Raw genomic sequence first — 72,089 nt, forward strand, 5'->3', positions numbered from 1 at the left:
TCCTGTACACACGGTCAGCTCCTGCAGTGTCCTCTCCTGTACACACCGTCATCTTCTGCGTTACTCTCTCCTGTACACACACTCAGCTCCTGTGGAGCCCTCTCCTGTACACACCATCAGCTTCTGCGGTGCCCTCTCCTTTCCACACCGTCAGCTTCTGCTTTGCCCTCTCCTTTCCACACCGTCAGCTTCTGCTGTGCCCTCTCCTGTGCACACCATCGGCTTCTGCGGTGCCCTCTCCTGTCCACACCATCGGCTTCTGCGGTACCCTCTCCTGTCCACACTGTCGGCTTCTGCGGTGCCCTCTCCTCTACACACCGTCAGCTTCTGCAGTGCCCTCTCTTGAACACACCATCAGCTTTTGCGGTGCCCATTCCTGTACACACCATCAGCTACTGCGGTGCCCTCTCCTAAACACACCGTCGGCTTTTGCGGTGCCCTCTCCTGTACACACGATCAGCTTCTGCGGTGCCCTCTCCTGCACACAGCTTTGGCTTCCGCAGTGCACTCTCCTGTACACACCATCGGCTTCTGCAGTACCCTCTCCTGTACACACCATCAGCTCCTGTGGTACCCTCTCCTGTACACACCTTCTGCGGTACCCTCTCCTGTACACACAGTCAGCACCTGCGGCGTCCTCTCCTGTACACACCGTCAGCTCCTGTGGTGCCCTCTCCTGCACACACTGTCAGCTTCTGCGGTGCCCTCTCCTGTACACACCATCAGCTTCTGTGGTGCCCTCTCCTGTCCACACTATCAGCTTCTGAGGTACCTTCTCCTGTACACACCATCAGCTCCTGTGGTGCCCTCTCCTGCACACACCATCAGCTTCTGCGGTGCCCCCTCCTGTACACACCGTCAGCCTCTGCAGTGCCACTGCCTGTACACACCATCGGTTCTGTGGTACCCTCTCCTGTATACACCATCAGCTTCTCTGCTGCCCTCTCCTGTACATACCATCAGTCACACCATCAGCTTCTGTAGTGCCCTCTCCTGTGCACATCATCAGCTTCTGTGGTACCCTCTCCTGTGCACACCATCAGCTCCTGCGGTACCATCTCCTGTACACACAGTCAGCTACTGTGGTGCCCTCTCCTGTACACACGGTCAGCTTCTGCAGTGTCCTCTCCTGTACACACCGTCATCTTCTGCGTTACTCTCTCCTGTACACACACTCAGCTCCTGTGGAGCCCTCTCCTGTACACACCATCAGCTTCTGCGGTGCCCTCTCCTTTCCACACTGTCAGCTTCTGCTTTGCCCTCTCCTTTCCACACCGTCAGCTTCTGCTGTGCCCTCTCCTGTGCACACCATCGGCTTCTGCGGTGCCCTCTCCTGTCCACACCATCGGCTTCTGCAGTACCCTCTCCTGTCCACACTGTCGGCTTCTGCGGTGCCCTCTCCTCTACACACCGTCAGCTTCTGCAGTGCCCTCTCTTGTACACACCATCAGCTTTTGCGGTGCCCATTCCTGTACACACCATCAGCTACTGCGGTGCCCTCTCCTAAACACACCGTCGGCTTTTGCGGTGCCCTCTCCTGTACACACGATCAGCTTCTGCGGTGCCCTCTCCTGCACACAGCATCAGCCTCTGCGGTTCCCTCTCCTGTACACACATCGGCTTCTGTGGTGCCCTCTCCCGTACACACCGTCAGCTCCTGTCGTGCCTTCTCCTGTACACACCACTGACTTCTGTGGTACCCTCTCCTGTATACACCATTGGCTTCTGTGGTACGCTCTGCTGTACACACCATCAGCATCTGTGGTACCCTCTCCTGTACACACCATCAGCTTCTGCTGTGCCCTTTCCTGTACACACCATCAGCTTCTGTGGTACCCTCTCCTGTATACACCATCAGCCTCTGAGGTAGCCTCTACTGTACACACCATCAGCTTCTCTGCTGCCCTCTCCTGTACATACCATCAGTCACACCATTAGCTTCTGTAGTACCTTCTCCTGTGCACACCATCAGCTTCTGTGGTGCCCTGTCCTGTGCACACCATCAGCTCCTGCCGTACTCTCTCCTGTACACACCGTCAGCTTCTGCTGTGCCCTTTCCTGTACACACCATCAGCTTCTGTGGTGCCCTCTCCTGTCCAAACCGTCAGCTTCTGTGGTGCCCTCTCCTGTACACACTGTCAGCTTCTGCGGTGCCCTCTCCTGTACAAACCATCAGCTTCTGTGGTGCCCTCTCCTGTCCACACTATCAGCTTCTGAGGTACCTTCTCCTGTACACACCATCAGCTCCTGTGGTGCCCTCTCCTGCACACACCATCAGCTTCTGCGGTGCCCCCTCCTGTACACACCATCAGCCTCTGCAGTGCCATTGCCTGTACACACCATCGGCTTCTGTGGTACCCTCTCCTGTATACACCATCAGCCTCTGCGGTACTCTCTCCTGTACACACCGTCAGCTTCTGTGGTGCCCTCTCCTTTACACATGGTCAGCTCATGTGATGCCCTCTCCTGTACACACCATCATCTTCTGCGGTGCCCTCTCCTGTACACAGAGTCAGCTCTTGTGGTGCCGTCTCTTGTACACACCGTCAGCTCCTGTGGTGCCCTCTCCTGTACACACCATCAGCTTCTGCAGTGCCCTCTCCTGTACACACCTTCGGCTTCTGCAGTGCACTCTCCTGTACACACCATCGGCTTCTGCGGTACCCTCTCCTGTACACACCATCAGCTCCTGTGGTACCCTCTCCTGTACACACCTTCTGCGGTACCCTCTCCTGTACACACGTCAGCTTCTGCGGGGCCCTCTCCTGTACACCGTCAGCTCCTGTGGTGCCTTCTCCTGTACACACCATTGGCTTCTGTGATACCCTCTACTGTATAAACCATTGGCTTATGTGGTACCCTCTGCTGTACACACCATCGGCCTCTGTGATAGCCTCTACTGTACACACCATCAGCTTCTCTGCTGCCCTCTCCTGTACACACCATCAGTCACACCATCAGCTCCTGCGGTACTCTCTTCTGGACACACCGTCAGCTTCTGTGGTGCCCTCTCCTTTACACACGGTCAGCTCCTGTGATGCCCTCTCCTGTACACACCATCATCTTCTGCGGTGCCCTCTCCTATACACAGAGTCATCTCTTGTGGTGCCGTCTCTTGTACACACCGTCAGCTCCTGTGGTGCCCTCTCCTGTACACACCATCAGCTTCTGCAGTGCCCTCTCCTGTACACAGCTTTGGCCTCTGCGGTGCACTCTCCTGTACACACCATCGGCTTCTGCAGTACCCTCTCCTGCACACACCATCAGCTCCTGTGGTAACCTCTCCTGTACACACCTTCTGCGGTACCCTCTCCTGTACACATGTCAGCTTCTGCGGGGCCCTCTCCTGTACACACCGTCAGCTCCTGTGGTGCCTTCTCCTGTACACACCATTGGCTTCTGTGGTACCCTCTACTGTATAATCCATTGGCTTATGTGGTACCCTCTGCTGTACACACCATCAGCTTCTGTGGTATCCTCTCCTGTACACACCATCAGCTTCTCTACTGCCCTCTCCTGCACACACCATCAGTCACACCATCAGCTTCTGTAGTGCCCTCTCCTGTGCACACCATCAGCTTCTGTGGTGCCCTCTCCTGTACACACCGTCAGCTTCTTTGGTGCCCTCTCGTTTACACACCGTAAGCTCCTTTGGTGCCCTCTCCTGGTCGCACCATCATCTTCTGCGGTACCCTCTCCTGTACACACAGTCAGCACCTGCGGCGTCCTCTCCTGTACACACCGTAAGCTCCTTTGGTGCCCTCTCCTGGTCGCACCGTCATCTTCTGCGGTACCCTCTCCTGTACACACAGTCAGCACCTGCGGCGTCCTCTCCTGTACACACCGTAAGCTCCTGTGGTGCCCTCTCCTGCACACACCATCAGCTTCTGCGGTGCCCTCTCCTGTCCACACCGTAAGCTTCTGTGGTGCCCTCTCCTGTACACACAGTCAGCACCTGCGGCGTCCTCTCCTGTACACACCGTCAGCTCCTGTGGTGCCCTCTCCTGCACATACTATCAGCTTCTGCGGTGCCCTCTCCTGTACACACCATCAGCTTCTGTGGTGCCCTCTCCTGTCCACACTATCAGCTTCTGAGGTACCTTCTCCTGTACACACCATCAGCTCCTGTGGTGCCGTCTCCTGCACACACCATCAGCTTCTGCGGTGCCCCCTCCTGTACACACCGTCAGCCTCTGCAGTGCCACTGCCTGTACACACCATTGGCTTCTGTGGTACCCTCTCCTGTACACACCATCAGCTTCTGCAGTGCCCTCTCCTGTACACAGCTTTGGCCTCTGCGGTGCACTCTCCTGTACACACCATCGGCTTCTGCAGTACCCTCTCCTGCACACAACATCAGCTCCTGTGGTAACCTCTCCTGTACACACCTTCTGCGGTACCCTCTCCTGTACACATGTCAGCTTCTGCGGGGCCCTCTCCTGTACACACCGTCAGCTCCTGTGGTGCCTTCTCCTGTACTCACCATTGGCTTCTGTGGTACCCTCTACTGTATAATCCATTGGCTTATGTGGTACCCTCTGCTGTACACACCATCAGCTTCTGTGGTATCCTCTCCTGTACACACCATCAGCTTCTCTACTGCCCTCTCCTGCACACACCATCAGTCACACCATCAGCTTCTGTAGTGCCCTCTCCTGTGCACACCATCAGCTTCTGTGGTGCCCTCTCCTGTACACACCGTCAGCTTCTTTGGTGCCCTCTCGTTTACACACCGTAAGCTCCTTTGGTGCCCTCTCCTGGTCGCACCATCATCTTCTGCGGTACCCTCTCCTGTACACACAGTCAGCACCTGCGGCGTCCTCTCCTGTACACACCGTAAGCTCCTTTGGTGCCCTCTCCTGGTCGCACCGTCATCTTCTGCGGTACCCTCTCCTGTACACACAGTCAGCACCTGCGGCGTCCTCTCCTGTACACACCGTAAGCTCCTGTGGTGCCCTCTCCTGCACACACCATCAGCTTCTGCGGTGCCCTCTCCTGTCCACACCGTAAGCTTCTGTGGTGCCCTCTCCTGTACACACAGTCAGCACCTGCGGCGTCCTCTCCTGTACACACCGTCAGCTCCTGTGGTGCCCTCTCCTGCACATACTATCAGCTTCTGCGGTGCCCTCTCCTGTACACACCATCAGCTTCTGTGGTGCCCTCTCCTGTCCACACTATCAGCTTCTGAGGTACCTTCTCCTGTACACACCATCAGCTCCTGTGGTGCCGTCTCCTGCACACACCATCAGCTTCTGCGGTGCCCCCTCCTGTACACACCGTCAGCCTCTGCAGTGCCACTGCCTGTACACACCATCGGCTTCTGTGGTACCCTCTCCTGTATACACCATCACCTTCTCTGCTGCCCTCTCCTGTACATACCATCAGTCACACCATCAGCTTCTGTAGTGCCCTCTCCTGTGCACATCATCAGCTTCTGTGGTACCCTCTCCTGTGCACACCATCAGCTCCTGCGGTACCCTCTCCTGTACACACCGTCAGCTACTGTGGTGCCCTCTCCTGTACACACGGTCAGCTCCTGCAGTGTCCTCTCCTGTACACACCGTCATCTTCTGCGTTACTCTCTCCTGTACACACACTCAGCTCCTGTGGAGCCCTCTCCTGTACACACCATCAGCTTCTGCGGTGCCCTCTCCTTTCCACACCGTCAGCTTCTGCTTTGCCCTCTCCTTTCCACACCGTCAGCTTCTGCTGTGCCCTCTCCTGTGCACACCATCGGCTTCTGCGGTGCCCTCTCCTGTCCACACCATCGGCTTCTGCGGTACCCTCTCCTGTCCACACTGTCGGCTTCTGCGGTGCCCTCTCCTCTACACACCGTCAGCTTCTGCAGTGCCCTCTCTTGTACACACCATCAGCTTTTGCGGTGCCCATTCCTGTACACACCATCAGCTACTGCGGTGCCCTCTCCTAAACACACCGTCGGCTTTTGCGGTGCCCTCTCCTGTACACACGATCAGCTTCTGCGGTGCCCTCTCCTGCACACAGCTTTGGCTTCCGCAGTGCACTCTCCTGTACACACCATCGGCTTCTGCAGTACCCTCTCCTGTACACACCATCAGCTCCTGTGGTACCCTCTCCTGTACACACCTTCTGCGGTACCCTCTCCTGTACACACAGTCAGCACCTGCGGCGTCCTCTCCTGTACACACCGTCAGCTCCTGTGGTGCCCTCTCCTGCACACACTGTCAGCTTCTGCGGTGCCCTCTCCTGTACACACCATCAGCTTCTGTGGTGCCCTCTCCTGTCCACACCATCAGCTTCTGCGGTGCCCCCTCCTGTACACACCATCAGCCTCTGCAGTGCCATTGCCTGTACACACCATCGGCTTCTGTGGTACCCTCTCCTGTATACACCATCAGCCTCTGCGGTACTCTCTCCTGTACACACCGTCAGCTTCTGTGGTGCCCTCTCCTTTACACATGGTCAGCTCATGTGATGCCCTCTCCTGTATACACCATCATCTTCTGCGGTGCCCTCTCCTGTACACAGAGTCAGCTCTTGTGGTGCCCTCTCTTGTACACACCGTCAGCTCCTGTGGTGCCCTCTCCTGTACACACCATCAGCTTCTGCAGTGCCCTCTCCTGTACACACCTTCGGCTTCTGCAGTGCACTCTCCTGTACACACCATCGGCTTCTGCGGTACCCTCTCCTGTACACACCATCAGCTCCTGTGGTACCCTCTCCTGTACACACCTTCTGCGGTACCCTCTCCTGTACACACGTCAGCTTCTGCGGGGCCCTCTCCTGTACACCGTCAGCTCCTGTGGTGCCTTCTCCTGTACACACCATTGGCTTCTGTGATACCCTCTTCTGTATAAACCATTGGCTTATGTGGTACCCTCTGCTGTACACACCATCGGCCTCTGTGATAGCCTCTACTGTACACACCATCAGCTTCTCTGCTGCCCTCTCCTGTACACACCATCAGTCACACCATCAGCTCCTGCGGTACTCTCTTCTGGGCACACCGTCAGCTTCTGTGGTGCCCTCTCCTTTACACACGGTCAGCTCCTGTGATGCCCTCTCCTGTACACACCATCATCTTCTGCGGTGCCCTCTCCTATACACAGAGTCAGCTCTTGTGGTGCCCTCTCTTGTACACACCGTCAGCTCCTGTGGTGCCCTCTCCTGTACACACCATCAGCTTCTGCAGTGCCCTCTCCTGTACACAGCTTTGGCTTCTGCGGTGCACTCTCCTGTACACACCATCGGCTTCTGCAGTACCCTCTCCTGCACACACCATCAGCTCCTGTGGTAACCTCTCCGGTACACACCTTCTGCGGGACCCTCTCCTGTACACACGTCAGCTTCTGCGGGGCCCTCTCCTGTACACACCGTCAGCTCCTGTGGTGCCTTCTCCTGTACACACCATTGGCTTCTGTGGTACCCTCTACTGTATAATCCATTGGCTTATGTGGTACCCTCTGCTGTACACACCATCAGCTTCTGTGGTATCCTCTCCTGTACACACCATCAGCTTCTCTACTGCCCTCTCCTGCACACACCATCAGTCACACCATCAGCTTCTGTAGTGCCCTCTCCTGTGCACACCATCAGCTTCTGTGGTGCCCTCTCCTGTACACACCGTCAGCTTCTTTGGTGCCCTCTCGTTTACACACCGTAAGCTCCTTTGGTGCCCTCTCCTGGTCGCACCGTCATCTTCTGCGGTACCCTCTCCTGTACACACAGTCAGCACCTGCGGCGTCCTCTCCTGTACACACCGTAAGCTCCTTTGGTGCCCTCTCCTGGTCGCACCGTCATCTTCTGCGGTACCCTCTCCTGTACACACAGTCAGCACCTGCGGCGTCCTCTCCTGTACACACCGTAAGCTCCTGTGGTGCCCTCTCCTGCACACACCATCAGCTTCTGCGGTGCCCTCTCCTGTCCACACCGTAAGCTTCTGTGGTGCCCTCTCCTGTACACACAGTCAGCACCTGCGGCGTCCTCTCCTGTACACACCGTCAGCTCCTGTGGTGCCCTCTCCTGCACATACTGTCAGCTTCTGCGGTGCCCTCTCCTGTACACACCATCAGCTTCTGTGGTGCCCTCTCCTGTCCACACTATCAGCTTCTGAGGTACCTTCTCCTGTACACACCATCAGCTCCTGTGGTGCCGTCTCCTGCACACACCATCAGCTTCTGCGGTGCCCCCTCCTGTACACACCGTCAGCCTCTGCAGTGCCACTGCCTGTACACACCATCGGCTTCTGTGGTACCCTCTCCTGTATACACCATCACCTTCTCTGCTGCCCTCTCCTGTACATACCATCAGTCACACCATCAGCTTCTGTAGTGCCCTCTCCTGTGCACATCATCAGCTTCTGTGGTACCCTCTCCTGTGCACACCATCAGCTCCTGCGGTACCCTCTCCTGTACACACCGTCAGCTACTGTGGTGCCCTCTCCTGTACACACGGTCAGCTCCTGCAGTGTCCTCTCCTGTACACACCGTCATCTTCTGCGTAACTCTCTCCTGTACACACACTCAGCTCCTGTGGAGCCCTCTCCTGTACACACCATCAGCTTCTGCGGTGCCGTCTCCTTTCCACACCGTCAGCTTCTGCTTTTCCCTCTCCTTTCCACACCGTCAGCTTCTGCTGTGCCCTCTCCTGTGCACACCATCGGCTTCTGCGGTGCCCTCTCCTGTCCACACCATCGGCTTCTGCGGTACCCTCTCCTGTCCACACTGTCGGCTTCTGCGGTGCCCTCTCCTCTACACACCGTCAGCTTCTGCAGTGCCCTCTCTTGTACACACCATCAGCTTTTGCGGTGCCCATTCCTGTACACACCATCAGCTACTGCGGTGCCCTCTCCTAAACACACCGTCGGCTTTTGCGGTGCCCTCTCCTGTACACACGATCAGCTTCTGCGGTGCCCTCTCCTGCACACAGCTTTGGCTTCCGCAGTGCACTCTCCTGTACACACCATCGGCTTCTGCAGTACCCTCTCCTGTACACACCATCAGCTCCTGTGGTACCCTCTCCTGTACACACCTTCTGCGGTACCCTCTCCTGTACACACAGTCAGCACCTGCGGCGTCCTCTCCTGTACACACCGTCAGCTCCTGTGGTGCCCTCTCCTGCATACACTGTCAGCTTCTGCGGTGCCCTCTCCTGTACACACCATCAGCTTCTGTGGTGCCCTCTCCTGTCCACACTATCAGCTTCTGAGGTACCTTCTCCTGTACACACCATCAGCTCCTGTGGTGCCCTCTCCTGCACACACCATCAGCTTCTGCGGTGCCCCCTCCTGTACACACCGTCAGCCTCTGCAGTGCCACTGCCTGTACACACCATCGGCTTCTGTGGTACCCTCTCCTGTATACACCATCAGCTTCTCTGCTGCCCTCTCCTGTACATACCATCAGTCACACCATCAGCTTCTGTAGTGCCCTCTCCTGTGCACATCATCAGCTTCTGTGGTACCCTCTCCTGTGCACACCATCAGCTCCTGCGGTACCCTCTCCTGTACACACCGTCAGCTACTGTGGTGCCCTCTCCTGTACACACGGTCAGCTCCTGCAGTGTCCTCTCCTGTACACACCGTCATCTTCTGCGTTACTCTCTCCTGTACACACACTCAGCTCCTGTGGAGCCCTCTCCTGTACACACCATCAGCTTCTGCGGTGCCCTCTCCTTTCCACACCGTCAGCTTCTGCTTTGCCCTCTCCTTTCCACACCGTCAGCTTCTGCTGTGCCCTCTCCTGTGCACACCATCGGCTTCTGCGGTGCCCTCTCCTGTCCACACCATCGGCTTCTGCGGTACCCTCTCCTGTCCACACTGTCGGCTTCTGCGGTGCCCTCTCCTCTACACACCGTCAGCTTCTGCAGTGCCCTCTCTTGTACACACCATCAGCTTTTGCGGTGCCCATTCCTGTACACACCATCAGCTACTGCGGTGCCCTCTCCTAAACACACCGTCGGCTTTTACGGTGCCCTCTCCTGTACACACGATCAGCTTCTGCGGTGCCCTCTCCTGCACACAGCATCAGCCTCTGCGGTTCCCTCTCCTGTACACACATCGGCTTCTGTGGTGCCCTCTCCCGTACACACCGTCAGCTCCTGTCGTGCCTTCTCCTGTACACACCACTGACTTCTGTGGTACCCTCTCCTGTATACACCATTGGCTTCTGTGGTACGCTCTGCTGTACACACCATCAGCATCTGTGGTACCCTCTCCTGTACACACCATCAGCTTCTGCTGTGCCCTTTCCTGTACACACCATCTGCTTCTGTGGAACCCTCTCCTGTATACACCATCAGCCTCTGAGGTAGCCTCTACTGTACACACCATCAGCTTCTCTGCTGCCCTCTCCTGTACATACCATCAGTCACACCATCAGCTTCTGTAGTACCTTCTCCTGTGCACACCATCAGCTTCTGTGGTGCCCTGTCCTGTGCACACCATCAGCTCCTGCGGTACTCTCTCCTGTACACACCGTCAGCTTCTGCTGTGCCCTTTCCTGTACACACCATCAGCTTCTGTGGTGCCCTCTCCTGTCCAAACCGTCAGCTTCTGTGGTGCCCTCTCCTGTACACACTGTCAGCTTCTGCGGTGCCCTCTCCTGTACAAACCATCAGCTTCTGTGGTGCCCTCTCCTGTCCACACTATCAGCTTCTGAGGTACCTTCTCCTGTACACACCATCAGCTCCTGTGGTGCCCTCTCCTGCACACCATCAGCTTCTGCGGTGCCCCCTCCTGTACACCCCATCAGCCTCTGCAGTGCCATTGCCTGTACACACCATCGGCTTCTGTGGTACCCTCTCCTGTATACACCATCAGCCTCTGCGGTACTCTCTCCTGTACACACCGTCAGCTTCTGTGGTGCCCTCTCCTTTACACATGGTCAGCTCATGTGATGCCCTCTCCTGTACACACCATCATCTTCTGCGGTGCCCTCTCCTGTACACAGAGTCTGCTCTTGTGGTGCCCTCTCTTGTACACACCGTCAGCTCCTGTGGTGCCCTCTCCTGTACACACCATCAGCTTCTGCAGTGCCCTCTCCTGTACACACCTTCGGCTTCTGCAGTGCACTCTCCTGTACACACCATCGGCTTCTGCGGTACCCTCTCCTGTACACACCATCAGCTCCTATGGTACCCTCTCCTGTACACACCTTCTGCGGTACCCTCTCCTGTACACACGTCAGCTTCTGCGGGGCCCTCTCCTGTACACCATCAGCTCCTGTGGTGCCTTCTCCTGTACACACCATTGGCTTCTGTGATACCCTCTACTGTATAAACCATTGGCTTATGAGGTACCCTCTGCTGTACACACCATCGGCCTCTGTGATAGCCTCTACTGTACACACCATCAGCTTCTCTGCTGCCCTCTCCTGTACACACCATCAGTCACACCATCAGCTTCTGTAGTACCTTCTCCTGTGCACACCATCAGCTTCTGTGGTGCCCTGTCCTGTGCACACCATCAGCTCCTGCGGTACTCTCTTCTGGACACACCGTCAGCTTCTGTGGTGCCCTCTCCTTTACACACGGTCAGCTCCTGTGATGCCCTCTCCTGTACACACCATCATCTTCTGCGGTGCCCTCTCCTGTACACAGAGTCAGCTCTTGTGGTGCCCTCTCTTGTACACACCGTCAGCTCCTGTGGTGCCCTCTCCTGTACACACCATCAGCTTCTGCAGTGCCCTCTCCTGTACACAGCTTTGGCTTCTGCGGTGCACTCTCCTGTACACACCATCGGCTTCTGCAGTACCCTCTCCTGCACACACCATCAGCTCCTGTGGTAACCTCTCCTGTACACACCTTCTGCGGTACCCTCTCCTGTACACACGTCAGCTTCTGCGGGGCCCTCTCCTGTACGCACTGTCATCTTCTGCGGTACCCTCTCCTGTACACACAGTCAGCACCTGCGGCGTCCTCTCCTGTACACACCGTAAGCTCCTTTGGTGCCCTCTCCTGGTCGCACCGTCATCTTCTGCGGTACCCTCTCCTGTATACACAGTCAGCACCTGCGGCGTCCTCTCCTGTACACACCGTAAGCTCCTGTGGTGCCCTCTCCTGCACACACCATCAGCTTCTGCGGTGCCCTCTCCTGTCCACACCGTAAGCTTCTGTGGTGCCCTCTCCTGTACACACTGTCAGCTTCTGCGTTGCCCTCTCCTGTACACACCATCAGCTTCTGTGGTGCCCTCTCCTGTCCACACTATCAGCTTCTGAGGTACCTTCTCCTGTACACACCATCAGCTCCTGTGGTGCCCTCTCCTGCACACACCATCAGCTTCTGCGGTGCCCCCTCCTGTACACACCGTCAGCCTCTGCAGTGCCATTGCCTGTACACACCATCGGCTTCTGTGGTACCCTCTCCTGTATAGACCATCAGCCTCTGTGGTACCCTCTACTGTACACACCATCAGCTTCTCTGCTGCCCTCTCCTGTACATACCATCAGTCACACCATCAGCTTCTGTAGTGCCCTCTCCTGTGCACATCATCAGCTTCTGTGGTACCCTCTCCTGTGCACACCATCAGCTCCTGCGGCGTCCTCTCCTGTACACACCGTAAGCTCCTGTGGTGCCCTCTCCTGCACACACCATCAGCTTCTGCGGTGCCCTCTCCTGTCCACACCGTAAGCTTCTGTGGTGCCCTCTCCTGTACACACTGTCAGCTTCTGCGTTGCCCTCTCCTGTACACACCATCAGCTTCTGTGGTGCCCTCTCCTGTCCACACTATCAGCTTCTGAGGTACCTTCTCCTGTACACACCATCAGCTCCTGTGGTGCCCTCTCCTGCACACACCATCAGCTTCTGCGGTGCCCCCTCCTGTACACACCGTCAGCCTCTGCAGTGCCCTCTCCTTTCCACACCGTCAGCTTCTGCTTTGCCCTCTCCTTTCCACACCGTCAGCTTCTGCTGTGCCCTCTCCTGTACACACCATCGGCTTCTGCGGTGCCCTCTCCTGTCCACACCATCTGCTTCTGTGGTACCCCCTCCTGTCCACACTGTCGGCTTCTGCGGTGCCCTCTCCTCTACACACCGTCAGCTTCTGCGGTGCCCTCTCTGGTACACACCATCAGCTTTTGCAGTGCCCATTCCTGTACACACCATCAGCTTCTGCGGTGCCCTCTCCTATACACACCGTCGGCTTTTGCGGTGCCCTCTCCTGTACACACAATCAGCTTCTGCGGTGCCCTCTCCTGCACACAGTATCAGCCTCTGCGGTTCCCTCGCCTGTACACACATCGGCTTCTGTGGTGCCCTCTCCCGTACACACCGTCAGCTCCTGTGGTGCCTTCTCCTGTACACACCATTGGCTTCTGTGGTACCCTCTCCTGTATACACCATTGGCTTCTGTGGTACGCTCTGCTGTACACACCATCAGCATCTGTGGTACCCTCTCCTGTACACACCATCAGCTTCTGCTGTGCCCTTTCCTGTACACACCATCAGCTTCTGTGGTACCCTCTCCTGTATACACCATCAGCCTCTGTGGTAGCCTCTACTGTACACACCATCAGCTTCTCTGCTGCCCTCTCCTGTACATACCATCAGTCACACCATCAGCTTCTGTAGTACCTTCTCCTGTGCACACCATCAGCTTCTGTGGTGCCCTGTCCTGTGCACACCATCAGCTCCTGCGGTACTCTCTCCTGTACACACCGTCAGCTTCTGTGGTTGCCCTCTCCTTTACACACGGTCAGCTCCTGTGATGCCCTCTCCTGTACACACCATCATCTTCTGCGGTGCCCTCTCCTGCACACACCATCAGCTTCTGCGGTGCCCTCTCCTGTCCACACCGTCAGCTTCTGTGGTGCCCTCTCCTGTACACACTGTCAGCTTCTGCGGTGCCCTCTCCTGAACACACTATCAGCTTCTGTGATGCCCTCTCCTATCCACACTATCAGCTTCTGAGGTACCTTCTCCTGTACACACCATCAGCTCCTGTGGTGCCCTCTCCTGCACACACCATCAGCTTCTGCGGTGCCCTCTCCTGTCCACACCGTCAGCTTCTGTGGTGCCCTCTCCTGTACACACTGTCAGCTTCTGCGTTGCCCTCTCCTGTACACACCATCAGCTTCTGTGGTGCCCTCTTCTGTCCACACTATCAGCTTCTGAGGTACCTTCTCCTGTACACACCATCAGCTCCTGTGGTGCCCTCTCCTGCACACACCATCAGCTTCTGTGGTGCCCCCTCCTGTACACACCGTCAGCCTCTGCAGTGCCATTGCCTGTACACACCATCGGCTTCTGTGGTACCCTCTCCTGTATACACCATCAGCCTCTGTGGTACCCTCTACTGTACACACCATCAGCTTCTCTGCTGCCCTTTCCTGTACATACCATCAGTCACACCATCAGCTTCTGTAGTGCCCTCTCCTGTGCACATCATCAGCTTCTGTGGTACCCTCTCCTGTGCACACCATCAGCTCCTGCGGTACCCTCTCCTGTACACACCGTCAGCTACTGTGGTGCCCTCTCCTGTACACACGGTCAGCTCCTGCAGTGTCCTCTCCTGTACACACCGTCATCTTCTGCGTTACCCTCTCCTGTACACACACTCAGCTCCTGTGGAGCCCTCCTCTGTACACACCGTCAGCTCCTGTGGTGCCCTCTCCTGTACACACCATCAGCTTCTGCGGTGCCCTCTCCTTTCCACACCGTCAGCTTCTGCTTTGCCCTCTCCTTTCCACACCGTCAGCTTCTGCTGTGCCCTCTCCTCTACACACCGTCAGCTTCTGCGGTGCCCTCTCTTGTACACACCATCAGCTTTTGCGGTGCCCATTCCTGTACACACCATCAGCTTCTGCGGTGCCCTCTCCTATACACACCGTCGGCTTTTGCGGTGCCCTCTCCTGTACACACGATCAGCTTCTGCGGTGCCCTCTCCTGCACACAGCATCAGCCGCTGCGGTTCCCTCTCCTGTACACACATCGGCTTCTGTGGTGCCCTCTCCCGTACACACCATCAGCTCCTGTGGTACCTTCTCCTGTACACACCATTGGCTTCTGTGGTACCCTCTCCTGTATACACCATTGGCTTCTGTGGTACGCTCTGCTGTACACACCATCAGCATCTGTGGTACCCTCTCCTGTACACACCATCAGCTTCTGCTGTGCCCTTTCCTGTACACACCGTCAGCTTCTGTGGTACCCTCTACTGTATAAACCATTGGCTTATGTGGTACCCTCTGCTGTACACACCATCAGCCTCTGTGGTAGCCTCTACTGTACACACCATCAGCTTCTCTGCTGCCCTCTCCTGTACACACCATCAGTCACACCATCAGCTTCTGTAGTACCTTCTCCTGTGCACACCATCAGCTTCTGTGGTGCCCTGTCCTGTGCACACCATCAGCTACTGCGGTACTCTCTCCTGTACACACTGTCAGCTTCTGTGGTGCCCTCTTCTTTACACACGGTCAGCTCCTGTGATTCCCTCTCCTGTACACACCATCATCTTCTGCGGTTCCCTCTCCTGTACACAGAGTCAGCTCTTGTGGTGCCCTCTCTTGTACACACCGTCAGCTCCTGTGGTGCCCTCTCCTGTACACACCATCAGCTTCTGCAGTGCCCTCTCCTGTACACAGCTTTGGCTTCTGCGGTGCACTCTCCTGTACACACCATCGGCTTCTGCAGTACCCTCTCCTGTACACACCTTCAGCTCCTGTGGTACCCTCTCCTGTACACACCTTCTGCGGTACCCTCTCCTGTACACACGTCAGCTTCTGCGGGGCCCTCTCCTGTACACACCGTCAGCTCCTGTGGTGCCTTCTCCTGTACACACCATTGGCTTCTGTGGTACCCTCTACTGTATAAACCATTGGCTTATGTGGTACCCTCTGCTGTACACACCATCAGCTTCTGTGGTATCCTGTCCTGTACACACCATCAGCTTCTCTACTGCCCTCTCCTGTACACATCATCAGTCACACCATTAGCTTCTGTAGTGCCCTCTCCTGTGCACACCATCAGCTTCTGTGGTGCCCTCTCCTGTACACACCGTCAGCTTCTTTGGTGCCCTCTCGTTTACACACCGTAAGCTCCTTTGGTGCCCTCTCCTGGTCGCACCGTCATCTTCTGCGGTACCCTCTCCTGTACGCACAGTCAGCACCTGCGGCGTCCTCTCCTGTACACACTGTCAGCTCCTGTGGTGCCCTCTCCTGCACACACCATCAGCTTCTGCGGTCCCCTCTCCTGTCCACACCGTCAGCTTCTGTGTTGCCCTCTCCTGTACACACTTCTGCGGTGCCCTCTCCTGTACACACCATCAGCTTCTGTGGTGCCCTCTCCTGTCCACACTATCAGCTTCTGAGGTACCTTCTCCTGTACACACCATCAGCTCCTGTGGTGCCCTCTCCTGCACACACCATCAGCTTCTGCGGTGCCCCCTCCTGTACACACCGTCAGCCTCTGCAGTGCCCTCTCCTGTACACACCATCGGCTTCTGTGGTACCCTCTCCTGTATACACCATCAGCCTCTGTGGTACCCTCTACTGTACACACCATCAGCTTCTCTGCTGCCCTCTCCTGTACATACCATCAGTCACACCATCAGCTTCTGTAGTGCCCTCTCCTGTGCACATCATCAGCTTCTGTGGTAACCTCTCCTGTGCACACCATCAGCTCCTGCGGTACCCTCTCCTGTACACACCGTCAGCTACTGTGGTGCCCTCTCCTGTACACATGGTCAGCTCCTGCAGTGTCCTCTTCTGTACACACCGTCATCTTCTGCGGTGCCCTCTCCTGTACACACCATCGGCTTCTGCGGTGCCCTCTCATGTCCACACCATCGGCTTCTGTGGTACCCTCTCCTGTCCACACTGTCGGCTTCTGCGGTGCCCTCTCCTCTACACACCGTCAGCTTCTGTGGTGCCCTCTCCTGTACACACGATCAGCTTCTGCGGTGCCCTCTCCTGTACACACGATCAGCTTCTGCGGTGCCCTCTCCTGCACACAGCATCAGCCTCTGCGGTTCCCTCTCCTGTACACACATCGGCTTCTGTCGTGCCCTCTCCCGTACACACCATCAGCTCCTGTGGTACCCCCTCCTGTACACACCGTCAGCTTCTGCGTACCCTCTCCTGTACACATTGTCAGCTTCTGCAGTGCCCTCTCCTGTACACACCGTCAGCTCCTGTGGTGCCTTCTCCTGTACACACCATTGGCTTCTGTGGTACCCTCTCCTGTATACACCATTGGCTTCTGTGGTACTCTCTGCTGTACACACCATCAGCATATGTGGTACCCTCTCCTGTACACACAATCAGCTTCTGCTGTGCCCTTTCCGGTACACACCGTCAGCTTCTGTTTTACCCTCTCCTGTATACACCATCAGCCTCTGTGGTAGCCTCTACTGTACACACCATCAGCTTCTCTGCTGCCCTCTCCTGTCCACACTATCAGCTTGTGAGGTACCTTCTCCTGTACACACCATCAGCTCCTGTGGTGCCCTCTCCTGCACACACCATCACCTTCTGCGGTGCCCCCTCCTGTACACACCTTCAGCCTCTGCAGTGCCATTGCCTGTACACACCATCGGCTTCTGTGGTACCCTATCCTGTATACACCATCAGCCTCTGTGGTACCCTCTACTGCACACACCATCAGCTTCTCTGCTGCCCTCTCCTGTACATACCATCAGTCACACCATCAGCTTCTGTAGTGCCCTCTCCTGTGCACATCATCAGCTTCTGTGGTACCCTCTCCTGTGCACACCATCAGCTCCTGCGATACCCTCTCCTGTACACACCGTCAGCTACTGTGGTGCCCTCTCCTGTACACACGGTCAGCTCCTGCAGTGTCCTCTCCTGTACACACCGTCATCTTCTGCGTTACCCTCTCCTGTACACACATTCTCAGCTCCTGTGGAGCCCTCTCCTGTACACACCGTCAGCTCCTGTGGTGCCCTCTCCTGTACACACCATCAGCTTCTGCGGTGCCCTCTCCTTTCCACACCGTCAGCTTCTGCTTTGCCCTCTCCTTTCCACACCGTCAGCTTCTGCTGTGCCCTCTTCTGTACACACCATCGGCTTCTGCGGTGCCCTCTCCTGTCCACACCATCGGCTTCTGCGGTACCCTCTCCTGTCCACACTGTCGGCTTCTGCGGTGCCCTCTCCTCTACACACCGTCAGCTTCTGCGGTGCCCTCTCTTGTACACACCATCAGCTTTTGCGGTGCCCATTCCTGTACACACCATCAGCTTCTGCGGTGCCCTCTCCTATACACACCGTCGGCTTTTGCGGTGCCCTCTCCTGTACACATGATCAGCTTCTGCGGTGCCCTCTCCTGCACACAGCATCAGCCTCTGCGGTTCCCTCTCCTGTACACACATCGGCTTCTGTGGTGCCCTCTCCCGTACACACCGTCAGCTCCTGTGGTGCCTTCTCCTGTACACACCATTGGCTTCTGTGGTACCCTCTCCTGTATACACCATTGGATTCTGTGGTACGCTCTGCTGTACACACCATCAGCATCTGTGGTACCCTCTCCTGTACACACCATCAGCTTCTGCTGCGCCCTTTCCTGTACACACCATCAGCTTCTGTGGTACCCTCTCCTGTATACACCACCAGCCTCTGTGGTAGCCTCTACTGTACGCACCATCAGCTTCTCTACTGCCCTCTCCTGTACATACCATCAGCCACACCATCAGCTTCTGTAGTACCTTCTCCTGTGCACACCATCAGCTTCTGTGGTGCCCTGTCCTGTGCACACCATCAGCTCCTGCGGTACTCTCTCATGTACACACCGTCAGCTTCTGTGGTTGCCCTCTCCTTTACACACGGTCAGCTCCTTTGATGCCCTCTCCTGTACACACCATCATCTTCTGCGGTGCCCTCTCCCGCACACACCATCAGCTTCTGCGGTGCCCTCTCCTGTCCACACCGTCAGCTTCTGTGGTGCCCTCTCCTGTACACACTGTCAGCTTCTGCGGTGCCCTCTCCTGTACACACCATCAGCTTCTGTGGTGCCCTCTCCTGTCCACACTATCAGCTTCTGAGGTACCTTCTCCTGTACACACCATCAGCTCCTGTGGTGCCCTCTCCTGCACACACCATCAGCTTCTGCGGTGCCCCCTCCTGTACACACCGTCAGCCTCTGCAGTGCCATTGCCTGTACACACCATCGGCTTCTGTGGTACCCTCTCCTGTATACACCATCAGCCTCTGTGGTACCCTCTACTGTACACACCATCAGCTTCTCTGCTGCCCTCTCCTGTACATACCATCAGTCACACCATCAGCTTCTGTAGTGCCCTCTCCTGTGCACATCATCAGCTTCTGTGGTACCCTCTCCTGTGCACACCATCAGCTCCTGCGGTACCCTCTCCTGTACACACCGTCAGCTACTGTGGTGCCCTCTCCTGTACACACGGTCAGCTCCTGCAGTGTCCTCTCCTGTACACACCGTCATCTTCTGCGGTACCCTCTCCTGTACACACACTCAGCTCCTGTGGAGCCCTCTCCTGTACACACCGTCAGCTCCTGTGGTGCCCTCTCCTGTACACACCATCAGCTTCTTCGGTGCCCTCTCCTTTCCACACTGTCAGCTTCTGTTTTGCCCTCTCCTTTCCACACCGTCAGCTTCTGCTGTGCCCTCTCCTGTACACACCATCGGCTTCTGCGGTGCCCTCCCCTGTCCACACCATCGGCTTCTGCGGTACCCTCTCCTGTCCACACTGTCGGCTTCTGCGGTGCCCTCTCCTCTACACACCGTCAGCTTCTGCGGTGCCCTCTCTTGTACACACCATCAGCTTTTGCGTTGCCCATTCCTGTACACACCATCAGCTTCTGCGGTGCCCTCTCCTATACACACCGTCGGCTTTTGCGGTGCCCTCTCCTGTACACATGATCAGCTTCTGCGGTGCCCTCTCCTGCACACAGCATCAGCCTCTGCGGTTCCCTCTCCTGTACACACATCGGCTTCTGTGGTGCCCTCTCCCGTACACACCGTCAGCTCCTGTGGTGCCTTCTCCTGTACACACCATTGGCTTCTGTGGTACCCTCTCCTGTATACACCATTGGATTCTGTGGTACGCTCTGCTGTACACACCATCAGCATCTGTGGTACCCTCTCCTGTACACACCATCAGCTTCTGCTGCGCCCTTTCCTGTACACACCATCAGCTTCTGTGGTACCCTCTCCTGTATACACCACCAGCCTCTGTGGTAGCCTCTACTGTACGCACCATCAGCTTCTCTACTGCCCTCTCCTGTACATACCATCAGCCACACCATCAGCTTCTGTAGTACCTTCTCCTGTGCACACCATCAGCTTCTGTGGTGCCCTGTCCTGTGCACACCATCAGCTCCTGCGGTACTCTCTCATGTACACACCGTCAGCTTCTGTGGTTGCCCTCTCCTTTACACACGGTCAGCTCCTTTGATGCCCTCTCCTGTACACACCATCATCTTCTGCGGTGCCCTCTCCCGCACACACCATCAGCTTCTGCGGTGCCCTCTCCTGTCCACACCGTCAGCTTCTGTGGTGCCCTCTCCTGTACACACTGTCAGCTTCTGCGGTGCCCTCTCCTGTACACACCATCAGCTTCTGTGGTGCCCTCTCCTGTCCACACTATCAGCTTCTGAGGTACCTTCTCCTGTACACACCATCAGCTCCTGTGGTGCCCTCTCCTGCACACACCATCAGCTTCTGCGGTGCCCCCTCCTGTACACACCGTCAGCCTCTGCAGTGCCATTGCCTGTACACACCATCGGCTTCTGTGGTACCCTCTCCTGTATACACCATCAGCCTCTGTGGTACCCTCTACTGTACACACCATCAGCTTCTCTGCTGCCCTCTCCTGTACATACCATCAGTCACACCATCAGCTTCTGTAGTGCCCTCTCCTGTGCACATCATCAGCTTCTGTGGTACCCTCTCCTGTGCACACCATCAGCTCCTGCGGTACCCTCTCCTGTACACACCGTCAGCTACTGTGGTGCCCTCTCCTGTACACACGGTCAGCTCCTGCAGTGTCCTCTCCTGTACACACCGTCATCTTCTGCGGTACCCTCTCCTGTACACACACTCAGCTCCTGTGGAGCCCTCTCCTGTACACACCGTCAGCTCCTGTGGTGCCCTCTCCTGTACACACCATCAGCTTCTTCGGTGCCCTCTCCTTTCCACACTGTCAGCTTCTGTTTTGCCCTCTCCTTTCCACACCGTCAGCTTCTGCTGTGCCCTCTCCTGTACACACCATCGGCTTCTGCGGTGCCCTCCCCTGTCCACACCATCGGCTTCTGCGGTACCCTCTCCTGTCCACACTGTCGGCTTCTGCGGTGCCCTCTCCTCTACACACCGTCAGCTTCTGCGGTGCCCTCTCTTGTACACACCATCAGCTTTTGCGGTGCCCATTCCTGTACACACCATCAGCTTCTGCGGTGCCCTCTCCTATACACACCGTCGGCTTTTGCGGTGCCCTCTCCTGTACACACGATCAGCTTCTGCGGTGCCCTCTCCTGCACACAGCATCAGCCTCTGTGGTTCCCTCTCCTGTACACACATTGGCTTCTGTGGTGCCCTCTCCCGTACACACCGTCAGCTCCTGTGGTGCCTTCTCCTGTACACATCATTGGCTTCTGTGGTACCCTCTCCTGTATACACCATTGGCTTCTGTGGTACGCTCTGCTGTACACACCATCAGCATCTGTGGTACCCTCTCCTGTACACACCATCAGCTTCTGCTGTGCCCTTTCCTGTACACACCGTCAGCTTCTGTGGTGCCCTCTACTGTATACACCATCAGCCTCTGTGGTAGCCTCTACTGTACACACCATCTGCTTCTCTGATGCTCTCTCCTGTACACACCATCAGTCACTCCATCAGCTTCTGTAGTACCTTCTCCAGTGCACACCATCAGCTTCTGTGGTGCCCTGTCCTGTGCACACCATCAGCTCCTGCGGTACTCTCTCCTGTACACACCGTCAGCTTCTGTGGTGCCCTCTCCTTTACACACGGTCAGCTCCTGTGATGCCCTCTCCTGTACACACCATCATCTTCTGCGGTGCCCTCTCCTGTACACAGAGTCAGCTCTTGTGGTGCCCTCTCTTGTACACACCGTCAGCTCCTGTGGTGCCCTCTCCTGTACACACCGTCAGCTTCTGCAGTGCCCTCTCCTGTACACACCTTCAGCTTCTGCAATGCACTCTCCTGTACACACCATCGGCTTCTGCGGTACCCTCTCCTGTACACACCATCAGCTCCTGCGGTACTCTCTCCTGTACACACCGTCAGCTTCTGTGGTGCCCTCTCCTTTACACACGGTCAGCTCCTGTGATGCCCTCTCCTGTACACACCATCATCTTCTGCGGTGCCCTCTTCTGCACACAGAGTCAGCTCTTGTGGTGCCCTATCTTGTACACACCGTCAGCTCCTGTGGTGCCCTCTCCTGTACACACCATCAGCTTCTGCAGTGCCCTCTCCTGTACACAGCTTTGGCTTCTGCCGTGCACTCTCCTGTACACACCATCGGCTTCTGCAGTACCCTCTCCTGTACACACCATCAGCTCCTGTGGTACCCTCTCCTGTACACACCTTCTGCAGTACCCTCTCCTGTACACACGTCAGCTTCTGCGGGGCCCTCTCCTGTACACACCGTCAGCTCCTGTGGTGCCTTCTCCTGTACACACCATTGGCTTCTGTGGTACCCTCTACTGTATAAACCATTGGCTTATGTGGTACCCTCTGCTGTACACACCATCAGCCTCTGTGGTAGCCTCTACTGTGCACACCATCAGCTTCTCTGCTGCCCTCTCCTGTACACACCATCAGTCACACCATTAGCTTCTGTAGTACCTTCTCCTGTGCACACCATCAGCTTCTGTGGTGCCCTGTCCTGTGCACACCATCAGCTCCTGCGGTACTCTCTCCTGTACACACCGTCAGCTTCTGTGGTGCCCTCTCCTTTACACACGGTCAGCTCCTGTGATGCCCTCTCATGTACACACCATCATCTTCTGCGGTGCCCTCTCCTGTACACAGAGTCAGCTCTTGTGGTGCCCTCTCCGGTACAAACCGCCAGCTCCTGTGGTGCCCTCTCCTGTACACACCATCAGCTTCTGCAGTGCCCTCTCCTGTACACAGCTTTGGCTTCTGCGGTGCACTCTCCTGTACACACCATCGGCTTCTGCAGTACCCTCTCCTGTACACACCATCAGCTCCTGTGGTACCCTCTCCTGTACACACCTTCTGCGGTACCCTCTCCTGTACACACGTCAGCTTCTGCGGGGCCCTCTCCTGTACACACCGTCAGCTCCTGTGGTGCCTTCTCCTGTACACACCATTGGCTTCTGTGGTACCCTCTACTGTATAAACCATTGGCTTATGTGGTACCCTCTGCTGTACAACCATCAGCATCTGTGGAATCCTCTCCTGTACACACCATCAGCTTCTCTACTGCCCTCTCCTGTACACACCATCAGTCACACCATCAGCTTCTGTAGTGCCCTCTCCTGTGCACACCATCAGCTTCTGTGGTGCCCTCTCCTGTACACACCGTCAGCTTCTTTGGTGCCCTCTCGTTTACACACCGTAAGCTCCTTTGGTGCCCTCTCCTGTACACACCATCAGCTTCTGTGGTGCCCTCTCCTGTTCACACTATCAGCTTCTGAGGTACCTTCTCCTGTACATACCATCAGCTCCTGTGGTGCCCTCTCCTGCACACACCATCAGCTTCTGCGGTGCCCCCTCCTGTACACACCGTCAGCTTCTGCAGTGCCCTCTCCTGTACACACCATCGGCTTCTGTGGTACCCTCTCCTGTATACACGATCAGCCTCTGTGGTACCCTCTACTGTACACACCATCAGCTTCTCTGCTGCCCTCTCCTGTACATACCATCAGTCATACCATCAGCTTCTGTAGTGCCCTCTCCTGTGCACATCATCAGCTTCTGTGGTACCCTCTCCTGTGCACACCATCAGCTCCTGCGGTACCCTCTCCTGTACACAGCGTCAGCTACTGTGGTGCCCTCTCCTGTACACACGGTCAGCTCCTGCAGTGTCCTCTCCTGTACACACCGTCATCTTCTGCGGTGCCCTCTCCTTTCCACACCGTCAGCTTCTGCGGTGCCCTCTCCTGTACACACCATCGGCTTCTGCGGTGCCCTCTCCTGTCCACACCATCGGCTTCTGTGGTACCCTCTCCTGTCCACACTGTCGGATTCTGCGGTGCCCTCTCCTCTACACACCGTCAGCTTCTGCGGTGCCCTCTCCTGTACACACGATCAGCTTCTGCGGTGCCCTCTCCTGTACACACGATCAGCTTCTGCGGTGCCCTCTCCTGCACACAGCATCAGCCTCTGCGGTTCCCTCTCCTGTACACACATCGGCTTCTGTCGTGCCCTCTCCCGTACACACCATCAGCTCCTGTGGTACCCCCTCCTGTACATACCGTCAGCTTCTGCGTACCCTCTCCTGTACACACCGTCTGCTTCTGCTGTGCCCTCTCCTGTACACACCGTCAGCTCCTGTGGTGCCTTCTCCTGTACACACCATTGGCTTCTGTGGTACCCTCTCCTGTATACACCATTGGCTTCTGTGGTACGCTCTGCTGTACACACCATCAGCATCTGTGGTACCCTCTCCTGTACACACCATCAGCTTCTGCTGTGCCCTTTCCTGTACACACCGTCAGCTTCTGTTTTACCCTCTCCTGTATACACCATCAGCCTCTGTGGTAGCCTCTACTGTACACACCATCAGCTTCTCTGCTGCCCTCTCCTGTACACACCATAAGTCACACCATCAGCTTCTGTAGTACCTTCTCCTGTGCACACCATCAGCTTCTGTGGTGCCCTGTCCTGTGCACACCATCAGCTCCTGCGGTACTCTCTCCTGTACACACCGTCAGCTTCTGTGGTGCCCTCTCCTTTACACACGGTCAGCTCCTGTGATGCCCTCTCCTGTACACACCGTCATCTTCTGCGGTGCCCTCTCCTGTACACAGAGTCAGCTCTTGTGGTGCCCTCTCTTGTACACACCGTCAGCTCCTGTGGTGCCCTCTCCTGTACACACAATCAGCTTCTGCAGTGCCCTCTCCTGTACACAGCTTTGGCTTCTGCGGTGCACTCTCCTGTACACACCATCGGCTTCTGCAGTACCCTCTCCTGTACACACCATCAGCTCCTGTGGTACCCTCTCCTGTACACACCTTCTGCGGTACCCTCTCCTGTACACACGTCAGCTTCTGTGGGGCCCTCTCCTGTACACACCGTCAGCTCCTATGGTGCCTTCTCCTGTACAAACCATTGGCTTCTGTGGTACCCTCTACTGTATAAACCATTGGCTTATGTGGTACCCTCTGCTGTACACACCATCAGCTTCTGTGGTATCCTCTCCTGTACACACCATCAGCTTCTCTACTGCCCTCTCCTGTACACACCATCAGTCACACCATCAACTTCTGTAGTGCCCTCTCCTGTGCACACCATCAGCTTCTGTGGTGCCCTCTCCTGTACACACCGTCAGCTTCTTTGGTGCCCTCTCGTTTACACACCGTAAGCTCCTTTGGTGCCCTCTCCTGGTCGCACCGTCATCTTCTGCGGTACCCTCTCCTGTACACACAGTCAGCACCTGCGGCGTCCTCTCCTGTACACACCGTCAGCTCCTGTGGTGCCCTCTCCTGCACACACCATCAGCTTCTGCGGTGCCCTCTCCTGTCCACACCGTCAGCTTCTGTGGTGCCCTCTCCTGTACACACTGTCAGCTTCTGCGGTGCCCTCTCCTGTACACACCATCAGCTTCTGTGGTGCCCTCTCCTGTCCACATTATCTGCTTCTGAGGTACCTTCTCCTGTACACACCATCAGCTCCTGTGGTGCCCTCTCCTGCACACACCATCAGCTTCTGCGGTGCCCCCTCCTGTACACACCGTCAGCCTCTGCAGTGCCCTCTCCTGTACACACCATTGGCTTCTGTGGTACCCTCTCCTGTATACACCATCAGCCTCTGTGGTACCCGCTACTGTACACACCATCAGCTTCTCTGCTGCCCTCTCCTGTACATACCATCAGTCACACAATCAGCTTCTGTAGTGCCCTCTCCTGTGCACACCATCAGCTTCTGTGGTACCCTCTCCTGTGCACACCATCAGCTCCTGCGGTACCCTCTCCTGTACACACGGTCAGCTACTGTGGAGCCCTCTCCTGTACACACGGTCAGCTCCTGCAGTGTCCTCTCCTGTACACACCATCATCTTCTGCGGTACCCTCTCCTGTACACACACTCAGCTCCTGTGGAGCCCTCTCCTGTACACACCGTCAGCTCCTGTGGTGCCCTCTCCTGTATACACCATCAGCCTCTGTGGTACCCTCTACTGTACACACCATCAGCTTCTCTGCTGCCCTGTCCTGTACATACCATCAGTGATACCATCAGCTTCTGTAGTGCCCTCTCCTGTGCACACCATCAGCTTCTGTGGTACCCTCTCCTGTGCACACCATCAGCTCCTGCGGTACCCTCTCCTGTACACCGTCAGCTACTGTGGAGCCCTCTCCTGTACACACGGTCAGCTCCTGCAGTGTCCTCTCCTGTACACACCATCATCTTCTGCGGTACCCTCTCCTGTACACACACTCAGCTCCTGTGGAGCCCTCTCCTGTACACACCGCCAGCTCCTGTGGTGCCCTCTCCTGTATACACCATCAGCCTCTGTGGTACCCTCTACTGTACACACCATCAGCTTCTCTGCTGCCCTCTCCTGTACATACCATCAGTCACACCATCAGCTTCTGTAGTGCCCTCTCCTGTACACACCGTCAGCTACTGTGGTGCCCTCTCCTGTACACACGGTCAGCTCCTGCAGTGTCCTCTCCTGTACACACCGTCATCTTCTGCGGTGCCCTCTCCTTTCCACACCGTCAGCTTCTGCGGTGCCCTCTCCTGTACACACCATCGGCTTCTGCGGTGCCCTCTCCTGTCCACACCATCGGCTTCTGTGGTACCCTCTCCTGTCCACACTGTCGGCTTCTGCGGTGCCCTCTCCTCTACACACCGTCAGCTTCTGCGGTGCCCTCTCCTTTACACACGATCAGCTTCTGCGGTGCCCTCTCCTGTACACACAATCAGCTTCTGCGGTACTCTCTCCTGTACACACCGTCAGCTACTGTGGTGCCCTCTCCTGTACACATGGTCAGCACCTGCAGTGTCCTCTCCTGTACACACCGTCATCTTCTGCGGTGCCCTCTCCTTTCCACACCATCAGCTTCTGCGGTGCCCTCTCCTGTACACACCATCGGCTTCTGCGGGGCCCTCTCCTGTCCACACCATCGGCTTCTGTGGTACCATCTCCTGTCCACACTGTCGGCTTCTGCGGTGCCCTCTCCTCTACACACCATCAGCTTCTGCGGTGCCCTCTCCTTTACACACGATCAGCTTCTGCGGTGCCCTCTCCTGTACACACGATCAGCTTCTGCGGTGCCCTCTCCTGCACACAGCATCAGCCTCTGCGGTTCCCACTCCTGTACACACATCGGCTTCTGTGGTGCCCTCTCCCGTACACACCATCAGCTCCTGTGGTACCCTCTCCTGTACACACCGTCAGCTTCTGCGTACCCTCTCCTGTACACACCGTCAGCTTCTGCAGTGCCCTCTCCTGTACACACCGTCAGCTCCTGTGGTGCCTTCTCCTGTACACACCATTGGCTTCTGTGGTACCCTCTCCTGTATACACCATTGGCTTCTGTGGTATGCTCTGCTGTACACACCATCAGCATCTAGGGTACCCTCTCCTGCACACACCATCAGCTTCTGCTGTGCCCTTTCCTGTACACACCGTCAGCTTCTGTGGTACCCTCTCCTGTATACACCATCAGCCTCTGTGGTAGCCTCTACTGTACACACCATCAGCTTCTCTGCTGCCCTCTCCTGTACACACCATCAGTCACACCATCAGCTTCTGTAGTACCTTCTCCTGTGCACACCATCAGCTTCTGTGGTGCCCTGTCCTGTGCACACCATCAGCTCCTGCGTTACTCTCTCCTGTACACACCGTCAGCTTCGGTGGTGCCCTCTCCTTTACACACGGTCAGCTCCTGTGATGCCCTCTCCTGTACAGACCATCATCTTCTGCGGTGCCCTCTCCTGTACACAGAGTCAGCTCTTGTGGTGCCCTCTCTTGTACACACAGTCAGCTCCTGGGGTGCCCTCTCCTGTACACACCATCAGCTTCTGCATTGCCCTGTCCTGTACACAGCTTTGGCTTCCGCAGTGCACTCTCCTGTACACACCATCGGCTTCTGCAGTACCCTCTCCTGTAGACACCATCAGCTCCTGTGGTACCCTCTCCTGTACACACCTTCTGCGGTACCCTCTCCTGTACACACGTCAGCTTCTGTGGGGCCCTCTCCTGTACACACCGTCAGCTCCTGTGGTGCCTTCTCCTGTACACACTATTGGCTTCTGTGGTACCCTCTACTGTATAAACCATTGGCTTATGTGGTACCCTCTGCTGTACACACCATCAGCTTCTGTTGTATCCTCTCCTGTACACACCATCAGCTTCTCTACTGCCCTCTCCTGTACACACCATCAGTCACACCATCAGCTTCTGTAGTGCCCTCTCCTGTGCACACCATCAGCTTCTGTGGTGCCCTCTCCTGTACACACCGTCAGCTTCTTTGGTGCCCTCTCGTTTACACACCGTAAGCTCCTTTGGTGCCCTCTCCTGGTCGCACCGTCATCTTCTGCGGGACCCTCTCCTGTACACACAGTCAGCACCTGCGGCGTCCTCTCGTGTACACACCGTCACCTCCTGTGGTGCCCTCTCCTGCACACACCATCAGCTTCTGCGGTGCCCTCTCCTGTCCACACCGTCAGCTTCTGTGATGCCCTCTCCTGTACACACTGTCAACTTCTGCGGTGCCCTCTCCTGTACACACCATCAGCTTCTGTGGTGCCCTCTCCTGTCCACACTATAAGCTTCTGAGGTACCTTCTCCTGTACACACCATCAGCTCCTGTGGTGCCCTCACCTCCACACACCATCAGCTTCTGCGGTGCCCCCTCCTGTACACACCGTCAGCCTCTGCAGCACCCTCTCCTGTACACACCATCGGCTTCTGTGGTACCCTCTCCTGTATACACCATCAGCCTCTGTGGTACCCTCTACTGTACACACCATCAGCTTCTCTGCTGCCCTCTCCTGTAGATACCATCAGTCACACCATCAGCTTCTGTAGTGCCCTCTCCTGTGCACACCATCAGCTTCTGTGGTACCCTCTCCTGTGCACACCATCAGCTCCTGCGGTACCCTCTCCTGTACACACCGTCAGCTACTGTGGAGCCCTCTCCTGTACACACGGTCAGCTCCTGCAGTGTCCTCTCCTGTACACACCGTCATCTTCTGCAGTACCCTCTCCTGTACACACACTCAGCTCCTGTGGAGCCCTCTCCTGTGCACACCGTCAGCTCCTGTGGTGCCCTCTCCTGTACACACCATCAGCTTCTGCGGTGCCCTCTCCTTTCCACACCTTCAGCTTCTGCGGTGCCGTCTCCTTTCCACACCGTCAGCTTCTGCGGTGCCCTCTCCTGTACACACCATCGGCTTCTGCAGTGCCCTCTCCTGTACATACCGTCCGCTTCTGTGGTGCCCTCTCCTGTACACACGTCAGCTTCTGCGGGGCCCTCTCCTGTACACACCGTCAGCTCCTGTGGTGCCTTCTCCTGTAGACACCATTGGCTTCTGTGGTACCCTCTACTGTATAAACCATTGGCTTATGTGGTACCCTCTGCTGTACACACCATCAGCTTCTGTGGTATCCTGTCCTGTACACACCATCAGCTTCTCTACTGCCCTCTCCTATACACACCATCAGTCACACCATCAGCTTCTCTACTGCCCTCTCCTGTGCACACCATCAGCTTCTGTGGTGCCCTCTCATGTACACACCGTCAGCTTCTTTGGTGCCCTCTCGTTTACACACCGTAAGCTCCTTTGGTGCCCTCTCCTGGTCGCACCGTCATCTTCTGCGGTACCCTCTCCTGTACACACAGTCAGCACCTGCGGCGTCCTCTCCTGTACAGACTGTCAGCTCCTGTGGTGCCCTCTCCTGCACACACCATCAGCTTCTGCGGTGCCCTCTCCTGTCCACACCGTCAGCTTCTTGGTTGCCCTCTCCTGTACACACTTCTGCGGTGCCCTCTCCTGTACACACCATCAGCTTCTGTGGTGCCCTCTCCTGTCCACACTATCAGCTTCTGAGGTACCTTCTCCTGTACACACCATCAGCTCCTGTGGTGCCCTCTCCTGCACACACCATCAGCTTCTGCGGTGCCCCCTCCTGTACACACCGTCAGCCTCTGCAGTGCCCTCTCCTGTACACACCATCGGCTTCTGTGGTACCCTCTCCTGTATACACCATCAGCCTCTGTGGTACCCTCTACTGTACACACCATCAGCTTCTCTGCTGCCCTCTCCTGTACATACCATCAGTCACACCATCAGCTTCTGTAGTGCCCTCTCCTGTGCACATCATCAGCTTTTGTGGTAACCTCTCCTGTGCACACCATCAGCTCCTGCGGTACCCTCTCCTGTACACACCGTCAGCTACTGTGGTGCCCTCTCCTGTACACATGGTCAGCTCCTGCAGTGTCCTCTTCTGTACACACCGTCATCTTCTGCGGTGCCCTCTCCTTTCCACACCGTCAGCTTCTGCGGTGCCCTCTCCTGTACACACCATCGGCTTCTGCGGTGCCCTCTCATGTCCACACCATCGGCTTCTGTGGTACCCTCTCCTGTCCACACTGTCGGCTTCTGCGGTGCCCTCTCCTCTACACACCGTCAGCTTCTGCGGTGCCCTCTCCTGTACACACGATCAGCTTCTGCGGTGCCCTCTCCTGTACACACGATCAGCATCTGCGGTGCCCTCTCCTGCACACAGCATCAGCCTCTGCGGTTCCCTCTCCTGTACACACATCGGCTTCTGTCGTGCCCTCTCCCGTACACACCATCAGCTCCTGTGGTACCCCCTCCTGTACACACAGTCAGCTTCTGCGTACCCTCTCCTGTACACACCGTCAGCTTCTGCAGTGCCCTCTCCTGTACACACCGTCAGCTCCTGTGGTGCCTTCTCCTGTACACACCATTGGCTTCTGTGGTACCCTCTCCTGTATACACCATTGGCTTCTGTGGTACTCTCTGCTGTACACACCATCAGCATCTGTGGTACCCTCTCCTGTACACACCATCAGCTTCTGCAGTGCCCTCTCCTGTACACACCGTCAGCTCCTGTGGTGCCTTCTCCTGTACACACCATTGGCTTCTGTGGTACCCTCTCCTGTATACACCATTGGCTTCTGTGGTACTCTCTGCTGTACACACCATCAGCATCTGTGGTACCCTCTCCTGTACACACCATCAGCTTCTGCTGTGCCCTTTCCTGTACACACCGTCAGCTTCTGTTTTACCCTCTCCTGTATACACCATCAGCCTCTGTGGTAGCCTCTACTGTACACACCATCAGCTTCTCTGCTGCCTTCTCCTGTACACACCATCAGCTCCTGTGGTGCCCTCTCCTGCACACACCATCACCTTCTGCGGTGCCCCCTCCTGTACACACCTTCAGCCTCTGCAGTGCCATTGCCTGTACACACCATCGGCTTCTGTGGTACCCTCTCCTGTATACACCATCAGCCTCTGTGGTACCCTCTACTGCACACACCATCAGCTTCTCTGCTGCCCTCTCCTGTACATACCATCAGTCACACCATCAGCTTCTGTAGTGCCCTCTCCTGTGCACATCATCAGCTTCTGTGGTACCCTCTCCTGTGGACACCTTCAGCTCCTGCGATACCCTCTCCTGTACACACCGTCAGCTACTGTGGTGCCCTCTCCTGTACACACGGTCAGCTCCTGCAGTGTCCTCTCCTGTACACACCGTCATCTTCTGTGTTACCCTCTCCTGTACACACACTCAGCTCCTGTGGAGCCCTCTCCTGTACACACCGTCAGCTCCTGTGGTGCCCTCTCCTGTACACACCATCAGCTTCTGCGGTGCCCTCTCCTTTCCACACCGTCAGCTTCTGCTTTGCCCTCTCCTTTCCACACCGTCAGCTTCTGCTGTGCCCTCTTCTGTACACACCATCGGCTTCTGCGGTGCCCTCTCCTGTCCACACCATCGGTTTCTGCGGTACCCTCTCCTGTCCACACTGTCGGCTTCTGCAGTGCCCTCTCCTCTACACACCGTCAGCTTCTGTGGTGCCCTCTCTTGTACACACCATCAGCTTTTGCGGTGCCCATTCCTGTACACACCATCAGCTTCTGCGGTGCCCTCTCCTATACACACCGTCGGCTTTTGCGGTGCCCTCTCCTGTACACATGATCAGCTTCTGCGGTGCCCTCTCCTGCACACAGCATCAGCCTCTGCGGTTCCCTCTCCTGTACACACATCGGCTTCTGTGGTGCCCTCTCCCGTACACACCGTCAGCTCCTGTGGTGCCTTCTCCTGTACACACCATTGGCTTCTGTGGTACCCTCTCCTGTATACACCATTGGATTCTGTGGTGCCTTCTCCTGTACACACCATTGGCTTCTCTGGTACCCTCTCCTGTATACACCATTGGCTTCTGTGGTACGCTCTGCTGTACACACCATCAGCATCTGTGGTACCCTCTCCTGTACACACCATCAGCTTCTGCTGTGCCCTTTTCTGTACACACCGTCAGCTTCTGTGGTACCCTCTCCTGTATACACCATCAGCCTCTGTGGTAGCCTCTACTGTACACACCATCAGCTTCTCTGCTGCCCTCTCCTGTACACACCATCAGTCACACCATCAGCTTCTGTAGTACCTTCTCCTGTGCACACCATCAGCTTCTGTGGTGCCCTGTCCTGCACACACCATCAGCTTCTGTGGTGCCCTCTCCTTTACACACGGTCAGTTCCTGTGATGCCCTCTCCTGTACACACCATCATCTTCTGCGGTGCCCTCTCCTGTACACAGAGTCAGCTCTTATGGTGCCCTCTCTTGTACACACCGTCAGCTCCTGTGGTGCCCTCTCCTGTACATACCATCAGCTTCTGCAGTGCCCTCTCCTGTACACAGCTTTGGCTTCTGCGGTGCACTCTCCTGTACACACCATCGGCTTCTGCAGTACCCTCTCCTGTACACACCATCAGCTTCTCTGCTGCCCTTTCCTGTACATACCATCAGTCACACCATCAGCTTCTGTAGGGCCCTCTCCTGTGCACACCATCAGCTTCTGTGGTACCCTCTCCTGTGCACACCATCAGCTCCTGCGGTACCCTCTCCTGCACACACCGTCAGCTACTGTGGAGCCCTCTCCTGTACACACGGTCAGCTCCTGCAGTGTCCTCTCCTGTACACACCGTCATCTTCTGCGGTACCCTCTCCTGTACACACACTCAGCTCCTGTGGAGCCCTCTCCTGTGCACACCGTCAGCTCCTGTGGTGCCCTCTCCTTTACACACCGCCAGCTTCTGCGGTTCCCTCTCCTTTCCACACCGTCAGCTTCTGCGGTGCCCTCTCCTGTACACACAATCGGCTTCTGCAGTGCCCTCTCCTGTACACACCGTCGGCTTCTGCGGTGCCCTCTCCTGTACACACCATCGGCTTCTGCGGTGCCCTCTCCTGTCCACACCATCGGCTTCTGCGGTTACCCTCTCCTGTCCACACTGTCGGCTTCTGCGGTGCCCTCTCCTCTACACACAGTCAGCTTCTGCGGTGCCCTCTCTTGTACACACCATCAGCTTTTGCGGTGCCCATTCCTGTACACACCATCAGCTTCTGCGGTGCCCTCTCCTATACACACAACTGGCTTTTGCGGTGCCCTCTCCTGTACACATGATCAGCTTCTGCGGTGCCCTCTCCTGCACACAGCATCAGCCTCTGCGGTTCCCTCTCCTGTACACACCGTCAGCTCCTGTGGTGCCCTCTCCTGTACATACCATCGGCTTCTGCAGTACCCTCTCCTTTACACACCATCAGCTCCTGTGGTACCCTCTCCTGTGCACACCTTCTGCGGTACCCTCTCCTGTACACACGTCAGCTTCTGCGGGGCCCTCTCCTGTACACACCGTCAGCTCCTGTGGTGCCTTCTCCTGTACACACCATTGGCTTCTGTGGTACCCTCTACTGTATAAACCATTGGCTTATGTGGTACCCTCTGCTGTACACACCATCCGCTTCTTTGGTATCCTCTCCTGTACACACCATCAGCTTCTCTACTGCCCTCTCCTGTACACACCATCAGTCACACCATCAGCTTCTGTGGTGCCCTCTCCTGTCCACACCGTCAGCTTCTGTGGTGCCCTCTCCTGTACACACTGTCAGCTTCTGCGGTGCCCTCTCCTGTACACACCATCAGCTTCTGTGGTGCCCTCTCCTGTCCACACTATAAGCTTCTGAGGTACCTTCTCCTGTACACACCATCAGCTCCTGTGGTGCCCTCTCCTGCACACACCATCAGCTTCTGCGATGCCCCCTCCTGTACACACCGTCAGCCTCTGCAGTGCCCTCTCCTGTACACACCATCGGCTTCTGTGGTACCCTCTCCTGTATACACCATCAGCCTCTGTCGTACCCTCTACTGTACACACCATCAGCTTCTCTGCTGCCCTCTTCTGCACATACCATCAGTTACACCATCAGCTTCTGTAGTGCCCTCTCCTGTGCACACCATCAGCTTCTGTGGTACCCTCTCCTGTGCACACCATCAGCTCCTGCGGTACCCTCTCCTGCACACACCGTCAGCTACTGTGGAGCCCTCTCCTGTACACACGGTCAGCTCCTGCAGTGTCCTCTCCTGTACACACTGTCATCTTCTGCGGTACCCTATCCTGTACACACACTCAGCTCCTGTGGAGCCCTCTCCTGTGCACACCGTCAGCTCCTGTGGTGCCCTCTCCTTTACACACCGTCAGCTTCTGCGGTGCCCTCTCCTGTACACACCATCGGCTTCTGCAGTGCACTCTCCTGTACACACCGTCGGCTTCTGTGGTGCCCTCTCCTGTACACACCATCGGCTTCTGCGGTGCCCTCTCCTGTCCACACCATTGGCTTCTGCGGTACCCTCTCCTGTCCACACTGTCGGCTTCTGCGGTGCTCTCTCCTCTACACACCGTCAGCTTCTGCGGTGCCCTCCCTTGTACACACCATCAGCTTTTGCGGTGCCCATTCCTGTACACACCATCAGCTTCTGCGGTGCCCTCTCCTATGCACACCATTGGCTTTTGCGGTGCCCTCTCCTGTACACACGATCAGCTTCTGCGGTGCCCTCTCCTGCACACAGCATCAGCCTCTGCGGTTCCCTCTCCTGTACACACCGTCAGCTTCTGCGTACCCTCTCCTGTACACACCGTCAGCTTCTGCAGTGCCCTCTCCTGTACACACCGTCAGCTTCTGCAGTGCCCTCTCCTGTACACACCGTCAGCTCCTGTGGTGCCTTCTCCTGTACACACCATTGGCTTCTCTGGTACCCTCTCCTGTATACACCATTGGCTTCTGTGGTACGCTCTGCTGTACACACCATCAGCATCTGTGGTACCCTCTCCTGTACACACCGTCAGCTTCTGTGGTACCCTCTCCTGTATACACCATCAGCCTCTGTGGTAGCCTCTACTGTACACACCATCAGCTTCTCTGCTGCCCTCTCCTGTACACACCATCAGTCACACCATCAGCTTCTGTAGTGCCTTCTCCTGTGCACACCATCAGCTTCTGTGGTGCCCTGTCCTGCACACACCATCAGCTTCTGCGGTGCCCTCTCCTGTCCACACCGTCAGCTTCTGTGGTGCCCTCTCCTGTACACACTGTCAGCTTCTGCGGTGCCCTCTCAAGTACACACCATCAGCTTCTGAGGTACCTTCTCCTGTACACACCATCAGCTCCTGTGGTGCCCTCTCCTGCACACACCATCAGCTTCTGTGGTGCCCCCTCCTGTACACACCGTCAGCTTCTGCAGTGCCCTCTCCTGTACACACCGTCAGCTCCTGTGGTGCCTTCTCCTGTACACACCATTGGCTTCTGTGGTACCCTCTCCTGTATACACCATTGGCTTATGTGGTGCGTTCTGCTGTACACACCATCAGCATCTGTGGTACCCTCTCCTGTACACACCATCAGCTTCTGCTGTGCCCTTTCCTGTACACACCATCAGCTTCTGCGGTGCCCTCTCCTATACACACAACTGGTTTTTGCGGTGCCCTCTCCTGTACACATGATCAGCTTCTGCGGTGCCCTCTCCTGCACACAGCATCAGCCTCTGCGGTTCCCTCTCCTGTACACACCGTCAGCTCCTGTGGTGCCCTCTCCTGTACATACCATCGGCTTATGCAGTACCCTCTCCTTTACACACCATCAGCTCCTGTGGTACCCTCTCCTGTGCACACCTTCTGCGGTACCCTCTCCTGTACACACGTCAGCTTCTGCGGGGCCCTCTCCTGTACACACCGTCAGCTCCTGTGGTGCCTTCTCCTGTACACACCATTGGCTTCTGTGGTACCCTCTACTGTATAAACCATTGGCTTATGTGGTACCCTCTGCTGTACACACCATCAGCTTCTTTGGTATCCTCTCCTGTACACACCATCAGCTTCTCTACTGCCCTCTCCTGTACACACCATCAGTCACACCATCAGCTTCTGTGGTGCCCTCTCCTGTCCACACCGTCAGCTTCTGTGGTGCCCTCTCCTGTACACACTGTCAGCTTCTGCGGTGCCCTCTCCTGTACACACCATCAGCTTCTGTGGTGCCCTCTCCTGTCCACACTATAAGCTTCTGAGGTACCTTCTCCTGTACACACCATCAGCTCCTGTGGTGCCCTCTCCTGCACACACCATCAGCTTCTGCAATGCCCCCTCCTGTACACACCGTCAGCCTCTGCAGTGCCCTCTCCTGTACACACCATCGGCTTCTGTGGTACCCTCTCCTGTATACACCATCAGCCTCTGTCGTACCCTCTACTGTACACACCATCAGCTTCTCTGCTGCCCTCTTCTGCACATACCATCAGTCACACCATCAGCTTCTGTAGTGCCCTCTCCTGTGCACACCATCAGCTTCTGTGGTACCCTCTCCTGTGCACACCATCAGCTCCTGCGGTACCCTCTCCTGCACACACCGTCAGCTACTGTGGAGCCCTCTCCTGTACACACGGTCAGCTCCTGCAGTGTCCTCTCCTGTACACACCGTCATCTTCTGCGGTACCCTCTCCTGTACACACACTCAGCTCCTGTGGAGCCCTCTCCTGTGCACACCGTCAGCTCCTGTGGTGCCCTCTCCTTTACACACCGTCAGCTTCTGCGGTGCCCTCTCCTGTACACACCATCGGCTTCTGCAGTGCTCTCTCCTGTACACACCGTCGGCTTCTGTTGTGCCCTCTCCTGTACACACCATCGGCTTCTGCGGTGCCCTCTCCTGTCCACACCATTGGCTTCTGCGGTACCCTCTCCTGTCCACACTGTCGGCTTCTGCGGTGCCCTCTCCTCTACACACCGTCAGCTTCTGCGGTGCCCTCTCTTGTACACACCATCAGCTTTTGCGGTGCCCATTCCTGTACACACCATCAGCTTCTGCGGTGCCCTCTCCTATGCACACCATTGGCTTTTGCGGTGCCCTCTCCTGTACACACGATCAGCTTCTGCGGTGCCCTCTCCTGCACACAGCATCAGCCTCTGCGGTTCCCTCTCCTGTACACACCGTCAGCTTCTGCGTACCCTCTCCTGTACACACCGTCAGCTTCTGCAGTGCCCTCTCCTGTACACACCGTCAGCTTCTGCAGTGCCCTCTCCTGTACACACCGTCAGCTCCTGTGGTGCCTTCTCCTGTACACACCATTGGCTTCTCTGGTACCCTCTCCTGTATACACCATTGGCTTCTGTGGTACGCTCTGCTGTACACACCATCAGCATCTGTGGTACCCTCTCCTGTACACACCGTCAGCTTCTGTGGTACCCTCTCCTGTATACACCATCAGCCTCTGTGGTAGCCTCTACTGTACACACCATCAGCTTCTCTGCTGCCCTCTCCTGTACACACCATCAGTCACACCATCAGCTTCTGTAGTACCTTCTCCTGTGCACACCATCAGCTTCTGTGGTGCCCTGTCCTGCACACACCATCAGCTTCTGCGGTGCCCTCTCCTGTCCACACCGTCAGCTTCTGTGGTGCCCTCTCCTGTACACACTGTCAGCTTCTGCGGTGCCCTCTCAAGTACACACCATCAGCTTCTGAGGTACCTTCTCCTATACACACCATCAGCTCCTGTGGTGCCCTCTCCTGCACACACCATCAGCTTCTGTGGTGCCCCCTCCTGTACACACCGTCAGCTTCTGCAGTGCCCTCTCCTGTACACACCGTCAGCTCCTGTGGTGCCTTCTCCTGTACACACCATTGGCTTCTGTGGTACCCTCTCCTGTATACACCATTGGCTTATGTGGTGCGCTCTGCTGTACACACCATCAGCATCTGTGGTACCCTCTCCTGTACACACCATCAGCTTCTGCTGTGCCCTTTCCTGTACACACCGTCAGCTTCTGTGGTACCCTCTCCTGTATACCCCATCAGCCTCTGTGGTAGACTCTACTGTACACACCATCAGCTTCTCTGCTGCCCTCTCCTGTACACACCATCAGTCACACCATCAGCTTCTGTAGTACCTTCTCCTGTCCACACCATCAGCTTCTGTGGTGCCCTGTTCTGCACACACCATCAGCTTCTGCAGTGCCCTCTCCTGTCCACACCGTCAGCTTCTGTGGTGCCCTCTCCTGTACACACTGTCAGCTTCTGCGGTGCCCTCTCCTGTACACACCATCAGCTTCTGTGGTGCCCTCTCTTGTCCACACTATCAGCTTCCGAAGTACTTTCTCCTGTACACACCATCAGCTCCTGTGGTGCCCTCTCCTGCACACACCATCAGCCTCTGCAGTGCCCTCTCCTGTACACACCATCGGCTACTGTGGTACCCTCTCCTGTTTACACCATCAGCCTCTGTGGTACCCTCTACTGTACACACCATCAGCTTCTCTGCTGCCCTCTCCTGTACATACCATCAGTCACACCATCAGCTTCTGTAGTGCCCTCTCCTGTGCACATCATCAGCTTCTGTGGTACCCTCTCCTGTGAACACCATCAGCTCCTGCGGTACCCTCTCCTGTACACACCGTCAGCTACTGTGGTGCCCTCTCCTGTACACATGGTCAGCTCCTGCAGTGTCCTCTCCTGTACACACCATCATCTTCTGCAGTTCCCTCTCCTTTCCACACCGTCAGCTTCTATCGTGCCCTCTCCTGTACACACCATCGGCTTCTGCGGTGCCCTCTCCTGTCCACAACATCGGCTTCTACGGTACCCTCTCCTGTCCACACTGTCGGCTTCTGCGGTGCCCTCTCCTCTACACACCGTCAGCTTCTGCGGTGCCCTCTCCTGTACACACGATCAGCTTCTGCGGTGCCCTCTCCTATACACACCGTGGGCTTTTGCGGTGCCCTCTCCTGTACACACGATCAGCTTCTGCGGTGCCCTCTCCTGTACACACAGCATCAGCCTCTGTGGTTCCCTCTCCTATACACACATCGGCTTCTGTGGTGCCCTCTCCCATACACACCATCAGCTCCTGTGGTACCCTCTCCTGTACACACCGTCAGCTTCTGCGTACCCTCTCCTGTACACACCGTCAGCTTCTGCAGTGCCCTCTCCTGTACACACCGTCAGCTCCTGTGGTGCCTTCTCCTGTACACACCATTGGCTTCTGTGGTACCCTCTCCTGTATACACCATTGGATTCTGTGGTGCCTTCTCCTGTACACACCATTGGCTTCTCTGGTACCCTCTCCTGTATACACCATTGGCTTCTGTGGTACGCTCTGCTGTACACACCATCAGCATCTGTGGTACCCTCTCCTGTACACACCATCAGCTTCTGCTGTGCCCTTTTCTGTACACACCGTCAGCTTCTGTGGTACCCTCTCCTGTATACACCATCAGCCTCTGTGGTAGCCTCTACTGTACACACCATCAGCTTCTCTGCTGCCCTCTCCTGTACACACCATCAGTCACACCATCAGCTTCTGTAGTACCTTCTCCTGTGCACACCATCAGCTTCTGTGGTGCCCTGTCCTGCACACACCATCAGCTTCTGTGGTGCCCTCTCCTTTACACACGGTCAGTTCCTGTGATGCCCTCTCCTGTACACACCATCATCTTCTGCGGTGCCCTCTCCTGTACACAGAGTCAGCTCTTATGGTGCCCTCTCTTGTACACACCGTCAGCTCCTGTGGTGCCCTCTCCTGTACATACCATCAGCTTCTGCAGTGCCCTCTCCTGTACACAGCTTTGGCTTCTGCGGTGCACTCTCCTGTACACACCATCGGCTTCTGCAGTACCCTCTCCTGTACACACCATCAGCTTCTCTGCTGCCCTTTCCTGTACATACCATCAGTCACACCATCAGCTTCTGTAGGGCCCTCTCCTGTGCACACCATCAGCTTCTGTGGTACCCTCTCCTGTGCACACCATCAGCTCCTGCGGTACCCTCTCCTGCACACACCGTCAGCTACTGTGGAGCCCTCTCCTGTACACACGGTCAGCTCCTGCAGTGTCCTCTCCTGTACACACCGTCATCTTCTGCGGTACCCTCTCCTGTACACACACTCAGCTCCTGTGGAGCCCTCTCCTGTGCACACCGTCAGCTCCTGTGGTGCCCTCTCCTTTACACACCGCCAGCTTCTGCGGTTCCCTCTCCTTTCCACACCGTCAGCTTCTGCGGTGCCCTCTCCTGTACACACAATCGGCTTCTGCAGTGCCCTCTCCTGTACACACCGTCGGCTTCTGCGGTGCCCTCTCCTGTACACACCATCGGCTTCTGCGGTGCCCTCTCCTGTCCACACCATCGGCTTCTGCGGTTACCCTCTCCTGTCCACACTGTCGGCTTCTGCGGTGCCCTCTCCTCTACACACAGTCAGCTTCTGCGGTGCCCTCTCTTGTACACACCATCAGCTTTTGCGGTGCCCATTCCTGTACACACCATCAGCTTCTGCGGTGCCCTCTCCTATACACACAACTGGCTTTTGCGGTGCCCTCTCCTGTACACATGATCAGCTTCTGCGGTGCCCTCTCCTGCACACAGCATCAGCCTCTGCGGTTCCCTCTCCTGTACACACCGTCAGCTCCTGTGGTGCCCTCTCCTGTACATACCATCGGCTTCTGCAGTACCCTCTCCTTTACACACCATCAGCTCCTGTGGTACCCTCTCCTGTGCACACCTTCTGCGGTACCCTCTCCTGTACACACGTCAGCTTCTGCGGGGCCCTCTCCTGTACACACCGTCAGCTCCTGTGGTGCCTTCTCCTGTACACACCATTGGCTTCTGTGGTACCCTCTACTGTATAAACCATTGGCTTATGTGGTACCCTCTGCTGTACACACCATCCGCTTCTTTGGTATCCTCTCCTGTACACACCATCAGCTTCTCTACTGCCCTCTCCTGTACACACCATCAGTCACACCATCAGCTTCTGTGGTGCCCTCTCCTGTCCACACCGTCAGCTTCTGTGGTGCCCTCTCCTGTACACACTGTCAGCTTCTGCGGTGCCCTCTCCTGTACACACCATCAGCTTCTGTGGTGCCCTCTCCTGTCCACACTATAAGCTTCTGAGGTACCTTCTCCTGTACACACCATCAGCTCCTGTGGTGCCCTCTCCTGCACACACCATCAGCTTCTGCGATGCCCCCTCCTGTACACACCGTCAGCCTCTGCAGTGCCCTCTCCTGTACACACCATCGGCTTCTGTGGTACCCTCTCCTGTATACACCATCAGCCTCTGTCGTACCCTCTACTGTACACACCATCAGCTTCTCTGCTGCCCTCTTCTGCACATACCATCAGTTACACCATCAGCTTCTGTAGTGCCCTCTCCTGTGCACACCATCAGCTTCTGTGGTACCCTCTCCTGTGCACACCATCAGCTCCTGCGGTACCCTCTCCTGCACACACCGTCAGCTACTGTGGAGCCCTCTCCTGTACACACGGTCAGCTCCTGCAGTGTCCTCTCCTGTACACACCGTCATCTTCTGCGGTACCCTCTCCTGTACACACACTCAGCTCCTGTGGAGCCCTCTCCTGTGCACACCGTCAGCTCCTGTGGTGCCCTCTCCTTTACACACCGTCAGCTTCTGCGGTGCCCTCTCCTGTACACACCATCGGCTTCTGCAGTGCACTCTCCTGTACACACCGTCGGCTTCTGTGGTGCCCTCTCCTGTACACACCATCGGCTTCTGCGGTGCCCTCTCCTGTCCACACCATTGGCTTCTGCGGTACCCTCTCCTGTCCACACTGTCGGCTTCTGCGGTGCCCTCTCCTCTACACACCGTCAGCTTCTGCGGTGCCCTCCCTTGTACACACCATCAGCTTTTGCGGTGCCCATTCCTGTACACACCATCAGCTTCTGCGGTGCCCTCTCCTATGCACACCATTGGCTTTTGCGGTGCCCTCTCCTGTACACACGATCAGCTTCTGCGGTGCCCTCTCCTGCACACAGCATCAGCCTCTGCGGTTCCCTCTCCTGTACACACCGTCAGCTTCTGCGTACCCTCTCCTGTACACACCGTCAGCTTCTGCAGTGCCCTCTCCTGTACACACCGTCAGCTTCTGCAGTGCCCTCTCCTGTACACACCGTCAGCTCCTGTGGTGCCTTCTCCTGTACACACCATTGGCTTCTCTGGTACCCTCTCCTGTATACACCATTGGCTTCTGTGATACGCTCTGCTGTACACACCATCAGCATCTGTGGTACCCTCTCCTGTACACACCGTCAGCTTCTGTGGTACCCTCTCCTGTATACACCATCAGCCTCTGTGGTAGCCTCTACTGTACACACCATCAGCTTCTCTGCTGCCCTCTCCTGTACACACCATCAGTCACACCATCAGCTTCTGTAGTACCTTCTCCTGTGCACACCATCAGCTTCTGTGGTGCCCTGTCCTGCACACACCATCAGCTTCTGCGGTGCCCTCTCCTGTCCACAACGTCAGCTTCTGTGGTGCCCTCTCCTGTACACACTGTCAGCTTCTGCGGTGCCCTCTCAAGTACACACCATCAGCTTCTGAGGTACCTTCTCCTGTACACACCATCAGCTCCTGTGGTGCCCTCTCCTGCACACACCATCAGCTTCTGTGGTGCCCCCTCCTGTACACACCGTCAGCTTCTGCAGTGCCCTCTCCTGTACACACCGTCAGCTCCTGTGGTGCCTTCTCCTGTACACACCATTGGCTTCTGTGGTACCCTCTCCTGTATACACCATTGGCTTATGTGGTGCGTTCTGCTGTACACACCATCAGCATCTGTGGTACCCTCTCCTGTACACACCATCAGCTTCTGCTGTGCCCTTTCCTGTACACACCATCAGCTTCTGCGGTGCCCTCTCCTATACACACAACTGGTTTTTGCGGTGCCCTCTCCTGTACACATGATCAGCTTCTGCGGTGCCCTCTCCTGCACACAGCATCAGCCTCTGCGGTTCCCTCTCCTGTACACACCGTCAGCTCCTGTGGTGCCCTCTCCTGTACATACCATCGGCTTCTGCAGTACCCTCTCCTTTACACACCATCAGCTCCTGTGGTACCCTCTCCTGTGCACACCTTCTGCGGTACCCTCTCCTGTACACACGTCAGCTTCTGCGGGGCCCTCTCCTGTACACACCGTCAGCTCCTGTGGTGCCTTCTCCTGTACACACCATTGGCTTCTGTGGTACCCTCTACTGTATAAACCATTGGCTTATGTGGTACCCTCTGCTGTACACACCATCAGCTTCTTTGGTATCCTCTCCTGTACACACCATCAGCTTCTCTACTGCCCTCTCCTGTACACACCATCAGTCACACCATCAGCTTCTGTGGTGCCCTCTCCTGTCCACACCGTCAGCTTCTGTGGTGCCCTCTCCTGTACACACTGTCAGCTTCTGCGGTGCCCTCTCCTGTACACACCATCAGCTTCTGTGGTGCCCTCTCCTGTCCACACTATAAGCTTCTGAGGTACCTTCTCCTGTACACACCATCAGCTCCTGTGGTGCCCTCTCCTGCACACACCATCAGCTTCTGCAATGCCCCCTCCTGTACACACCGTCAGCCTCTGCAGTGCCCTCTCCTGTACACACCATCGGCTTCTGTGGTACCCTCTCCTGTATACACCATCAGCCTCTGTCGTACCCTCTACTGTACACACCATCAGCTTCTCTGCTGCCCTCTTCTGCACATACCATCAGTCACACCATCAGCTTCTGTAGTGCCCTCTCCTGTGCACACCATCAGCTTCTGTGGTACCCTCTCCTGTGCACACCATCAGCTCCTGCGGTACCCTCTCCTGCACACACCGTCAGCTACTGTGGAGCCCTCTCCTGTACACACGGTCAGCTCCTGCAGTGTCCTCTCCTGTACACACCGTCATCTTCTGCGGTACCCTCTCCTGTACACACACTCAGCTCCTGTGGAGCCCTCTCCTGTGCACACCGTCAGCTCCTGTGGTGCCCTCTCCTTTACACACCGTCAGCTTCTGCGGTGCCCTCTCCTGTACACACCATCGGCTTCTGCAGTGCCCTCTCCTGTACACACCGTCGGCTTCTGTTGTGCCCTCTCCTGTACACACCATCGGCTTCTGCGGTGCCATCTCCTGTCCACACCATTGGCTTCTGCGGTACCCTCTCCTGTCCACACTGTCGGCTTCTGCGGTGCCCTCTCCTCTACACACCGTCAGCTTCTGCGGTGCCCTCTCTTGTACACACCATCAGCTTTTGCGGTGCCCATTCCTGTACACACCATCAGCTTCTGCGGTGCCCTCTCCTATGCACACCATTGGCTTTTGCGGTGCCCTCTCCTGTACACACGATCAGCTTCTGCGGTGCCCTCTCCTGCACACAGCATCAGCCTCTGCGGTTCCCTCTCCTGTACACACCGTCAGCTTCTGCGTACCCTCTCCTGTACACACCGTCAGCTTCTGCAGTGCCCTCTCCTGTACACACCGTCAGCTTCTGCAGTGCCCTCTCCTGTACACACCGTCAGCTCCTGTGGTGCCTTCTCCTGTACACACCATTGGCTTCTCTGGTACCCTCTCCTGTATACACCATTGGCTTCTGTGGTACGCTCTGCTGTACACACCATCAGCATCTGTGGTACCCTCTCCTGTACACACCGTCAGCTTCTGTGGTACCCTCTCCTGTATACACCATCAGCCTCTGTGGTAGCCTCTACTGTACACACCATCAGCTTCTCTGCTGCCCTCTCCTGTACACACCATCAGTCACACCATCAGCTTCTGTAGTACCTTCTCCTGTGCACACCATCAGCTTCTGTGGTGCCCTGTCCTGCACACACCATCAGCTTCTGCGGTGCCCTCTCCTGTCCACACCGTCAGCTTCTGTGGTGCCCTCCCCTGTACACACTGTCAGCTTCTGCGGTGCCCTCTCAAGTACACACCATCAGCTTCTGAGGTACCTTCTCCTATACACACCATCAGCTCCTGTGGTGCCCTCTCCTGCACACACCATCAGCTTCTGTGGTGCCCCCTCCTGTACACACCGTCAGCTTCTGCAGTGCCCTCTCCTGTACACACCGTCAGCTCCTGTGGTGCCTTCTCCTGTACACACCATTGGCTTCTGTGGTACCCTCTCCTGTATACACCATTGGCTTATGTGGTGCGCTCTGCTGTACACACCATCAGCATCTGTGGTACCCTCTCCTGTACACACCATCAGCTTCTGCTGTGCCCTTTCCTGTACACACCGTCAGCTTCTGTGGTACCCTCTCCTGTATACCCCATCAGCCTCTGTGGTAGACTCTACTGTACACACCATCAGCTTCTCTGCTGCCCTCTCCTGTACACACCATCAGTCACACCATCAGCTTCTGTAGTACCTTCTCCTGTCCACACCATCAGCTTCTGTGGTGCCCTGTCCTGCACACACCATCAGCTTCTGCAGTGCCCTCTCCTGTCCACACCGTCAGCTTCTGTGGTGCCCTCTCCTGTACACACTGTCAGCTTCTGCGGTGCCCTCTCCTGTACACACCATCAGCTTCTGTGGTGCCCTCTCTTGTCCACACTATCAGCTTCCGAAGTACTTTCTCCTGTACACACCATCAGCTCCTGTGGTGCCCTCTCCTGCACACACCATCAGCTTCTGCGGTGCCCCCTCCTGTACACACCGTCAGCCTCTGCAGTGCCCTCTCCTGTACACACCATCGGCTACTGTGGTACCCTCTCCTGTTTACACCATCAGCCTCTGTGGTACCCTCTACTGTACACACCATCAGCTTCTCTGCTGCCCTCTCCTGTACATACCATCAGTCACACCATCAGCTTCTGTAGTGCCCTCTCCTGTGCACATCATCAGCTTCTGTGGTACCCTCTCCTGTGAACACCATCAGCTCCTGCGGTACCCTCTCCTGTACACACCGTCAGCTACTGTGGTGCCCTCTCCTGTACACATGGTCAGCTCCTGCAGTGTCCTCTCCTGTACACACCATCATCTTCTGCAGTTCCCTCTCCTTTCCACACCGTCAGCTTCTATCGTGCCCTCTCCTGTACACACCATCGGCTTCTGCGGTGCCCTCTAATGTCCACAACATCGGCTTCTACGGTACCCTCTCCTGTCCACACTGTCGGCTTCTGCGGTGCCCTCTCCTCTACACACCGTCAGCTTCTGCGGTGCCCTCTCCTGTACACACGATCAGCTTCTGCGGTGCCCTCTCCTATACACACCGTGGGTTTTTGCGGTGCCCTCTCCTGTACACACGATCAGCTTCTGCGGTGCCCTCTCCTGTACACACAGCATCAGCCTCTGTGGTTCCCTCTCCTATACACACATCGGCTTCTGTGGTGCCCTCTCCCATACACACCATCAGCTCCTGTGGTACCCTCTCCTGTACACACCGTCAGCTTCTGCGTACCCTCTCCTGTACACACCGTCAGCTTCTGCAGTGCCCTCTCCTGTACACACCGTCAGCTCCTGTGGTGCCTTCTCCTGTACACACCATTGGCTTCTGTGGTACCCTCTCCTGTATACACCATTGGCTTCTGTGGTACGCTCTGCTGTACACACCATCAGCATCTGTGGTACCCTCTCCTGTACACACCATCAGCTTCTGCTGTGCCTTTTCCTGTACACACCGTCAGCTTCTGTGGTACCCTCTCCTGTATACACCATCAGCCTCTGTGGTAGCCTCTACTGTACACACCATCTGCTTCTCTGATGCTCTCTCCTGTACACACCATCAGTCACTCCATCAGCTTCTGTAGTACCTTCTCCTGTGCACACCATCAGCTTCTGTGGTGCCCTGTCCTGTGTACACCATCAGCTCCTGCAGTACTCTCTCCTGTACACACCGTCAGCTTCTGTGGTGCCCTCTCCTTTACACACGGTCAGCTCCTGTGATGCCCTCTCCTGTACACACCATCATCTTCTGCGGTGCCCTCTCCTGTACACAGAGTCAGCTCTTATGGTGCCCTCTCTTGTACACACCGTCAGCTTCTGCAGTGCCCTCTCCTGCACACACCGTCAGCTCCTGTGGTGCCTTCTCCTGTACACACCATTGGCTTCTGTGGTACCCTCTCCTGTATACACCATTGGCTTCTGTGGTACGCTCTGCTGTACACACCATCAGCATCTGTGGTACCCTCTCCTGTACACACCATCAGCTTCTGCTGTGCCCTTTCCTGTACACACCGTCAGCTTCTGTGGTACACTCTCCTGTATACCCCATCAGCCTCTGTCGTAGCCTCTACTGTACACACCATCAGCTTCTCTGCTGCCCTCTCCTGTACACACCATCAGTCACACCATCAGCTTCTGTAGTACCTTCTCCTGTGCACACCATCAGCTTCTCTGGTGCCCTGTCCTGCACACACCATCAGCTTCTGCAGTGCCCTCTCCTGTCCACACCGTCAGCTTCTGTGGTGCCCTCTCCTGTACACACTGTCAGCTTCTGCGGTGCCCTCTCCTGTACACACCATCAGCTTCTGTGGTGCCCTCTCCTGTCCACACTATCAGCTTCTGAGGTACTTTCTCCTGTACACACCATCAGCTCCTGTGGTGCCCTCTCCTGCACACACCATCAGCTTCTGCGGTGCCCCCTCCTGTACACACCGTCAGCCTCTGCAGTGCCCTCTCCTGTACACACCATCGGCTTCTGTGGTACCCTCTCATGTATACACCATCAGCCTCTGTGGTACCCTCTACTGTACACACCATCAGGTTCTCTGCTGCCCTCTCCTGTACATACCATCAGTCACACCATCAGCTTCTGTAGTGCCCTCTCCTGTGCACATCATCAACTTCTGTGGTACCCTCTCCTGTGAACACCATCAGCTCCTGCGGTACCCTCTCCTGTACACACCGTCAGCTACTGTGGTGCCCTCTCCTGCACACACAATCAGCTTCTGCGGTGCCCCGTCCTGTACACACCGTCAGCTTCTGCAGTGCCCTCTCCTGTACACACCATCAGCTTCTGCTGTGCCCTTTCCTGTACACACCGTCAGCTTCTGTGGTACCCTCTCCTGTATACCCCATCAGCCTCTGTGGTAGCCTCTACTGTACACACCATCAGCTTCTCTGCTGCCCTCTCCTGTACACACCATCAGTCACACCATCAGCTTCTATAGTACCTTCTCCTGTGCACACCATCAGCTTCTGTGGTGCCCTGTCCTGCACACACCATCAGCTTCTGCAGTGCCCTCTCCTGTCCTCACAGTCAGCTTCTGTGGTGCCCTCTCCTGTACACACTGTCAGCTTCTGCGGTGCCCTCTCCTGTACACACCATCAGCTTCTGTGGTGCCCTCTCCTGTCCACACTATCAGCTTCTCAGGTACCTTCTCCTGTACACACCATCAGCTCCTGCGGTGCCCTCTCCTGTACACACCATCGGCTTCTGCGGTGCCCTCTCCTGTCCACACCATCGGCTTCTGCGGTACCCTCTCCTGTCCACACTGTCGGCTTCTGCGGTGCCCTCTCCTCTACACACCGTCAGCTTCTGCGGTGCCCTCTCCTGTACACACGATCAGCTTCTGCGGTGCCCTCTCCTATACACACCGTCGGCTTTTGCGGTGCCCTCTCCTGTACACATGATCAGCTTCTGCGGTGCCCTCTCCTGTACACACAGCATCAGCCTCTGTGGTTCCCTCTCCTGTACACACATCGGCTTCTGTGGTGCCCTCTCCCGTACACACCATCAGCTCCTGTGGTACCCTCTCCTGTACACACCGTCAGCTTCTGCGTACCCTCTCCTGTATACACCGTCAGCTTCTGCAGTGCCCTCTCCTGTACACACTGTCAGCTCCTGTGGTGCCTTCTCCTGTACACACCATTGGCTTCTGTGGTACCCTCTCCTGTATACACCATTGGCTTCTGTGGTACGCTCTGCTGTACACACCATCAGCATCTGCGGTACCCTCTCCTGTACACACCATCAGCTTCTGCTGTGCCCTTTCCTGTACACACCGTCAGCTTCTGTGGTACCCTCTCCTGTATACACCATCAGCCTCTGTGGTAGCCTCTACTGTACACACCATCTGCTTCTCTGATGCTCTCTGCTGTACACACCATCAGTCACACCATCAGCTTCTGTAGTACCTTCTCCTGTGCACACCATCAGCTTCTGTGGTGCCCTGTCCTGTGTACACCATCAGCTCCTGCGGTACTCTCTCCTGTACACACCGTCAGCTTCTGTGGTGCCCTCTCCTTTACACACGGTCCGCTCCTGTGATGGCCTCTCCTGTACACACCATCATCTTCTGCGGTGCCCTCTCCTGTACACAGAGTCAGCTCTTATGGTGCCCTCTCTTGTACACACCGTCAGCTCCTGTGGTGCCCTCTCCTGTACATACCATCAGCTTCTGCAGTGCCCTCTCCTGTACACAGCTTTGGCTTCTGCGGTGAACTCTCCTGTACACACCATCGGCTTCTGCAGTACCCTCTCCTGTACACACCATCAGCTCATGTGGTACCCTCTCCTGTACACACCTTCTGCGGTACCCTCTCCTGTACACACGTCAGCTTCTGCGGGGCCCTCTCCTGTACACACCGTCAGCTCCTGTGGTGCCTTCTCCTGTACACACCATTGGCTTCTGTGGTACCCTCTACTGTATAAACCATTGGCTTATGTGGTACCCTCTGCTGTACACACCATCAGCTTCTGTGGTATCCTCTCCTGTACACACCATCAGCTTCTCTACTGCCCTCTCCTGTACACACCATCAGTCACACCATCGGCTTCTGTAGTGCCCTCTCCTGTGCACACCATCAGCTTCTGTGGTGCCCTCTCCTGGTCGCACCGTCATCTTCTGCGGTACCCTCTCCTGTACGCACAGTCAGCACCTGTGGCGTCCTCTCCTGTACACACCGTCAGCTCCTGTGGTGCCCTCTCCTGCACACAGCATCAGCTTCTGCGGTGCCCTCTCCTGTCCACACCGTCAGCTTCTGTGGTGCCCTCTCCTGTACACACTGTCAGCTTCTGCGGTGCCCTCTCCTGTACACACCATCAGCCTCTGTGGTGCCCTCTCCTGTCCACATTATCAGCTTCTGAGGTACCTTCTCCTGTACACACCATCAGCTCCTGTGGTGCCCTCTCCTGTAAACACCATCAGCTTCTGTGGTGCCCTCTCCTGTATACACCATCAGCCTCTGTGGTACCTTCTACTGTACACACTGTCAGCTTCTGCGGTGCCCTCTCCTGTACACACCATCAGCTTCTGTGGTGCCCTCTCCTGTCCACACTATCAGCTTCTGAGGTACCTTCTCCTGTACACACCATCAGCTCCTGTGGTGCCCTCTCCTGTACACACCGTCAGCTCCTGTGGTGCCTTCTCCTGTACACACCATTGGCTTCTGTGGTACACTCTACTGTATAAACCATTGGCTTATGTGGTACCCTCTGCTGTACACACCATCAGCTTCTGTGGTATCCTCTCCTGTACACACCATCAGCTTCTCTACTGCCCTCTCCTGTACACACAGTCAGCTACTGTGGAGCCCTCTCCTGTACACACGGTCAGCTCCTGCAGTGTCCTCTCCTGTACACACCGTCATCTTCTGCGGTACCCTCTCCTGTACACACACTCAGCTCCTGTGGAGCCCTCTCCTGTACACACCGTCAGCTCCTGTGGTGCCCTCTCCTGTACACACCATCAGCTTCTGCGGTGCCCTCTCCTTTCCACACCGTCAGCTTCCGCGGTGCCCTCTCCTTTCCACACCGTCATCTTGTGCGGTGCCCTCTCCTGTACACACCATCGGCTTCTGCAGTGCCCTCTCCTGTACACACCGTCGGCTTCTGCGGTGCCCTCTCCTGTACACACCATCGGCTTCTGCGGTGCCCTCTCTTGTCCACACCATCGGCTTCTGCGGTACCCTCTCCTGTCCACACTGTCGGCTTCTGAGGTGCCCTCTCCTCTACACACCGTCAGCTTCTGCGGTGCCCTCTCTTGTACACACCATCAGCTTTTGCGGTGCCCATTCCTGGACACACCATCAGCTTCTGCGGTGCCCTATCCTATACACACCGTCGGCTTTTGCAGTGCCCTCTCCTGTACACACGATCAGCTTCTGCGATGCCCTCTCCTGCACACAGCATCAGCCTCTGCGGTTCCCTCTCCTGTACACATATCGGCTTCTGTGCTGCCCTCTCCTGTACACACCATCAGTCACACCATCAGCTTCTGTAGTACCTTCTCCTGTGCACACCATCAGCTTCTGTGGTGCCCTGTCCTGTGTACACCATCAGCTCCTGCGGTACTCTCTCCTGTACACACCGTCAGCTTCTGTGGTGCCCTCTCCTTTACACACGGTCAGCTCCTGTGATGCCCTCTCCTGTACACACCATCATCTTCTGCGGTGCCCTCTCCTGTACACAGAGTCAGCTCTTATATGCCCTCTCTTGTACACACCGTCAGCTCCTGTGGTGCTCTCTCCTGTACATACCATCAGCTTCTGCAGTGCCCTCTCCTGTACACAGCTTTGGCTTCTGCGGTGCACTCTCCTGTACACACCATCGGCTTCTGCAGTACCCTCTCCTGTACACACCATCAGCTCCTGTGGTACCCTCTCCTGTACACACCTTCTGTAGTACCCTCTCCTGTACACACGTCAGCATACTTGCCAACCCTACCGATTTAGGCGGTAGGATACCGCTTTTTAAGCAGTCCTACCGCCTACCGATTTTTTTACACCAAATACCGATTTTTTTTGTAAAAAAAAAAAAAAAAAATTTTTTTTTTTTTACATTTATTTTTTTTTTTTTGCCCACGCCAGCTCGGGGGAGTCTTTCAAGGGCTACCCCGAGCTGGCATACCGGGAGAATTCCCAGCATGCAGGCTTTTAATGTCAAAGGCACCCACGGCAGTGGGCTAAAGCACCCCTCCGCCGCGGGTGCCTTTGGCAAAGGCACCATTAGTCCCCCACAACGCCAGCTTGGGGGAGACTTTCAAGGACTTCCCCGAGCTGGCGTAGCGGGAGAAGGCGTGGCATGCAGGCTGTTAATGTCAAAGGCACCCACGGCGGTGGGCTAAAAGCGCCCCTCCGCCGCAGGTGCCTTTGGCAAAAGGCGCCATCAGCCCCCCACCACGCCAACTCGGGGGAGTCTTTCAAGGACTTCCCCGAGCTGGCGTATCAGGAGAATGCCCGGCATGCAGGCTTTTAATGTCAAAGGCACCCACGGCGGTGGGCTAAAGTGCCCCTCCGCCGCGGGTGCCTTTGGCAAAAGGCGCCATTAGTTCCCCACCACGCCAGCTTGGGGGAGACTTTCAAGGACTTCCCCGAGCTGGTGTAGCGGGAGAAGGCGTGGCATGCAGGCTGTTAATGTCAAAGGCACCCACGGCGGTGGGCTAAAAGCGCCCCTCCGCCGCAGGTGCCTTTGGCAAAAGGCGCCATTAGCCCCCCACCACGCCAACTCGGGGGAGTCTTTCAAGGACTTCCCCAAGCTGGCGTAGCGGGAGAAGGCGCGGCATGCAGGCTGTTAATGTCAAAGGCACCCCCGGTGGTGGGCTAAAAGCGCCCTCCACCGCGGGTGCCTTTTGGCCAAAGGCTCCACTAGCCCCCCACCACGCCAGCTCGGGGAGTCTTTCAAGGACTTCCCCGAGCTGGCGTAGCGGGAGAAGGCGCAGCATGCAGCCCTTTGATGTAAAAGGCGCCCACGGCGGTGGGCTACAGGCGCCCCTCCGCCGCGAGTGCCTTTCACAAAAGGCGCCATTAGCCCCCCACCACGTCAACTCCGGTGAGTCTTTCAAGTGCTCACCCGAGCTGGCGTGATGGCAGAAGGCGTGGTAGGCGCCTCATTGTCATTGAATGCACCCGCGGCGGCGGGCTCATTCAATGACAATGGGCTGCTGACGTGCCCTATTCCTATCATTACCTCCTCGCATGACTGTTTTTGAAACTTTAAGATTCCTACAGATTTTTGGTCACAGAATGTTGGCATGTATGCGTCAGCTTCTGCGGGGCCCTCTCCTGTACACACCGTCAGCTCCTGTGGTGCCTTCTCCTGTACACACCATTGGCTTCTGTGGTACCCTCTACTGTATAAACGATTGGCTTATGTGGTACCCTCTGCTGTACACACCATCAGCTTCTGTGGTATCCTCTCCTGTACACACCATCAGCTTCTCTACTGCCCTCTCCTGTACACACCATCAGTCACACCATCAGCTTCTGTAGTGCCCTCTCCTGTGCACACCATCAGCTTCTGTGGTGCCCTCTCCTGGTCGCACCGTCATCTTCTGCAGTACCCTCTCCTGTACACACAGTCAGCACCTGCGGCGTCCTCTCCTCTACACACCGTCAGCTCCTGTGGTGCCCTCTCCTGCACACACCATCAGCTTCTGCGGTGCCCTCTCCTGTCCACACCGTCAGCTTCTGCGGTGCCCTCTCCTGTACACACTGTCAGCTTCTGCGGTGGCCTCTCCTGTACACACCATCAGCTTATGTGGTGCCCTCTCCTGTCCACACTATCAGCTTCTGAGGTACCTTCTCCTGTACACACCATCAGCTCCTGTGGTGCCCTCTCCTGCACACACCATCAGCTTCTGCAGTGCCCCCTCCTGTACACACCGTCAGCCTCTGCAGTGCCCTCTCCTGTATACACCATCAGCCTCTGTGGTACCCTCTACTGTACACACCATCAGCTTCTCTGCTGCTCTCTCCTGTACATACCATCAGTCACACCATCAGCTCCTGTAGTGCCCTCTCCTGTGCACATCATCAGCTTCTGTGGTACCCTCTCCTGTGCACACCATCAGCTCCTGGGGTACCCTCTCCTGTACACACCGTCAGCTACTGTGGAGCCCTCTCCTGTACACACGGTCAGCTCCTGCAGTGTCCTCTCCTGTACACACCGTCATCTTCTGCGGTACCCTCTCCTGTACACACACTCAGCTCCTGTGTAGCCCTCTCCTGTACACACCGTCAGCTCCTGTGGTGCCCTCTCCTGTACACACCATCAGCTTCTGCGGTGCCCTCTCCTTTCCACACCGTCAGCTTCTGCTGTGCCCTCTCCTTTCCACACCGTCAGCTTGTGCGGTGCCCTCTCCTGTACACACCATCGGCTTCTGCAGTGCCCTCTCCTGTACACACCATCGGCTACTGCGGTGCCCTCTCCTGTACACACCATCGGCTTCTGCGGTGCCCTCTCCCGTCCACACCATCGGCTTCTGCGGTACCCTCTCCTGTCCACATTGTCGGCTTCTGCGGTGCCCTCTCCTCTACACACCGTCAGCTTCTGCGGTGCCCTCTCTTGTACACACCATCAGCTTTTGCGGTGCCCATTCCTGTACACACCATCAGCTTGTGCGGTGCCCTCTCCTATACACACCGTCGGCTTTTGCGGTGCCCTCTCCTGTACACACGATCAGCTTCTGCGGTGCCCTCTCCTGCACACAGCATCAGCCTCTGCGGTTCCCTCTCCTGTATACATATCGGCTTCTGTGGTGGCCTCTCCCGTACACACCATCGGCTTCTGCGGTACCCTCTCCTGTCCACATTGTCGGCTTCTGCGGTGCCCTCTCCACTACACACCGTCAGCTTCTGCGGTGCCCTCTCTTGTACACACCATCAGCTTTTGCGGTGCCCATTCCTGTACACACCGTCAGCTTCTGCGTACCCTCTCCTGTACACACCGTCAGCTTCTGCAGTGCCCTCTCCTGTACACACCGTCAGCTCCTGTGGTGCCTTCTCCTGTACACACCATTAGCTTCTGTGGTACCCTCTCCTGTATACACCATTGGCTTCTGTGGTACGCTCTGCTGTACACACCATCAGCATCTGTGGTACCCTCTCCTGTACACACCATCAGCTTCTGCTGTGCCCTTTCCTGTACACACCGTCAGCTTCTGTGGTACCCTCTCCTGTATACACCATCAGCCTCTGTGGTAGCCTCTACTGTACACACCATCAGCTTCTCTGCTGCCCTCTCCTGTACACACCATCAGTCACACCATCAGCTTCTGTAGTACCATCTCCTGTGCACACCATCAGCTTCTGTGGTGCCCTGTCCTGTGCACACCATCAGCTCCTGCGGTACTCTCTCCTGTACACACCGTCAGCTTCTGTGGTGCCCTCTCCTTTACACACGGTCAGCTCCTGTGATGCCCTCTCCTGTACACACCATCATCTTCTGTGGTCCCCTCTCCTGTACACAGAGTCAGCTCTTGTGGTGCCCTCTCTTGTACACACCGTCAGCTCCTGTGGTGCCCTCTCCTGTACACACCATCAGCTTCTGCAGTGCCCTCTCCTGTACACACCTTCGACATCTGCAGTGCACTCTCCTGTACACACCATCGGCTTCTGCGGGGCCCTCTCCTGTACACAGCGTCAGCTCCTGTGGTGCCTTCTCCTGTACACACCATTGGCTTCTGTGGTACCCTCTACTGTATAAACCATTGGCGTATGTGGTACCCTCTGCTGTACACACCATCAGCTTCTGTGGTATCCTCTCCTGTACACACCATCAGCTTCTCTACTGCCCTCTCCTCTACACACCATCAGTCACACCATCAGCTTCTGTAGTGCCCTCTCCTGTGCACACCATCAGCTTCTGTGGTGCCCTCTCCTGTACACACCATCAGCTTCTTTGGTGCCCTCTCGTTTACACACCGTAAGCTCCTTTGGTGCTCTCTCCTGGTCGCACCGTCATCTTCTGCGGTGCCCTCTCCTATACACTCCGTCAGCTCCTGTGGTGCCCTCTCCTGCACACACCATCAGCTTCTGCGGTGCCCCCTCCTGTACACACCGTCAGCCTCTGCAGTGCCCTCTCCTGTACACACCATCGGCTTCTGTGGTACCCTCTCCTGTACACACCATCAGCTCCTGTGGTACCCTCACCTGTACACACCGTCAGCTTCTGCGGTACCCTCTCCTGTACACACCGTCAGCTCCTGCGGTACCCTCTCCTGTACACACCATCAGCTTCTGTTGTACCCTCTCCTGTACACACCGTCAGCTCCTGCTGTACCCTCTCCTGTACACACCATTGGCTTCTGTGGTACCCTCTACTGTACACACCATCAGCTTCTGTGGTATCCTCTCCTGTGCAGACCATCATCTTCTGTGATGCCCTCTCCTGTACACACTGTCAGCTTCTGTGGTACCCTCTCGTGTATACACAATTAGCCTCTGTGGTGCTCTCTCCTGTACACACCGTCAGCTTCTTTGGTGCCCTCTCGTGTACACATCGTAAGCTCCTTTGGTGCCCTCTCCTGTACGCACCGTCATCTTCTGCGGTACCCTCTCCTGTACACACAGTCAGTTCCTGTGGTGTCCTCTCCTGTACACACCGTCAGTTCCTGTGGTGCCCTCTCCTGTACACACCGTCAGCTCCTGTGGTGCCCTGTCCTTTACACACGGTCAGCTCCTGTGATGCCCTCCCCTGTACACACCATCATCTTCTGCGATGCCTTCTCCTGTACAGACAGTCAGCTTCTGTGGTGCCCTCTCCTTTACACACGGTCAGCTCCTGTGATGCCCTCTCCTGTACACACCATCATCTTCTGCGGTGCCCTCTCCTGTACACAGAGTCAGCTCTTATATGCCCTCTCTTGTACACACCGTCAGCTCCTGTGGTGCTCTCTCCTGTACATACCATCAGCTTCTGCAGTGCCCTCTCCTGTACACAGCTTTGGCTTCTGCGGTGCACTCTCCTGTACACACCATCGGCTTCTGCAGTACCCTCTCCTGTACACACCATCAGCTCCTGTGGTACCCTCTCCTGTACACACCTTCTGTAGTACCCTCTCCTGTACACACGTCAGCTTCTGCGGGGCCCTCTCCTGTACACACCGTCAGCTCCTGTGGTGCCTTCTCCTGTACACACCATTGGCTTCTGTGGTACCCTCTACTGTATAAACCATTGGCTTATGTGGTACCCTCTGCTGTACACACCATCAGCTTCTGTGGTATCCTCTCCTGTACACACCATCAGCTTCTCTACTGCCCTCTCCTGTACACACCATCAGTCACACCATCAGCTTCTGTAGTGCCCTCTCCTGTGCACACCATCAGCTTCTGGGGTGCCCTCTCCTGGTCGCACCGTCATCTTCTGCAGTACCCTCTCCTGTACACACAGTCAGCACCTGCGGCGTCCTCTCCTCTACACACCGTCAGCTCCTGTGGTGCCCTCTCCTGCACACACCATCAGCTTCTGCGGTGCCCTCTCCTGTCCACACCGTCAGCTTCTGTGGTGCCCTCTCCTGTACACACTGTCAGCTTCTGCGGTGGCCTCTCCTGTACACACCATCAGCTTATGTGGTGCCCTCTCCTGTCCACACTATCAGCTTCTGAGGTACCTTCTCCTGTACACACCATCAGCTCCTGTGGTGCCCTCTCCTGCACACACCATCAGCTTCTGCAGTGCCCCCTCCTGTACACACCGTCAGCCTCTGCAGTGCCCTCTCCTGTATACACCATCAGCCTCTGTGGTACCCTCTACTGTACACACCATCAGCTTCTCTGCTGCTCTCTCCTGTACATACCATCAGTCACACCATCAGCTCCTGTAGTGCCCTCTCCTGTGCACATCATCAGCTTCTGTGGTACCCTCTCCTGTGCACACCATCAGCTCCTGGGGTACCCTCTCCTGTACACACCGTCAGCTACTGTGGAGCCCTCTCCTGTACACACGGTCAGCTCCTGCAGTGTCCTCTCCTGTACACACCGTCAGCTCCTGTGGTGCCCTCTCCTGTACACACCATCAGCTTCTGCGGTGCCCTCTCCTTTCCACACCGTCAGCTTCTGCTGTGCCCTCTCCTTTCCACACCGTCAGCTACTGTGGTGCCCTCTCCTGCACACACAATCAGCTTCTGCGGTGCCCCGTCCTGTACACACCGTCAGCTTCTGCAGTGCCCTCTCCTGTACACACCATCAGCTTCTGCTGTGCCCTTTCCTGTACACACCGTCAGCTTCTGTGGTACCCTCTCCTGTATACCCCATCAGCCTCTGTGGTAGCCTCTACTGTACACACCATCAGCTTCTCTGCTGCCCTCTCCTGTACACACCATCAGTCACACCATCAGCTTCTATAGTACCTTCTCCTGTGCACACCATCAGCTTCTGTGGTGCCCTGTCCTGCACACACCATCAGCTTCTGCAGTGCCCTCTCCTGTCCTCATGGTCAGCTTCTGTGGTGCCCTCTCCTGTACACACTGTCAGCTTCTGCGGTGCCCTCTCCTGTACACACCATCAGCTTCTGTGGTGCCCTCTCCTGTCCACACTATCAGCTTCTGAGGTACCTTCTCCTGTACACACCATCAGCTCCTGCGGTGCCCTCTCCTGTACACACCATCGGCTTCTGCGGTGCCCTCTCCTGTCCACACCATCGGCTTCTGCGGTACCCTCTCCTGTCCACACTGTCGGCTTCTGCGGTGCCCTCTCCTCTACACACCGTCAGCTTCTGCGGTGCCGTCTCCTGTACACACGATCAGCTTCTGCGGTGCCCTCTCCTATACACACCGTCGGCTTTTGCGGTGCCCTCTCCTGTACACATGATCAGCTTCTGCTGTGCCCTCTCCTGTACACACAGCATCAGCCTCTGTGATTCCCTCTCCTGTACACACATCGGCTTCTGTGGTGCCCTCTCCCGTACACACCATCAGCTCCTGTGGTACCCTCTCCTGTACACACCGTCAGCTTCTGCGTACCCTCTCCTGTACACACGTCAGCTTCTGCAGTGCCCTCTCCTGTACACACTGTCAGCTCCTGTGGTGCCTTCTCCTGTACACACCATTGGCTTCTGTGGTACCCTCTCCTGTATACACCATTGGCTTCTGTGGTACCCTCTCCTGTACACACCGTCAGCTCCTGTGGTGCCCTCTCCTGTACACACCATCAGCTTCTGCGGTGCCCTCTCCTTTCCACAACGTCAGCTTCTGCGGTGCCCTCTCCTTTCCACACCGTCAGCTTGTGCGGTGCCCTCTCCTGTACACACCATCGGCTTCTGCAGTGCCCTCTCCTGTACACACCGTCGGCTTCTGCGGTGCCCTCTCCTGTACACACCATCGGCTTCTGCGGTGCCCTCTCCTGTCCACACCATCGGCTTCTGCGGTACCCTCTCCTGTCCACACTGTCGGCTTCTGAGGTGCCCTCTCCTCTACACACCGTCAGCTTCTGCGGTGCCCTCTCTTGTACACACCATCAGCTTTTGCGGTGCCCATTCCTGTACACACCATCAGCTTCTGCGGTGCCCTATCCTATACACACCGTCGGCTTTTGCGGTGCCCTCTCCTGTACACACCATCAGCTTCTGTGGTGCCCTGTCCTGTGTACACCATCAGCTCCTGCGGTACTCTCTCCTGTACACACGGTCAGCTTCTGTGGTGCCCTCTCCTTTACACACGGTCAGCTCCTGTGATGCCCTCTCCTGTACACACCATCATCTTCTGCGGTGCCCTCTCCTGTACACAGAGTCAGCTCTTATATGCCCTCTCTTGTACACACCGTCAGCTCCTGTGGTGCTCTCTCCTGTACATACCATCAGCTTCTGCAGTGCCCTCTCCTGTACACAGCTTTGGCTTCTGCGGTGCACTCTCCTGTACACACCATCGGCTTCTGCAGTACCCTCTCCTGTACACACCATCAGCTCCTGTGGTACCCTCTCCTGTACACACCTTCTGTAGTACCCTCTCCTGTACACACGTCAGCTTCTGCGGGGCCCTCTCCTGTACACACCGTCAGCTCCTGTGGTGCCTTCTCCTGTACACACCATTGGCTTCTGTGGTACCCTCTACTGTATAAACCATTGGCTTATGTGGTACCCTCTGCTGTACACACCATCAGCTTCTGTGGTATCCTCTCCTGTACACACCATCAGCTTCTCTACTGCTCTCTCCTGTACACACCATCAGTCACACCATCAGCTTCTGTAGTGCCCTCTCCTGTGCACACCATCAGCTTCTGGGGTGCCCTCTCCTGGTCGCACCGTCATCTTCTGCAGTACCCTCTCCTGTACACACAGTCAGCACCTGCGGCGTCCTCTCCTCTACACACCGTCAGCTCCTGTGGTGCCCTCTCCTGCACACACCATCAGCTTCTGCGGTGCCCTCTCCTGTCCACACCGTCAGCTTCTGTGGTGCCCTCTCCTGTACACACTGTCAGCTTCTGCGGTGGCCTCTCCTCTACACACCATCAGCTTATGTGGTGCCCTCTCCTGTCCACACTATCAGCTTCTGAGGTACCTTCTCCTGTACACACCATCAGCTCCTGTGGTGCCCTCTCCTGCACACACCATCAGCTTCTGCAGTGCCCCCTCCTGTACACACCGTCAGCCTCTGCAGTGCCCTCTCCTGTATACACCATCAGCCTCTGTGGTACCCTCTACTGTACACACCATCAGCTTCTCTGCTGCTCTCTCCTGTACATACCATCAGTCACACCATCAGCTCCTGTAGTGCCCTCTCCTGTGCACATCATCAGCTTCTGTGGTACCCTCTCCTGTGCACACCATCAGCTCCTGGGGTACCCTCTCCTGTACACACCGTCAGCTACTGTGGAGCCCTCTCCTGTACACACGGTCAGCTCCTGCAGTGTCCTCTCCTGTACACACCGTCAGCTCCTGTGGTGCCCTCTCCTGTACACACCATCAGCTTCTGCGGTGCCCTCTCCTTTCCACACCGTCAGCTTCTGCTGTGCCCTCTCCTTTCCACACCGTCAGCTTGTGCGGTGCCCTCTCCTGTACACACCATCGGATTCTGCAGTGCCCTCTCCTGTACACACCATCGGCTTCTGCGGTGCCCTCTCCTGTACACACCATCGGCTTCTGCGGTGCCCTCTCCCGTCCACACCATCGGCTTCTGCGGTACCCTCTCCTGTCCACATTGTCGGCTTCTGCGGTGCCCTCTCCTCTACACACCGTCAGCTTCTGCGGTGCCCTCTCTTGTACACACCATCAGCTTTTGCGGTGCCCATTCCTGTACACACCATCAGCTTCTGCGGTGCCCTCTCCTATACACACCGTCGGCTTTTGCGGTGCCCTCTCCTGTACACACGATCAGCTTCTGCGGTGCCCTCTCCTGCACACAGCATCAGCCTCTGCGGTTCCCTCTCCTGTATACATATCGGCTTCTGTGGTGGCCTCTCCCGTACACACCATCAGCTCCTGTGCTACCCTCTCCTGTACACACCGTCAGCTTCTGCAGTGCCCTCTCCTGTACACACCGTCAGCTCCTGTGGTGCCTTCTCCTGTACACACCATTGGCTTCTGTGGTACCCTCTCCTGTATACACCATTGGCTTCTGTGGTACGCTCTGCTGTACACACCATCAGCATCTGTGGTACCCTCTCCTGTACACACCATCAGCTTCTGCTGTGCCCTTTCCTGTACACACCGTCAGCTTCTGTGGTACCCTCTCCTGTATACACCATCAGCCTCTGTGGTAGCCTCTACTGTACACACCATCAGCTTCTCTGCTGCCCTCTCCTGTACACACCATCAGTCACACCATCAGCTTCTGTAGTACCATCTCCTGTGCACACCATCAGCTTCTGTGGTGCCCTGTCCTGTGCACACCATCAGCTCCTGCGGTACTCTCTCCTGTACACACCGTCAGCTTCTGTGGTGCCCTCTCCTTTACACACGGTCAGCTCCTGTGATGCCCTCTCCTGTACACACCATCATCTTCTGTGGTGCCCTCTCCTGTACACAGAGTCAGCTCTTGTGGTGCCCTCTCTGGTACACACCGTCAGCTCCTGTTGTGCCCTCTCCTGTACACACCATCAGCTTCTGCAGTGCCCTCTCCTGTACACACCTTCGGCATCTGCAGTGCACTCTCCTGTACACACCATCGGCTTCTGCGGGGCCCTCTCCTGTACACACCGTCAGCTCCTGTGGTGCCTTCTCCTGTACACACCATTGGCTTCTGTGGTACCCTCTACTGTATAAACCATTGGCTTATGTGGTACCCTCTGCTGTACACACCATCAGCTTCTGTGGTATCCTCTCCTGTACACACCATCAGCTTCTCTACTGCCCTCTCCTGTACACACCATCAGTCACACCATCAGCTTCTGTAGTGCCCTCTCCTGTACACACCATCAGCTTCTGTGGTGCCCTCTCCTGTACACACCATCAGCTTCTTTGGTGCCCTCTCGTTTACACACCGTAAGCTCCTTTGGTGCTCTCTCCTGGTCGCACCGTCATCTTCTGCGGTGCCCTCTCCTATACACACCGTCAGCTCCTGTGGTGCCCTCTCCTGCACACACCATCAGCTTCTGCGGTGCCCCCTCCTGTACACACCGTCAGCCTCTGCAGTGCCCTCTCCTGTACACACCATCGGCTTCTGTGGTACCCTCTCCTGTACACACCATCAGCTCCTGTGGTACCCTCACCTGTACACACCGTCAGCTTCTGCGGTACCCTCTCCTGTACACACCGTCAGCTCCTGCGGTACCCTCTCCTGTACACACCATCAGCTTCTGCGGTACCCTCTCCTGTACACACCGTCAGCTCCTGCTGTACCCTCTCCTGTACACACCATTGGCTTCTGTGGTACCCTCTACTGTACACACCATCAGCTTCTGTGGTATCCTCTCCTGTGCAGACCATCATCTTCTGTGATGCCCTCTCCTGTACACACTGTCAGCTTCTGTGGTACCCTCTCGTGTATACACAATTAGCCTCTGTGGTGCTCTCTCCTGTACACACCGTCAGCTTCTTTGGTGCCCTCTCGTGTACACATCGTAAGCTCCTTTGGTGCCCTCTCCTGTACGCACCGTCATCTTCTGCGGTACCCTCTCCTGTACACACAGTCAGTTCCTGTGGTGCCCTCTCCTGTACACACCGTCAGCTTCTGCAGTGCCCTCTCCTGTACACACCATCGGCTTCTGCGGTGCCCTCTCCTGTATACACCGTCAGCTTATGCGGTACCCTCTCCTGTACACACCATCAGCTCCTGTGGTACCCTCTCCTGTACACACTGTCACCTTCTGCCGTACCCTCTCCTGTACACACCGTCAGCTTCTGCGGTGCCCTCTCCTGTACACACCGTCAGCTCCTGTGGTACACTTTCCTGTATACACCATTAGCCTCTGTGGTACCCTCTACTGTGTAAACCACTGGCTCATGTGGTACTCTCAGCTGTACACACCATCAGCTTCTGTGGTATCCTCTCCTGTACACACGATCAGCGTCTGCGATGCCCTCTCCTGTACACACCGTCAGCTTCTGTGGTACACTTTCCTGTATACACCATTAGCCTCTGTGGTACCCTCTACTGTACACACCATTAGCTTCTCTACTGCCCTCTCCTGTACACACCATCAGTCACACCATCAGCTTCTGTAGTGCCCTATCGTGTACACACCATCAGCTTCTGTGATGCCAACTCCTGTACGCACCGTCAGCTTCTGCGGTGCCCTCTCCTGTCCACACCGTCAGCTTCTGTGGTGCCCTCTCCTGTACACACCATCAGCTTCTGTGGTGCCCTCTCCTGTCCACACTATCAGCTTCTGCGGTACCTTCTCCTGTACACACCATCGGCTTCTGCGGTACCCTCTCCTGTACACACCATCAGCTTCTGCGGTGCCCTCTCCTGTACACACCATCAGCTTCTGTGTTATCCTCTCCTGTACACACCATCAGCTTCTCTACTGCCCTCTCCTGTACACACCATCAGTCACACCATCAGCTTCTGTAGTGCCCTCTCCTGTGCACACCATCAGCTTCTGTGGTGCCCTCTCCTGGTCGCACCGTCATCTTCTGCGGTACCCTCTCCTGTACACACAGTCAGCACCTGCGGCGTCCTCTCCTCTACACACCGTCAGCTCCTGTGGTGCCCTCTCCTGCACACACCATCAGCTTCAGCGGTGCCCTCTCCTGTCCACACCGTCAGCTTCTGTGGTGCCCTCTCCTGTACACACTGTCAGCTTCTGCGGTGGCCACTCCTGTACACACCATCAGCTTCTGTGGTGCCCTCTCCTGTCCACACTATCAGCTTCTGAGGTACCTTCTCCTGTACACACCATCAGCTCCTGTGGTGCCCTCTCCTGCACACACCATCAGCTTCTGCGGTGCCCCCTCCTGTACACACCGTCAGCCTCTGCAGTGCCCTCTCCTGTATACACCATCAGCCTCTGTGGTACCCTCTACTGTACACACCATCAGCTTCTCTGCTACTCTCTCCTGTACATACCATCAGTCACACCATCAGCTTCTGTAGTGCCCTCTCCTGTGCACATCATCAGCTTCTGTGGTACCCTCTCCTGTGCACACCATCAGCTTCTGCGGTACCCTCTCCTGTACACACCGTCAGCTACTGTGGAGCCCTCTCCTGTACACACGGTCAGCTCCTGCAGTGTCCTCTCCTGTACACACCGTCATCTTCTGCGGTACCCTCTCCTGTACACACACTGAGCTCCTGTGTAGCCCTCTCCTGTACACACCGTCAGCTCCTGTGGTGCCCTCTCCTGTACACACCATCAGCTCCTGCGGTACCCTCTCCTGTACACACCGTCAGCTACTGTGGAGCCCTCTCCTGTACACACGGTCAGCTCCTGCAGTGTCCTCTCCTGTACACACCGTCATCTTCTGCGGTACCCTCTCCTGTACACACACTCAGCTCCTGTGGTGCCCTCTCCTTTACACACGGTCAGCTCCTGTGATGCCCTCTCCTGTACACACCATCATCTTCTGCGGTGCCCTCTCCTGTACACAGAGTCAGCTCTTATATGCCCTCTCTTGTACACACCGTCAGCTCCTGTGGTGCTCTCTCCTGTACATACCATCAGCTTCTGCAGTGCCCTCTCCTGTACACAGCTTTGGCTTCTGCGGTGCACTCTCCTGTACACACCATCGGCTTCTGCAGTACCCTCTCCTGTACACACCATCAGCTCCTGTGGTACCCTCTCCTGTACACACCTTCTGTAGTACCCTCTCCTGTACACACGTCAGCTTCTGCGGGGCCCTCTCCTGTACACACCGTCAGCTCCTGTGGTGCCTTCTCCTGTACTCACCATTGGCTTCTGTGGTACCCTCTACTGTATAAACCATTGGCTTATGTGGTACCCTCTGCTGTACACACCATCAGCTTCTGTGGTATCCTCTCCTGTACACACCATCAGCTTCTCTACTGCCCTCTCCTGTACACACCATCAGTCACACCATCAGCTTCTGTAGTGCCCTCTCCTGTGCACACCATCAGCTTCTGTGGTGCCCTCTCCTGGTCGCACCATCATCTTCTGCGGTACCCTCTCCTGTACACACAGTCAGCACCTGCGGCGTCCTCTCCTCTACACACCGTCAGCTCCTGTGGTGCCCTCTCCTGCACACACCATCAGCTTCTGCGGTGCCCTCTCCTGTCCACACCGTCAGCTTCTGTGGTGCCCTCTCCTGTACACACTGTCAGCTTCTGCGGTGGCCTCTCCTGTACACACCATCAGCTTCTGTGGTGCCCTCTCCTGTCCACACTATCAGCTTCTGAGTTACCTTCTCCTGTACACACCATCAGCTCCTGTGGTGCCCTCTCCTGCACACACCATCAGCTTCTGCGGTGCCCCCTCCTGTACACACCGTCAGCCTCTGCAGTGCCCTCTCCTGTATACACCATCAGCCTCTGTGGTACCCTCTACTGTACACACCATCAGCTTCTCTGCTGTTCTCTCCTGTACATACCATCAGTCACACCATCAGCTTCTGTAGTGCCCTCTCCTGTGCACATCATCAGCTTCTGTGGTACCCTCTCCTGTGCACACCATCAGCTCCTGCGGTACCCTCTCCTGTACACACCGTCAGCTACTGTGGAGCCCTCTCCTGTACACACGGTCAGCTCCTGCAGTGTCCTCTCCTGTACACACCGTCATCTTCTGCGGTACCCTCTCCTGTACACACACTCAGCTCCTGTGTAGCCCTCTCCTGTACACACCGTCAGCTCCTGTGGTGCCCTCTCCTGTACACACCATCAGCTTCTGCGGTGCCCTCTCCTTTCCACACTGTCAGCTTCTGCTGTGCCCTCTCCTTTCCACACCGTCAGCTTGTGCGGTGCCCTCTCCTGTACACACCATCGGCTTCTGCAGTGCCCTCTCCTGTACACACGGTCGGCTTCTGCGGTGCCCTCTCCTGTACACACCATCGGCTTCTGCGGTGCCCTCTCCTGTCCACACCATCGGCTTCTGCGGTACCCTCTCCTGTCCACACTGTCGGCTTCTGCGGTGCCCTCTCCTCTACACACCGTCAGCTTCTGCGGTGCCCTCTCTTGTACACACCATCAGCTTTTGCGGTGCCCATTCCTGTACACACCATCAGCTTCTGCGGTGCCCTCTCCTATACACACCGTCGGCTTTTGCGGTGCCCTCTCCTGTACACACGATCAGCTTCTGCGGTGCCCTCTCCTGCACACAGCATCAGCCTCTGCGGTTCCCTCTCCTGTATACATATCGGCTTCTGTGGTGGCCTCTCCCGTACACACCATCAGCTCCTGTGCTACCCTCTCCTGTACACACCGTCAGCTTCTGCGTACCCTCTCCTGTACACACCGTCAGCTTCTGCAGTGCCCTCTCCTGTACACACCGTCAGCTCCTGTGGTGCCTTCTCCTGTACACACCATTGGCTTCTGTGGTACCCTCTCCTGTATACACCATTGGCTTCTGTGGTACGTTCTGCTGTACAAACCATCAGCATCTGTGGTACCCTCTCCTGTACACACCATCAGCTTCTGCTGTGCCCTTTCCTGTACACACCGTCAGCTTCTGTGGTACCCTCTCCTGTATACACCATCAGCCTCTGTGGTAGCCTCTACTGTACACACCATCAGCTTCTCTGCTGCCCTCTCCTGTACACACCATCAGTCACACCATCAGCTTCTGTAGTACCATCTCCTGTGCACACCATCAGCTTCTGTGGTGCCCTGTCCTGTGCACACCATCAGCTCCTGCGGTACTCTCTCCTGTACACACCGTCAGCTTCTGTGGTGCCCTCTCCTTTACACACGGTCAGCTCCTGTGATGCCCTCTCCTGTACACACCATCATCTTATGTGGTGCCCTCTCCTGTACACAGAGTCAGCTCTTGTGGTGCCCTCTCTTGTACACACCGTCAGCTCCTGTGGTGCCCTCTCCTGTACACACCAGCAGCTTCTGCAGTGCCCTCTCCTGTACACACCTTCGGCATCTGCAGTGCACTCTCCTGTACACACCATCGGCTTCTGCGGGGCCCTCTCCTGTACACACCGTCAGCTCCTGTGGTGCCTTCTCCTGTACACACCATTGGCTTCTGTGGTACCCTCTACTGTATAAACCATTGGCTTATGTGGTACCCTCTGCTGTACACACCATCAGCTTCTGTGGTATCCTCTCCTGTACACACCATCAGCTTCTCTACTGCCCTCTCCTGTACACACCATCAGTCACACCATCAGCTTCTGTAGTGCCCTCTCCTGTGCACACCATCAGCTTCTGTGGTGCCCTCTCCTGTACACACCATCAGCTTCTTTGGTGCCCTCTCGTTTACAGACCGTAAGCTCCTTTGGTGCTCTCTCCTGGTCGCACCGTCATCTTCTGCGGTACCCTCTCCTGTACACACAGTCAGCACCTGCGGCGTCCTCTCCTGTACACACCATCAGCTCCTGTGGTGCCCTCTCCTGCACACACCATCAGCTTCTGCGGTGCCCTCTCCTATACACACCGTCAGCTCCTGTGGTGCCCTCTCCTGCACACACCATCAGCTTCTGCGGTGCCCCCTCCTGTACACACCGTCAGCCTCTGCAGTGCCCTCTCCTGTACACACCATCGGCTTCTGTGGTACCCTCTCCTGTACACACCATCAGCTCCTGTGGTACCCTCTCCTGTACACACCGTCAGCTTCTGTGATACCCTCTCCTGTACACACCGTCAGCTCCTGCGGTACCCTCTCCTGTACACACCATCAGCTTCTGCGGTACCCTCTTCTGTACACACCGTCAGCTCCTGCGGTACCCTCTCCTGTACACACCATTGGCTTCTGTGGTACCCTCTACTGTACACACCATCAGCTTCTGTGGTATCCTCTCCTGTGCAGACCATCATCTTCTGTGATGCCCTCTCCTGTACACACTGTCAGCTTCTGTGGTACCCTCTCGTGTATACACAATTAGCCTCTGTGGTGCTCTCTCCTGTACACACCGTCAGCTTCTTTGGTGCCCTCTCGTGTATACATCGTAAGCTCCTTTGGTGCCCTCTCCTGTACGCACCATCTTCTGCGGTACCCTCTCCTGTACACACAGTCAGTTCCTGTGGTGTTCTCTCCTGTACACACCGTCAGTTCCTGTGGTGCCCTCTCCTGTACACACCGTCAGCTCCTGTGGTGCCCTGTCCTTTACACAGGGTCAGCTCCTGTGATGCCCTCTCCTGTACACACCATCATCTTCTGCGATGCCCTCTCCTGTACAGACAGTCAGCTCTTGTGGTGCCCTCTCCTGTACACACCGTCAGCTCCTGTGGTGCCCTCTCCTGTACACACCGTCAGCTTCTGCAGTGCCCTCTCCTGTACACACCATCGGCTTCTCCGGTGCCCTCTCCTGTACACACCGTCAGCTTATGCGGTACCCTCTCCTGTACACACCATCAGCTCCTGTGGTACCCTCTCCTGTACACACTGTCACCTTCTGCCGTACCCTCTCCTGTACACACTGTCAGCTTCTGCGGTGCCCTCTCCTGTACACACCGTCAGCTCCTGTGGTACACTTTCCTGTATACAGCATTAGCCTCTGTGGTACCCTCTACTGTGTAAACCACTGGCTCATGTGGTACTCTCAGCTGTACACACCATCAGCTTCTGTGGTATCCTCTCCTGTACACACGATCAGTGTCTGCGATGCCCTCTCCTGTACACACCATCAGTCACACCATCAGCTTCTGTAGTGCCCTCTCCTGTGCACACCATCAGCTTCTGTGGTGCCCTCTCCTGTACACACCATCAGCTTCTTTGGTGCCCTCTCGTTTACACACCGTAAGCTCCTTTGGTGCTCTCTCCTGGTCGCACCGTCATCTTCTGCGGTACCCTCTCCTGTACACACAGTCAGCACCTGCGGCGTCCTCTCCTGTACACACCATCAGCTCCTGTGGTGCCCTCTCCTGCACACACCATCAGCTTCTGCGGTGCCCTCTCCTATACACACCGTCAGCTCCTGTGGTGCCCTCTCCTGCACACACCATCAGCTTCTGCGGTGCCCCCTCCTGTACACACCGTCAGCCTCTGCAGTGCCCTCTCCTGTACACACCATCGGCTTCTGTGGTACCCTCTCCTGTACACACCATCAGCTCCTGTGGTACCCTCTCCTGTACACACCGTCAGCTTCTGTGATACCCTCTCCTGTACACACCGTCAGCTCCTGCGGTACCCTCTCCTGTACACACCATCAGCTTCTGCGGTACCCTCTTCTGTACACACTGTCAGCTCCTGCGGTACCCTCTCCTGCACACACCATTGGCTTCTGTGGTACCCTCTACTGTACACACCATCAGCTTCTGTGGTATCCTCTCCTGTGCAGACCATCATCTTCTGTGATGCCCTCTCCTGTACACACTGTCAGCTTCTGTGGTACCCTCTCGTGTATACACAATTAGCCTCTGTGGTGCTCTCTCCTGTACACACCGTCAGCTTCTTTGGTGCCCTCTCGTGTATACATCGTAAGCTCCTTTGGTGCCCTCTCCTGTACGCACCATCTTCTGCGGTACCCTCTCCTGTACACACAGTCAGTTCCTGTGGTGTCCTCTCCTGTACACACCGTCAGTTCCTGTGGTGCCCTCTCCTGTACACACCGTCAGCTCCTGTGGTGCCCTGTCCTTTACACACGGTCAGCTCCTGTGATGCCCTCTCCTGTACACACCATCATCTTCTGCGATGCCCTCTCCTGTACAGACAGCTCTTGTGGTGCCCTCTCCTGTACACACCGTCAGCTCCTGTGGTGCCCTCTCCTGTACACACCGTCAGCTTCTGCAGTGCCCTCTCCTGTACACACCATCGGCTTCTCCGGTGCCCTCTCCTGTACACACCGTCAGCTTATGCGGTACCCTCTCCTGTACACACCATCAGCTCCTGTGGTACCCTCTCCTGTACACACTGTCACCTTCTGCCGTACCCTCTCCTGTACACACTGTCAGCTTCTGCGGTGCCCTCTCCTGTACACACCGTCAGCTCCTGTGGTACACTTTCCTGTATACAGCATTAGCCTCTGTGGTACCCTCTACTGTGTAAACCACTGGCTCATGTGGTACTCTCAGCTGTACACACCATCAGCTTCTGTGGTATCCTCTCCTGTACACACGATCAGCGTCTGCGATGCCCTCTCCTGTACACACCGTCAGCTTCTGTGGTACACTTTCCTGTATACACCATTAGCCTCTGTGGTACCCTCTACTGTACACACCATTAGCTTCTCTACTGCCCTCTCCTGTACACACCATCAGTCACACCATCAGCTTCTGTAGTGCCCTATCGTGTACACACCATCAGCTTCTGTGGTGCCCTCTCGTGTACGCATCGTCAGCTTCTTTGGTGCCCTCTCGTGTGCACACCGTAAGCTCCTGTGGTGCCAACTCCTGTACGCACCGTCAGCTTCTGCGGTGCCCTCTCCTGTCCACACCGTCAGCTTCTGTGGTGCCCTCTCCTGTACACACCATCAGCTTCTGTGGTGCCCTCTCCTGTCCACATTATCAGCTTCTGCGGTACCTTCTCCTGTACACACCATCGGCTTCTGCGGTACCCTCTCCTGTACACACCATCAGCTTCTGCTGTGCCCTCTCCTGTACACACTGTCAGCTTTTGCGGTGCCCTCTCCTGTACACACCGTCAGCTTCTTCGGTGCCCTCTCCTGTACACACCATCAGCTTCTGCGGTACCCTCTCCTGTACACACCGTCGGCTTCTGCGGTGCCCTCTCCTGTACACACCATCAGCTTCTGCGGTGCCCTCTCCTGTACACACCGTCAGCCTCTGCGGTGCCCTCTCCTGTACACACCATCGGCTTCTCTGGTATCCTCTCCTGTACAAACCATCAGCTCCTGCGGTACCCTCTCCTGTACACACCGTCAGCTTCTGCGGTGCCCTCTCCTGTGCACACTGCCAACTTCTGCGGTGACCTCTCCTGTACACGCCGTCAGCTAGTGTGATGCCTTCTCCTGTACACACCATTGGCTTCTGTGGTACCCTCTCCTGTATACACTATTGGCTTCTCTGGTACCCTCTGCTGTACACACCATCAGCTTCTGTGGTACCCTCTCCTGGACACACCATCAGCTTCTGCGTTGCCCTCTACTGTACACACCATCAGCTTCTTTGGTACCCTCTCCAGTACACACCATCAGGTTCTGTGGTGCCCTCACCTGTGCACACCATCAGCTTCTGTGGTGCCCTCTTCTATACACACCATCAGCTTCTGTGGTGCCCTCTCCTATACACACCATCAGCTTCTGTGGTGCCCTCTTCTGTACACATCATCAGCTTCTTTGGTGCATCTCCTGTACAGGCCGTCAGCTTCTGTGGTGCCCTCTCCTGTACACACCATCAGTTTTTATGGTGCCCTCTCCTGTACACACCGTCAGCTTATGTCGTACCCTCTCCTGTACACACCATCAGCTTCTGTGGTACCCTCTCCTGTACACACCGTCAGGTTCTGTGGTGCCCTCTCCCGTGCACACCATCAGATTCCATGGTATCCTCTCCTGTGCACACCATCAGGTT

This window comes from Ambystoma mexicanum, chromosome 13 (genome assembly GCF_040938575.1).
Source record: "Ambystoma mexicanum isolate Mex_15411 chromosome 13, UKY_AmexF1_1, whole genome shotgun sequence".
Classification (NCBI taxonomy): Eukaryota; Metazoa; Chordata; class Amphibia; order Caudata; family Ambystomatidae; genus Ambystoma; species Ambystoma mexicanum.